Genomic DNA, 72,089 nt, shown 5'->3' with positions numbered 1-72,089 from the left:
CATCCCAACCGGTCCTTTCTTCCCTCTAACATCCATGTACCGGGCTGCAACACAACTTCGTGTTCCACAGACATTAGGACAACACTTCTCAAAAGTCTCACATTCCTAAGGTAAAAGGAAACAGTTGTGACAAAATGCCTGCGGGTAGGTAAGAAACCTTAGCAAGTCAATAACTTTGTTAATGTCAGACATCTCAGTTTTGTGAAAGAGAAGCATCTTCCAACTTTCCTGGGTATGGCCATGATATTTGAAAGGGCAACTTTTATTTCAAAATATCAGCCAAGAATGGTAATATATGTGCTCTAGCCTTGTTTATTAAAATTCCCCAAGGAATCCCTAGAACATACAGCACAGCTTGTTCATGATTTGGAGTTAGAGCATTGCAGATCAAAGAATGGGTATACAAGTGGCCCAGAAAGCTCTAGCTTATCAACAGAAGGCAACACAGGAACTTCCTTGTGTGCGAGGGGTAGAAGGCTGGCAAGGATAGGTATGGGTCTTTCTTCTCTACAGGGATCTCACTCCACCCTGGAGCTGGCAGGACATTTGCTGTCTCCACGGCTCATCTCTATCCTACCCCCGTGGCCTCTGTTGTGTCTATTCCCAGCCTCAGCCAGTCACAGCAATCACCTGACTTCCCTCCAAGATCACGGGTGTCAAAGACAAACAGATTTACACGCTTTGAGGCCACCCTTAGATGGTGCCAGATTAAGGGGAGAAAAGCACATTTAACTTTGCTGCAGCTAAGGGAAGCTCAGGCCTATCCTGCTCCTGGGTTGCAAAAGAGATGGGCAGCATCATGGGGAATGTGGCAGAAAAAGAGACAGGGCAACATGGTTGGTGTAGGTGGAGAAAGCTCTTATGTGCATTTTGCTTTGATTTTTTTCCCCTAACAGGCGCAAGAAGAACTAAGGCTTTGCGTGCCTACATCTCCCTGATCATTATAGCTACTGTAGATAAAATGGAATTACATTGAAATGCCAAATGGGGACAATTGATGACCAGCTTGTCAGTCTAATGCGTGCAGCTTTTTGTAATGTTGATTTGATATCTAAGAGTCGTCTTGTGGCTGCATTCCAGAACAAGCAGAGAAATACCTGAATACTTACCTGGCAGGGGAGATGCCATGACCATGAATATTATTCTGTATTTGCAATACCTTAGATGAGTAGCTTCGCTGAAGTTTACGTAAGCACACACTTACAGACGTACTAAAGAGTAAATCCCACTGAAATTGGTGGGACTTGCTTCTGAGTAAACACACGTAGAACTGTACTATAGGCTTTCTTTTCTCTTGCTATGGAATGCACAAGCTGAGAAAAACAATTCAGATGAAGCCTGAAAAGCACTTTCTGCTCTCCTTCAAGAAAAAGTGCAACAAAGTCTAAAATATAGGCATGGGCATCAGGTAAAAGCCACAATTATGCCACGTGTGTAATGACATAATCACACAAATTATGTTTCGCCACAGATGACCTAATCTGTGTCATTTGTGCAATGACATCATGACTCATACGATGTCTACACACACCCTTCCCAACCTTGTCACCTTGTGGGTTCCATGAAGATGAGTATTCTTTATAAGGCTGATGATTTGTTTCAGCCAGCAGTGCAATATGAGCACCCATATTGTACAAATAAATACGTCCTTTGCAGTATGCCATATTTTAAACACTGCCTGTTTCTCAAAAGTTCAGTTGATGACAGAAGAATCCCTCTTATCTTTCTGGGACATTTGATAGTTGAGACCTCAATTAATATTTGAAGAATTACCTGAGGCTGATAGCACATTTCCTTCTGTTAAGGCTGATACAGATTTGTAATTACAGTATTTTCACTGATATTATATCTCTGCCATGTAAGAATGCAACATTCCAGATAATATCTGCAAGAAGTAGCTGTTCACGTCTTCTCTTCCGAAGCCTGCCCACTTCCTTCTACATGCCAGAACTACCTAGTAGCCATCATCAAGACAGAGAAGTCACTTTCCAGTGACCATCTGGACTAGTTTCTCCTCTCTTGTGATTCTCCTTCAAAATGTGGCAGAGTTTAGCTCTTTAGAACCATCATGCTCAGCAGTCCTTTATAGGTTTCCTTTGTAGTAAGTTGAGATGAGTGAAATTTTTATTTGGCTCATTTTTATATGAACTTACTAATATTTGCAATTTATTAAATGGGGGAGGTCAAGAATTTAGGTTCTAAACCATTCAATTACAGTAAAAAGCAGAATAGAGAGCTACATCCATCCCTATATATAGCTTTACAATAACAAGGAATTTAGTCCTAGGCAAGAATACATACTGTGGAATTGCAAACTGTTTGTTTCTAAAATCAGGAGGCAAAATGAGGCAGGGCAGGGGGATCAGGGAAAAAGCACCTTTGCATTGTCTGAGAAGATCCAGACAACCAAAAAATGCTTTTGGATATCTGGAAAACTGATTCAGAAATGAATGTTCAGGCAGTTGTTGATAAGATTGTGCAGTCCAGAAGTACTTCTGGAGCCAGTTTTGCTTTCGGGGATGAGAGTCAGGTGGTGGTGATGTTCCAAAGTGCTTTTGAATAACTTCATGTATTGTACCAACCATGATTCATCTTGGAGAAGGCAACTCACCCCATCATGCACTGCTTACATCTTTACAGCTTTTTCAACATGCTCTATGCCTTTGAAGCATATCCAGAAAATATAACAAGTTTGAATGCTGCTGACAGAGTATAAACTGGAGCCACATTCCATAAAAAGTGTTATTCTGAAATTAGTCCATTTTCACTTTTTCCTGATCTGTTTCTAGACCCAGTTCAAGGTGCTAGATATACTCTTTAAACCATAAATTGTTTGGGGTCTCACTATTGGAAAGAATATTAACTTTCTTATTATTTTGCCCACCTTTGGAAATCTTAAGAAGGAGGTTCTATTCCATGTCCCACTGCCATCGGAAGGTCAGCAGATGATCACATAGGTCTTCTTTGTAGACCTAGACTTTGTGGCAACTTTCCTTTTTTTACTGATTAATCTTTCCTTTGACTTGGACCACAAAACCAAATACCTGCTATTGTCATATCTGTATCTGTGATGCTCTTTTCATTCTGGTCTGTTTTCTACTTGCTATGTGCACATGCATTTTACTGTGAGTGGACATCTGGCTAAAAAGCAGAATAGCAATGCACAACAGTATTAAATATCTGAACTGTGTCTGGAGTTCTTCAGTTGGACGTTAAAAGAATCTGACCTTGTTCACAGGAGTCTGCTAAGCTAGAGTACATGTTTCCCATGAATAAAGTTCCAGGTTCAACTTTCACCTTATTCCAATAGCCTTGAAAGGGCCCTGGAGGGACACAGTGAACAGTTCTAGCCATCCATAAGTGTACCAGCCCAGATAAGCCAACCTTGGACTGATCCAGTCCAAAGCAGCTTCTTAGCTCCTGAATGTTTTCTGCAGAGACCCAGTTTCAATTCAATAGAGTAGACCAAGACACAATTTCTATCAGTTTTCAAAATGCACCAATGCAGAGATTTAGAAATTACATTCCATTTAAATATGTAAGATTTACACCTGCATTTCAGTGCCTTTAGAGACAATTGGGTGTGCATCCATTTTGGGTACATTTCATCAAAGGTTCCAAATTATACATTACCCTTGGATAATATGAACTGTTTTCGGTGGAATAGAATTCAGCCTTCCCAACTTGGCATCCCCACTGATGTATTGAATATACCTCTCATAATAGCCAGTAGGAATTATGAGAGACATAACATCATAAGAAGTTGCCTTCTACAGGGTCAGACTATTGGTTCATCTGGCTTAGCCTACTAGATCTGGTCTGCAAAATCTGGATGAGCACTAGAATGTAACAGTTAATTTCTGTATTTCTTTGCTGCCACCCAATTGTTATCTGGATTCTTGCAGCCCAGATCTAGTAGGCCTATTTTAGCTCAGTACTGATAACATAAACTGGTAGCAGATCTTCATGGTTTTTCCAGTTCTGTCTGGAGATGCCAAAGATTATACATAGAACCACCAGTAAGTTGCCTCTCAGCACATCTGAAAGACATCAGTGTTTCTAAAGAAGCCTTGATGGTGCATTTTATTTACTTATGTATTTATTATATAACTGGGTTTTAATAAATAGCTTGCAGTCAGCAAATTGTCCAAAAAGAAGCCTGTAATTAACTAAGAGAAACTTGTATAGGCATGATTTTTTTTATCTGTTGCTTGGAGCTAATGGCAATCTTGTTCATCAGTCAAAAGATGTACCGCATGACTTGAGTGGAGCAAAACAGCAGGGCCTGTAAGAAGCATGGTCATGCAGGTGAATGTCTGGATGCAACTTTTGCATTGTGCACTGCTTCATTGGTTCCCTTCAATATCTCAACTAACACCTTGAGATTGCATCAAAAATACACAACTTACTGCCTGATAGCAGTGATCATTAGTACCAGAATGACCAAGGCCCAGCTGAGCAGGTATTAGGCTTGTTGGGTCAGAACTAGAGCTAGATCCTCCCTGGTCAGAAAAGGTAATGTCTTTATGGAGCACCCATTAGTTTCAGTCTATTGGAAACTACTTAGGGCATTCCTCACCCTAGCCTTACTTTGTGGAGATGTTGTTGCATCTCCCTAGCTTGTTTGGCTGGGTATAACTTGACTCCTCCTTTACTCCACCATTCTGCCATCTTTTTTGTGGCTTTTCTGTTGGTATCTGATCAGGGAGTCATCTGGGAAAAAGTGATTTCAGCTGACATAAGTGATGTGTATCTAGCATCAGGTTGGGAAAGAGATGGATAGCCAAGGCAAGTCAACCAACAGCAGGGTCACATGTTCATTCTTACCTTGTCCAGTTGGTGCACTTTCTAGTTAAGTAATGCCCTTCATCAGAAGAACAAAACAAAACAAAACAAAACAAATAAGTAAAATAAACTGCAACTTTCCTAAATGATGACATAGTTTATCTGACAGACTTTTGCATTAATCGGCATAGAATTTGATCATGTGTTCCATTGGGTTCCAACCTCAAAAACTGGGGTGAGATATCACTGCTATCATCATCCTTTATAACCAGAAACACAGAGGGTATGGCATGACACTGTAATGTTTCATTTAGACTTTCTAAAATTCAGGGTTTTTTCTCACATCAGTACCTTTGAAGTCAGTGTATGCACTGAAGTTGCAGGAATGTTCTTTTCTTCCTGGAAAGGCAACTGAATTCTGTGTTTACCTGATTCAAATATAAATCAATAGGTCTTACTTGATTAGAATGGTTCCTCAGTCATTTGTTTATAAAGTGATCCCCTATGGAACTCAACCTTCCTTATCCATTGCTACATTTCATTGAGTCATTGCTGACCACCCTGCATTGATATTTGTTTGCCACTTGCCTGCCAAGTAGTCTGTGCCTACTTTTCGTACTGGATCAGCCACACACAACATTGCGCCAGGAGTCCTTTCCAAGAGCTATTCGCCAATGACAGCAGCCTCTGAGATGACAGCAAACTCTTCTTCTGGGCAGGTGGTCCAGGAGGCAAAGAGAGCACAAAGGAGTATTGGCAGGCGAAGTTGAGCTAGCAAGGCTGACTTCTCAAGAAGCAGTCTTTACCCTACCAGCTCAAGGAAGGTTACCTCTGGAGTCAACATGCAAGAGCACCTGCCAAGCTGTCATTTGTATACCTATGCTGGACTTTGAGATGGGTGCTGGTGAGGTCTTGCCCTGGGAGACCATGCACACGCCTGACTCCTGGAAGGAAACCTGCACATCTAAAGGCAGTAAATTTGATAAATAAAATAAATAAATAAATAAAGTGCTTGATGGGCTGTTTCAAGAGCTCTGAGGCAGCAGGGACTGCGGGGGGGAGGGTGTTTGTGGAAGATTGAGGCAATTAAGATGGGCACAGAGGGGGAGCTCTGCAGCACAGCAAGACAGTCACGCAAAGCCCCACGCTAAAAGCTTTGCTTGGTGTTGGTTGGCTTTTCTCCCTTGATCATCCTGAACTTGCAGTGAATAAAGCAGACCTTGCATGGCATTGCTCCGGATGAAATTCAAAGGGGTGATTTGGTAGCCACAGCGGGATTCTGGTCCCCTCAAGACTACCAGATCCACGGGTGAACTATGGGATCAGAACTCCTTGCCGGTTTCAAGACTGTGTCCCCTCTCCCTAGCCAGTTCTACAGTCCTTTTTCTCCTACCAGGTATCATCTTCTGCTACCAGAAAAATGCCCACAGCCTCTTCTGCTACAATAAACAGTGACAACAGCCCACCCCAAGCAACCGGTATCTACTAAGTGATTTTCAGTGTTAAGAAGAGGAAACAGAAAGGGCTTCACTCACCAGGTCAGCGTCACACTCTCTCCCACAGGTGCTCTGTGCATCAACCCAGAGATTGGGGTTCATATCATTTGGACATATCCCAGCATGAGAGTACCGGATTGGAGGCAGAGCTGTACTTTTGAGAGGGAGCTCCAGAAACCACAAGAGAAGGCTTTCCCAGGACAACATCCATATCCATATCCATCGCATGAAGAGTTTGAAAAAGGACATCTTGGGATAGCTCCGGAGAAAATACTGGCAATAGGCTTGGGTCTGGGAGTGTCTGTGCTTGACTTGAAAAAAGAGCTAAAACAAAAGAAACGACGACACCTGTTTTCTCTGTGTCCTTTCTACCTTGCTCGATGGTGCAATCTGACCGGGACCTTGTTGGAGTCAAAGTCTTGGGAAGTCGCCCCCTGATTTTAAGCAAAAGGCTCTTAGTCCAAGCCAGAGTTAGCTGTATTTATACCCTGCCTCTCCACAACAACTTGGAAAAAGTAAACTCTATTTCTGTGACAGGCACACGCTTCTTATGTCCTGGTGGCAGTCGTACAGATTTGTTACAAGGAGGAAAAAAAAAAAAAGCTGGAAAGATTTTTAAAGGCTGGAACAGCCACGGTGGGACCCCTGCATGTTTCTGAATGGAAGGAGGCCTTCTTAACCCCTTTAGGCCTAAAGTACTTCCCTACGCAAGAATGGCATTTACTTCTGAAAGAGTGCTTGTCTAGCTAATATGAACCTACAGTCCGAGGGATTTCCCTATGCCAGGGGAATATATACAATCGTTCATTTTAAAAGGGACAGCTTAGTAGGATTGAAGCAATTAAAGCTGAGATATAACGTAAAAAAAAAATAAAACAAACAAAGAAACGTAGAGGGAGAGGAGGAGAAATAACAAGTTTTAACTGGGGATCTGGAAGATGACATGTCTTTACAAATGACCCCCCCAAGTCCCTAGTCTGCTTTATTTATCTTTTTTCCCAAGTTTCTTTTTTGCTGCACTCCAACCCCACCATGGGAAATTTTTAAAAATTCCTTCACAGTTCATGAACATGAGACCCCTATTGTACGACTTTTTGCTGACCTCTTTAAGGAAAAAAAAATAGGAACAGTTTAACTCTATGGAAACCTGCATAAAGGAATGTACTGCATGTTTTGTGCAGAGGAGGGGGAGAAAGGGGAAAACACCACTGACTTAAGATCCAGCCCATCCAATCGCAATAGGAAGAGTTTCTGAGACCTATCAAGAAGAAAACCCCTTTGCCGGGACTAGAGGGAGAAGGCCTTGAAGATGGGAGCAAAGGCGGATGGGGAACGTCTGGGAGACGGGGAAGTGATGGGTCCCCACCACCCTTGAGCTACTACCCTACCTTGGTGTCTGCTATGAAAAGCATGTGCTGGCTGGGATCCAATGAAAAACTTCAGGGGAGACAGGGAGCCTGTGCATGCCCAGGGCGCCTTTTGCCTTGAAGAAACCAACCCCGTTGGGGTTGCACCCATCAGAAGCTGCTTCTGAAATCCCCTTTCAAGGACAGAAGGCACTCATGTGCATGGGCATGCAAGGATAGGCACGCCTGTAGACAGGCTGGTGTGCCCAGCAGAATGAACAGAGGAACTCTTAATCTGAGTGATGCTAGAGGATCCCCTGTGTGTAGGCTTTCCAGAACAGCAGGACTGCAGGCATTGGTGGCACATCCCTGATCCTGTTTGAGCTTTTTCCTTCTGTTGGATTTTGCCTCTTTTACTTGAGGCCAAAGGCTGTGGCTTGACAGAATGAGAGTCCTCTAGAGTAAACTTAGGTTCTGAGGCCTTTTGCTCCACACATCCTGCAAATTGCAATGGTTCTGTAAATTCTAGTGACCAATCAAATATGAGAGATCAAGATACTGTAATCCTGCATCACTGCAGAGCTCAGAATGATGTTATCTTCCTGAGTCACATCCAGGGTCCTACTGTTGCTTCATCCTTGAACCTCAATCACTGGTGACAGGACCTGGTTGATTATTTTACTTTTCAATAAACTACGGTTGGAGAGTGCTAAAGGTGGCAAGTCACACATTATTATCTTTCTGGTGGCTTTGCAAAGAAAGGAACTGTCAATCTGCCATGGGGTATTCTTACTTTGGAGCATCATATTATGGGACAGCTGTACAAAGGCTGCCTGCCAATGCAAACAATCTCATAGCTCTGTATCACAGACCAATGCCAGTTTGCTTCATGGGTTCAGCCAACACGGCTTTACATTGTGGCATTCTACACAACACTGATTCCATTCTGTTTTGAAACCAATCCCTCACAAAGCAGCCTAAAGCTGACTTTCAATTGTCTTTGCCCCTACTGACTTTGAAACTCTGAGAATACTGTAGGTTGAATATCCCAGGAGCTAATCAGTTCTTCCTCCAGCTGGTCAATAGGAGAGAAGAAAGAAAGAAAGAAAGAAAGAGCTCAAACATTATCCTACCTGCCCTACTTTCTTCCTGAAGTAACAAAATTCCTTCTCCACCCCCTACTCCACACCAAAGAAAAAGAAAGTAGTTAGTCACACACACATTCAATGTATTCACATTTGCAGTGTGTGTGTGCAGTGTGCATTTGTTGTCTTGCAGAAGGAAGGAAGGAAGGAAGGAAGGAAGGAAGGAAGGAAGGAAGGAAGGAAGGAAAATGTTCTAGGCAGAAGCCACCTTGCTGAGATGGCACCATTCTTTTTGTTTCTATTAAAAGGCCTTTTGATATGGTCAGTTGACTAATCAATAAAGTTATATTACTATATATTAAAAGGCCTTAGCTAACTGTGATGCTGGGAGGATAACAGTTGGGTATTTTTGCACCCAAGCCCCTTTCACAATAGGTGGAGATTGTACTGCAGAGCTTCTGTGTATGTCTGGCTCTGCAGTGCATGGCTCCTGAGATGCAGGGTGGGGTGGCAAGAGTTTATAGAAGCAGGGGAATCCAAACTGGATAGTTGTTTTTATGTGGATTGTGAAAGTAACAAAAATCAACAAGGAAGATTAAGACTGTGCTTGCTGATAAGGTCACTTGCATTGCTCCTGCAACCCTGTTAAGTGGCAATGGAAGCTGAGCAAGAGCTCGGTAGTACCTGCAAGATGGGAGGCAATGATGGGAGAAGGGTCAGCTACTAGAAAAAGTGGCTGCCTACGAACCCCAGAGCCTTTCCTGACTGCTGCATTGAAGGGCTCTCCACCCATCCTTGAGTTGGAAGGAAACTATACCAGCATGACATTTGCTCTGGGCATTGTTCATCCCTTTCCTGCCTCCATCACTGCAGTCACCTTGCTTCCCTCCAAAGTGAAGTATAATAAGGCCAATGCATTTTCTATACGCTGAGTCTCTTGTTGGACAGGGTTCAAAGAAGAAGTGGAAGATACTACCCTCACCCTGGTACAGTTAAGGATGAACTTAGGCCTGTCTCAGTCGAGGGCTGGGGATGAGCTGAAGGCAACGTCGTAGGGACAGAGCAGAAAAAAAGAGCTGGAAAAAAAAGACTTGTACCATGTTTAGCTACAAGTGAGGAAAGACCCCAAGGGAGGCAGTAAATAAATAAATTTAGATTGCTCTAATTTCAAATACATTAGAGATAATCCAGCACAAAGTGGGTGCACATTTACTTTTATTTATTTATCAAATATGTATGTGGCTGAATCATTCTGACTCCCAGAAACTTACAACGAAATAAAATGTAATAAAGTTCTATGGTGAGAAAGCAATTGTAATAAAGCTTCAACAGTAGAAACAAACAAACACACAAAACAAAAACCATATATTCTGCATTCTCTGCCACTACATTGGCCCCATGGCACTGGCAAGAACATCTGAACTAAAATACACTGTTTGTAAAACTCTGCCTGTCCATCCATCCATCCATCCATCATCTTACCATGACTGGTGGGGACAACACAGAGAGTAGTGACTTTCCTATAAATTCTGGAGAAATTTAACATTGTTTCAGAGGATCATTTCTTTTAGCGTGACATAAAGGTTTGGGGTGTGTATCTTCTCTGTAGAATAGGATGGTGGACAAAATACAGAGGCTCATTGGGGGATGTTTGAGACCTTGGAAGGGCTCTGTTTTAATGTGAATGCCAGGAGGAGCATGGGGACACTGACCTCCTCAGACAATCTTTGTCTCCACACATCAGTCTTTAAGTTGGTGACTTTGCCTTTTTACCAAACCCAAGTCCAGCCTGGAAATCTAACAATGCTTCAGAGAAGATACTCAAACTCTGATATCAGAGTTTTCAGATCACATGCATCAGTTTCCCTCTGTGCTGTTCTGGTCATATCTTTACAATTCTGACAAGTCACAGTTTAAAACAGATTTACCCTTGGTTGGCTGCATTTGCCTTCATCCTGTGCACATTTGGAAGAAAACAAGTGTCAAATAAGAAAATGTACTTTGTGATGCTTAGGAGGAGCTCAGCAGTTCTTTCAAGTATATGCGGTACAGCTTTCTCATTATCCTCCTATCTAAACTTTTTTATCACCTGGATCAGCTGGTAGTCTTCCTGTGGCCCCAATTTATCATGGGGTAACAAATGGCGCACTTGGTTCAGGACTTTGGGATAGAAGCCATCTTCCTCGCTCCACAGAACGAGGAGATTTACGTCATGTTGAAGTAGACAAAGCAACACACAGGGCCATCTAAACAGGTGTGCCAAGACCATGAAGACCAGGCTGTAAGAATTTTAACCACACCACTGGGTGCAGCTGCTATCACACAACAAGAGACAAAAACCAGTGGACACACCACTTTAGAGACAGTCTTACCAGCTAATACTTGCCCTTTCTCACCTGTGGAAGAACTGACAAATTATAGAGGTATGAGAAGCAAGAGGCACGAGGTTCTTCTCGTTCTCTCTCTCTCTCTCTGTATAGATTTAGGAATATATCCAGTATATATCACCTGTTATGTTTTGTGCAAATGGGGCATTCCTCCCCATATTTATGTTTTGTTAAGCTATAGAAACCAATAACGCTAGATGAGAAACGTACATTCCCACAACATATGCATCCTCCAGAAAACACATCTCCATGTAGGGCAGAGTAAGCAGAATTCCTCCTGGGAAACTACCGCTGGTTCCTGCTTTCCAGCATGGTGGAGTCTGCCCTCTATGCCAGGTCAAAGATTGGAAACCTGGCTTCTTTTGTGAAAAACTGGCCAGTGGACCTAGGATTGGATTAACTCCATACGTTGTAGTCTGGGACTTCAAGACCAGTATGCTTTCCCAACCATTTGGGATGCTTGTTTCTTAATCCCTGCATGGAGAACTCTTTCTAAAAAGCTGTGTAACTACTAGAGGGCATCCACTGCCCATATCTTTGCAGAAGGGTATGAGTGGTAAGCTATTGAACACAAGGCCTGGCTCCAGGAAGGGCATTAGCTCATTCTTTTACCACAGTAGGACTAATTTCATTGAGCGTACTACACAACTATAACAAGGATGTGAAAATAGCATTTTACAATCAAGAACAGCCCATTTCCTGTTTTTTCCCCAATGTGCATCTCACATGCAAAAGCATACACTCATAGACATTTGTAATTCTTGTATTTTTAGACTTTAAAATAGAAATAGATTGAGGCCAGTGTGGGCTGCATATTGTAGATGAAGAATCTGTGGAAGGACTGGAAGACTGGAATTCACAAGCCTACTTTCCTCCCATCCGCTGAGGCACAGAGAAACAAACAGGTTACAGAGCTGGGCAGAGAACAGTGGTATAAAACCTGCAGCACTTCAGATTAATGTTTGATGAGTTCACTTCATGATTCAAGTAGTTCAGCTACATTGAAATATTTAACTTGAGACCTATGGGCTTGCTTGTACTGTATATAATGGCTTATGAATTCAGGTTTTGCAATGTATTTCTCTGTACAAAGCCTCAACAAAGAGCGACAGCAACTTGGTTCCCTGATGCAAAACCACATCTTCCTTCTTTAAGTTCAAACAAATAAGGTGGGGGTGAAAGCAAAAATTTGTATTGTTCACCAAATGTTGATACATTATGAATCATGGCTCTTAAGTTATTTTTTGAGTCATAAAGAACCCTTGGGATGGCTGAAAAGCCTTAGAAATTCTAAAAAGAATGTAACTTCCAGAGTTGGTTCTTGACTTATGTTTAGATGCACCTGAAATTTCCAAGAGTCTGTTGCGTATTGTCTGCTTACCCAGTATTCAGCATCTCAAAATGGCAGTTAGACCTTTGATGTTTATTGATTTCAGTAAAAATATTAATTGGTTACATTTATAAACAGATAATTACCAGGATTCCTAATCCATTAAACAACCCTAAAAACAGTTTTGCCTTTCTTAGATACAATGTGCAGGCTTTTAGGCCATGACATTTCCTAGAAAGACAATTTTTCTTCTTTCCCCATAAGTCTTTATCTTCATCACTCCTTGTACTTCTGAAGTTGAGAAGTCCTAGTTCAAGTAAAAGGCAGACAACAAAAAGAGAACAGTCTATGCAAATATTTCACTGAAGTTAGAAGAAAGGGCAACCTCTCCTTTGCTCCAAATGTTTAGTGCGCTGTCTAAAAAAACAGAATTAGAGGTTAATTCAGGTTTTAATAATATAGGTCTGAGTGTTTCCATGTGGATGCACATGTACCCCATTTCTAGGACTCTGTCATATTCTGTTGTGGTATACCTTATCTCAGTTGCAAACTACTGGACAATCACTAAATGGCAGCAAAGAATCAATGCTCTTTGTATCTCTTTGATGCCATCTGGTGGTCATCTGGATTTCTGCACACCTTATATGGCAGATTGTCACATGACGTATGAAGTGCCAAGCCACCAGAAGAAAGGAAGTGGGAACCTCTAGCTTGCCTGGCCAGACTTTCTTTTTTGTTTTGTTTTGTCAGTGATCAGGAAAGCCAAACTGCCAGAAAAACAACAGGACCAGCCTTTTTTAAAAGTGTACTCTTTGAACAAATAGTTCAGTTTATAAATCTCCGGGATGTGTTTTGTGCACCAGATAAAAACTGAAGGGTTCCATCACTGGATCCCCTATAAGTCCTGAGCAGAACATTTCATTTCAAGAGCTAGCAACCCTACATACTTATGAAAGCAGAAACTGATTTTCTCACCGTTCAGTGACTTGCAGTCATCACTGATGAACCAAAGAAATGGTCAATAATCTGAATCATAATTAATAGGAAGGCAAAGGCTGCCTCTCATCCCAGACACTGGTGTCAGATGGGATAAATTTAAGGAACTTTCACATTACTGCTGCTTTTGCTCATTAGTAGCAGTTTGAAGGTGACCTCCAATTGCCTTCACTTCTGTTAACCTCCAGTCATTGAGAACCACCTGGGGTCCCTCCAGTTTATCACCAGGAGAGTGCCCAAAATGACATCCAAATGAAGCTCTGCTCCTGAGCTATGGCAGCTCCTGGAGTAACAAAAGTCCCCTAAGTCCCCCACTGTTCCTCCCAGAATCTGAGTCATTTCTCTGAGCAGTGGCCAGGAGGGATACTTGCGGTGTTAAAGTAAAGCACTGATTTGGAGGACAATATTGCAGTGAAGACAAAACATTACCTTCTCATATGGCTGACAATGAACCTGCTGCTGGAAGACCTGAAAGACCAGCTTAGGGACAGATCACCATGGAGAAAATCTGTCTCTGCGGTCGCTTGGAGCAGAAAATGATCTGATGGCACATAATCAATCAATCAATCAATCAATGCCTGACAGTCCAGTTTCCTTTGGAAGGAACTTCATTAAGCTGATACATGCTTTTGTACATCAGACTGGAAGTAACCCTTCCTATTTATAATATTTTTATCCTAATAATATTTTGCCAAAGGGCATCAACTCAATTGATTAATGCCATAAATTAGCCCAGCTCCTATATGAAGGAGCAGGGATAAATGCAAAGGGAGGAAATCTGGTGCATTTTGCACATCTTGTTTCTCCCTCCTCTACATCTGGAATGAAGTGCAGCTGGGATGGCAGAAGCAGCAGCCCCCACCCCCACCCCTCTCCTTCCCCATGTGGCTGCCTGTCTGGGCCATTAAAAAACCATCAGGCGGCCCGCTGAGTCCGGAAGCGAGCAGAGCTGCCTAAATGTGGCTGGAGGCAATGTCAAGGATACAGCCTCCCTTTCCTGCATCCCAGCTTCCCTCATTCAGCATGGTCTCCTGCTTCTGATAGAGGGGCTGATGGGGACAAGGGGCAGGACGCTGGCAGCCACCAGACTGATTTAAAAAGGGAAAGGCTCCTCTGAATCAGGCTCAACTCTGGGTGACTCCATAAACATAGCCATGCAGTTTTCCTGGCAACACTATGGAAGCCTCAAAATATCCCCAGCCTCCAGGATGTTTTGGGTCTTCCCAGAATTCCCTAGCGATTTCCCATCCAAGTACTAACTTAGGTTCTGAGTTCAGCCCAGTCTGCAAGTTTCTAATCTTGCTCGGAGCCACTGGTTGTTAACTTTCTCTCTTCCACTTGCTCACAGTTCAGAACCTTCCATATACTGCGTGCAGTCAAATAGGAAATCCTTTGAGATGTTTACAAGTAGGCTGTAGACATCAGGCAAAGTTTTAGTTGGCCTCTTTCTTTCTTTTTCTTTTTCTTTTTCTCCAGAGGATTACAAACGCATACAGTGCATGTAGAAAACAACTTTGTAATCCAAATATTTTATTCATTAGGTTTTGGCACAGATGCTTACTACATCCTGTGAAAGCTTAATTTAAAAAAAAAAAAGCAGCTCAGTACGACACATTCCCAGGCAGTACTTAAAATTCTCACAGCTCTGTTAACAACAGAGTCGCATGTTTTGGTGTTTCAGTTGACTAAACAAAGATGTTTTATAGCGCAAAACAGACTCCAAAGACACTGCCCTACTACCGGAGGTTTCACCCCCAAACCCTCACAAATCAGTCTGAAACTGGCCTCCAGTCATCTTTGCTTCTCCTCAAACACAGAGAATAAGCAGAAAACAGCAGGAACCAAGTAGTTCTCCCTCTTTTCTCGTAGAGAAGGGCAAAGGGGAACAACCAATGTGGTCTTGCCCCATAAGCTATCTCCAGCCACTCAGAATCAGTTGTGATTAGAGTGGCCTGGAACACCTGTAAAACAAAATAATAAATAAAAATAGAATGGCAGACCTCCTCTCCCTCTCCCATACAAAAGTAAAATAATTGAAATGAAATGAAATGAAATGAAAGGCTAGCAGTCTACTCCTCCACCTGTGCTTGTCAATTCATGTATTTGTGTACGTCTATCTGGTTTCCAAAACAGATCTGAAAGCTTGCTATGATGGGGTGCTACGCAAGGGAGGTTTGAGTGTCAAAAGTGTAAGCAGAAGGATTACAATCCCTTCGAGGCTCCCCAGCTGCCCTGCTGTCATTCCTTTGTTGCTTGTAAAAGTCCTTGTGAGGTGGGAAGATGAAACGAGAGCTGGGCTAGGGTGGCTGGATGGAGAAGCATTAACATGTAGGAAGAGAGAAGCTCCAGGAACAGGATGCTGAACCTCTCCTGGGCTGGGGGGAGAGTCATAGCTGGCTCGAGCCCAAGAGCCAGAGTGAGGCCAGAGTTCCCCGCAGTGGGAAAACAGACCACCCACAAGGTCTGCAGAGCTGCACCAATTCAACAGAAAAGCCCAGTTTTGCTGTAGTTTCCAGCACAGTGGAGCTCAGTCAGAAATGAATGGACTCAGCTCCCCTAAATGTTGGGAAGCCAAGGAGATCCCGAGCCGATCACAAAGGGACACAAAGTATCAGGATGGAAGTGCCCCAAGATTAATTGTGGTAAAATGAGACTGCGGAATTACATTAGATCATTGCAGATTAATAGATCCTCACTTCTGGGGAATTCTCTGGCTGGAATGGGGGCCTTTCCTAGAGGAGGCTGCTGTACGCATCAAGGTGGGTTTAAAGGAGAAGAGAGAAACCACAGTTGCTCATATTCATGGAGCTTCAGGCAGACTCCACTGAGCATTTGGGAAGTGAATTCATTCAACTTCTTTTGCTCTCAGCTGATGTTTATTTTAACCAGGAAGTTTCTAATCCTCATTGCTTTGAAGACGAATTTGCTATCCTGTGGGTGGTACGTGCTGGAGGTTTTGTGTTAAAAGTCAGTTTGATCTATTTTATCATTCTAGCAGGGACCCGTCTCTCCCAACCAACCCTCCTTTTCTCCTTTTGCTTCCTATCCTAATCCTTTCCAAACCAGTTTGAATTGGGTCAAAATAAATACTGTAATGAGGCTTTCTTAGGCAGATTAAGTCTGTTTATGGCAGTGTTCATGTCCCGCAGATGTTACTCTTCACTGGTTCCATGCATAATAAGCAGACAATGTCCAGCTTATGTTGCAGATGGTGTCAGACGATGCCTTTCCCTGATGTCTCTCTCTCCCCCTTTTCCCATGTTCTGCAACCTGTCACCCTTCTAAATCCCTTCACCCAAGTGGGTGAATGACCAGCTTGCTAACATCTCCATGGCGGCTTTGTATTCTGCCTGCTCCATCCGGCGTAGGGCTGATACCAAATACCCATTTGCTGATGATGCCTCCCAGCGCCCCCCCCCCCGCCCATTGGAAGTAACTTGATCTCCAACTGCCTTGGCCACCTTGAGCTGAGGGGGAGGAGGAATTTGCACCTGTTGCTGCCACCTTGCCCTGGAGTGATATATATTCATGACATCATGCATGTCCCTGGCATGAGGACAGAGGCAGGCGAGGTGACCCAGGAGGCCTCTCCTCCTGCTCTCAGGGCAAAGCTATGTGTGAAGGGACCCTAAACAAACAGTCCAGGAGGGTGTTGGCGTGCCAGCCAGCAGCAGCCCCTGGCCCTTTGCATATTCGTTCTGTTTTCCTTAAATATAAATAGCCTGACACTTTAGCATGTGTTAATGTGCGGCGCACAGCCAAGAGGCGGCTTTTGAAGCCGAAGCTATTCCAAGCATCACTGTTAACCATTGTTTCTACAACCCCCACGAAAGAAAGGGGGTGGCCAATTACAAAACATACCTTACTACCCATTGACCCCTCTAACTTTCTAAGATGCTCTCTAAATGAAAGTACCTTTGTCGGGTTTTTTCTGCAGCAACCCAACATGTTGCTTAGTTTAAGTCTGCTTCTAGTTCCTGGAATTGCAACGTTTTAGTTTTCCATTTTTTAAAATAATAATTTTAAAGATTAAAATGTTGGCAACCTGGACTGGAGGGAATTTGCTGTGCTTCATATGTAGTATCTTGTTACAATTGGCACAACAGATTTATCAGGCAGGTCAGTTTTTATTGTCCCATATTGCAGATGTGGCACTAAAGCTGAGATTCTGGCTTATGCTTATGGTCGTTTAGCATAGCCACAGCACATGTAAAATTCAGACTTCCTAGTTTGTTGCTCAGCCTTTTATCACTTTTTCTCTCCTTCTAGTCTCATGATAAGTGAAGCCATGTCCAGTTATTCAGGATTGCCTTGGCTACAGATCGCAACATACTGAATTTAGCTATGCTGGCGAAGTATGTTGTGGCTTAGTGATGGCTTGTATGCTCCAAATCCTAGTCCCATATTATGAAACCCTCTGCAAGGGATTCTGGATACATTTCTCAGGTTGGGTGGCACCATCGCGGCCTGAAACATGTCTTCATCAGCCTTTGACTTCTTACCAACGTTTTTTTTTTCTTCCTAGCATTTTTCCCACAGGTGCAGGGTCCGATTTTTCGGATCAGCCAAATGTTGGTTGCAACAGAAATTAACCAACTGGCTTGTTGCCTGAGCCTGATGTCATGGGCTGAGAGAGAGCGACTGGCCCAAAGTCACCCACTTGGCTTTCATGCCTAAGGCAGGATGAGAACTCATGGTCTCCTAGATAATATGGTGATTATTTATTTAAAGAGGTAGCAGCAGTAGTAGCAGCAAAGGCTAGTATTCAGTGGTATTCATCCGCTGATGGAGCAACACGAGCATCAAAACAGATTCCTTCTTCTTTCCATCCCTCATAGACCATCCAATGCTTCTGAGATTAGGGCTCCTTGATAAACTAGTATCAGTCAGGAGAATCCCTCTATGAAAAATAACAAATCTCCTCCTCCAAACTTCATCCTCACCAAGCAGCTCAGAAATATGCAACAACACTGGAGGCTGCTGAATTCCATCAGAACTGAGGTGGACATACTCTTCCCTTCTCAATGTAAGTCACCCACCAAGTTGACCAAAGTAATCTCCATCCCCAAACAATGGCCTGATGCCAGATTTTAAACAAAACCAGCTGAAGTAAATGCAGTTTAATATTAGGGAGCCTACAAAAAACCCAAGGTTCCCCCCTTTCCTCCACCCTAGTACTATGTGGACAAGTCCAAAGGTGGCAGCCATTTCCGGTTCCATACACACAGTGACCCAGGCCAGGCCTTCAAGCTAAAGAAAAACCCCTAAAGCTGGTTGTGGTTGCTGTATGGTTGGCAAGTGCCTACAGATGAGCCTAGGCAGTTGCCTAGGGTGGTATGAATGAAGGCAGAGCTGCAGACAAAAGCAGGCTGTCGGTGAGTATTATTATTATTATGATGATTTTAAATTTATTATAGCCGCCCACTCCCATAGACTCTGGGTGGCTTACAAAACACAAATGCAAAACAGTAAAAACTATAAAAACCATGTAACCCCATAGGCAGTCCAGACTAAAACCATCTGTCATGTTCATCGTTGACAGATTTGTACAAAAGATACAGATTTGCGTGAACCTAGTATGAATCCATCATTATTAATTTTATATAGACACTATTCATGGAGCTGATTATGAAACTCTGCAGTTAAAACTGGCCCTACCATGTCTGTACAAGAGAATAGTTGTGCTTCCATGGATCACACTGATCACTATCATCTGAATTAAAAGTGGCCCAGAGCATCGGCAGAATCATGTAGTAAAAACACATCAGTGCAATGGTTGTCGGGAAGAGTGATAAAGCAACCGGCACCTTCAGATGATGAACTATTAGCCATAGCTGTCTACTGTCCATTCACCATTCTGATGCATTTGTCACATGGTACAAGAATTCAGGCCCCATTATTGATTGCCTGCCAGGGTAGGGATTCAACACTCGGACAGGTAAATTATAGCCACAAACGCTGTTACCTTGTTAAAGATCAAAGGAGGTAGGAGTAGAAGCGAGAGAGGAAATAAGTAAGTCAACGAAACAGTCCTAAAATGTTTCTGAAAATGCACGATTGGGGTTCATAGGATCAGATTAGGAAGAATGGCACCTCTGGCTACCTGTCACTCGCAAATACTTTGCTGCTTAGAGGCTTATAAGGGTTAGCACCAAACACCCAAACAGATTAATCTGCATTATAGACACATAATCAAAGTCACAAGGTTTTACATACTATATATCAGTGGCACAGAAGTAATTTTGTCATCAGGATTAGATGTTATGAAAGCATCTACTGTTAACCATGGGGTACTTTTTTGCTTCCATCCTGTTCTTGGTACAACCAATATTCTCCAAAGAAAACCATAAAGGTATTAGATACAAATACTATTCAGTCTTCGAATTTGGAGAAACAAATATATATGTTCATCATGGTGTTGCTGTTGTAAGTGATGGGCATTTGGATCATATTTGGTTATAGAGAATCCATGTGAGGGATTTGAAGCTGGATTAAAATTATTTTTATTGTGAATTTCTAGCGACAATTTATTTTTACAATGATGTAGAAATGGGTGTGATTAGGCAAAAGTTATTTCAAGCTCACAGTTATGTATATTTGAACGCTTCTAGACAGATCCACCAGCACTGGAATGTTGTTGAGTTGTATACGATGCTTTGAATAGCTACCGGTGGAATCTAGGCAAAATGTGAATTGTACATTTGAGCTAAGCCACTGGGAACTTCCAATGTAATAAAGAGATTAAGACCAGCTAGTCTAGCATCACCCGGCAATCAGCAAGGCTAGGAAGTTCAGGTGTCGGATCAGTTTTCTTAGGACAATTTCTATATCTGCCTCAGCTTACACACTACAAAAGAAATCTGTTTTCTATAATTCCAGCCAAATTATTCTCAAGGAATGACAGGATGGGGATATCCACACCCATAATCAGGCTCCAGACATATGTCCTTAGTCCCAAGCTCCTCTCATACCCAGGTTGCAGGGTACAGCTTCTGTTCCATGTTGTAAAAAGAATTTAGAATCAGAATCAAAATCAAAATCAAAATCAAAATCAGCCTGTAATGCAAGGTGTGCCCAAAGTGGGTAGCAAGGGACCAGAAGACAAAAATCTGTTTGTAATTGTCAGGGTTGGTAGCAAGAATTCAGAAGTCTCAAGAAGCAGTCTGTCATGGAAGACACAGCCCAGAACCTAGTGGAAGAGGAGCCGAGACACAAGGCTTCTGTAGTGATGTTGCTTCAGCATTCGTGGAAATGGTGAACTGGTGAGATGTCTACATTGCCTGTAAGATTGAATATGTTCCCTCCTAGTCTTTTTAATAATATTGATTTTTTTTCAATTGTGGAATGTTTTTAATGTCCGTGTTATGGCTTGTTTTTTTTTACTGTATGCCACCAGAGTCATGTTTGTGAGATGGGCAGCTATATAAATATGATCAATGAATGAATGAATGGGCTCTTGAGTAGAGTAGTTGGCAATGCAGCAGTGCAATCCCACTTAGCCTGGCAGCACTGCACATTTTGCCTTAAGCATAGTCTCCAGCAAGCCTGGCAGGAGGTGAAAGTGTCTTACCCCCTGCTTTTGAGTCTGGCAAGATGGCCAGCTGTATGTCCAGCAGATATGTTGAGAGAAGGAAACTACTTGTCAGGCTCAGATGTTAAAGAATCAGGATTAGGGATCTTGAGAGTGGTCACTGATGTTGTAATTAATTAACACATCCCAGGGTTTAGATACCCCTGGGCTGCCTAGTGAAGTCCATGCAATGGGGAGTAATGTAGCAAAGAAATTCAAGATCCTGAATTCTGCAATTGTGCAAAGCCAAATCTCAAATATAACATTGCATTTTGGTTTTTTTTTCTGATAATCTTTCACATCTGTGATTAAGCAATAGCTTTTTTGTCTCTTTTGGTTTTTCTACCTGTAAATAGAAACCTTAAACCTATCTAGCTGACTCTTGAAATTCTTACTGTGACCTAGATATTTTCTATTTTGCTTCTTCTATCAGCCTTCCTTGGCTGTGCAATATTTTTTTTTCTTAAATTGTATACCTACATTTTACTTATCAAGTGTGTTAACCTGGTAGATGACAAGCTAGAACTGATGAGCAGATTCTACTTGCTAAAACACTCCAGTATGAAATATGAGTCAGCCCTCTATTTTAAGACGTAAAATAATAAGACTGAAAAAAAGTGAAGGATTTGTTTTCTGAACTTGGAGTACACACTGGCCAGCTTACCTCTGCTACCACAAAAGTTAGAAATTGATTAAAGGAAATAAAACATTGGGAATGTCTAGTTCCTCACACAAAATTTTGCTTTTGGAATTCCATGCCAGCCACAAGACTTAATATGTCTCCTGCCTCTTCTGCAGGGCAAATCTTCTCCTGGCCTCTGTTTTGGATAACTTAGTTTTGACATCATGTTGCATTCATTTTTGGAGAGCTGTGTTCTTGAACCAGATGTCTAGGGCTATGTAGCCAAAATCCCCTGTGTTGGCCCCAACTATATCACTGTTCTTCGGCTAAGCAGGATTAACCTGGATATTAACTAAGCAGGATTAACTTGGACAACCATCCTTTCCAGCCCTCATTCAATAAAGGTGTGAGAGCATCCATTACAGCTCCTAAAAGCAATCATGTCACTGCTCAATTTCACCCACACACTATACTTACTATGTGTAATTTACCTGCCTCCTACTATTTAAATAGAATGGCCTAATTTTGATTGACCACTGTCCACTTGACAACTTCTTCCTTGCTAGGTTCTTTTAGTAGACAATGAGAAAACAAATGGTAATTGCTTGGAGAACCCGTTCCAGAAAGATAAAGCCAAGGAAGTCAAAACTGAAATTGTACTGCTAAGAATTGCCAGGTTTTATTAGAAGATTGCTACTGTTACAAAAAGAAGTGAATTCTGCAGGAGGTTTATTATACAGTAGTATAACATATTCTGTGACAATACAGATGACTTCTTCTCCCACTCCCCACTCTGTATTAGCCTGTTGACCTGAAATGCAAGGGGTGACCATTTCCCAGTGTTATTATACAGAGAATTGAATTGAGTGAAAACACACCAAGTATTCTCAAGGAACCATGCTGTCTTGATTCTTGCATTCATCTGTGAAATTTGTATTCCTTCAGGGAAATCAGGATCTTCTTACCAGTATCTTGGGAGTTAAGATATTGTGATATGGCCAAGGTATCTTATTCGGATGGAGTGGACATCTTGCAACCTGGGGCTTCACCTGGCTCCTGAGTCCTATTTAGGGGCATCTGCAGGGATTATGAAAAAAGTCAAAATGGTACTTGTAACCACACATTCAAACCAGTTCCCTCCCTTTTTTTTCAATGTAGTAAAAAGGGGCAAAATTCAAACTGTGTGGTTGTGGTTGCCATCTTGACTTTTTTGACACCTCCTACAACCCCTCCCAGTCCCATTTCTACAAGTTCCCCATATCACATTACCAAACAGCTGGTACCTCTAGATTTGTTGGAAAATAGTTAATTGGTGGTTGTTGGTCCAATCCATGACATCTCCAGACAGAATTTTTCACCATCAGAGTCATGGCATATTGAGCAAAATCTATAATACTCAAAAATGGGACATGTAGAATTGGAGAACTTCTGGGAAGAAGAACCCTTTATCAGAGAAACTGAGTCCCCAGCCTTATCTGTTAGAGCTGCTACACGTTTTTTTTCGGTCCACCAGGCAGCCAGACCTGAGTCGTATAGAAGGCACATCCTTCTTTCTGAATTATCACAATTTCACTTTGGGAAAAAAAATAAAAATAAAGATGCTGGGACAATTGAGAGAAGTTATTCAAGGAATTGATTTTATTCTCCTACTCTTATTAATCTGGAAACAATAGCACCAGGTGAACTTGCAAGTACAAAACTTCATTTCACTGGAAAACTTTGCTGAATGGGAAATAACGTGGGTAAATATACATTCTAGGAGGATCTTAGCTATTGGGAAGGACAGTGCCAGATGATAAAATGCTATATTATGTATGTGCTGGGGTTACTATGCTTGGACTGCAAAAATCCAGACGATCACCAAATGGCAGGAGTTTCTCTTGTTTGTCATCTAGATCCGTGGACTCATCTGAAGTCCACTGTGGACTTCACAGAGGACTTCAACTCCTGGAATTCCCCAGCCAGTCCACACATCTTAAAGTTGCCAAGTTTGCAAAATGCTGATCTAGAGGAAGGTTGGATTTTTACAGTCTAGACATAGTAGCCCTTATACAGGTAATCCCCATTTAATTCTGTTTTCAGCTGATTTTGAAAAAGCAGTGTGTTTGCAGCACTAGAGGATCTGGTGTGGAAGCCATTTATGTCTGCTCTCTTAAGTCTGATCAAGCTCTTGCTTGGCATACTGGTAAAACCATGTCAGTAGAGAGGCTTGACCATAGGGCTGTCCTTGCCAGGAGAAGATGCTATGCAGCTACCTGGACATGAGGATAATTTCACTTCCAATGAGCTTGTTTGCTAAAATGTAACAACTTTGCATAAACATATTCTAACAGTTATTTCTTTCCTTAGTTCTACTGTCAGTTTTTTCTCTTTCTTTAGATTTGGGATCAAAATCACATTAATTCTCTTTTAGCACCATGTTTTCCCTGAGTTTATTTCCCCACCCAGAACAGCTGCAATCTGTAGCAGATCACAGGGCAGAAAAAGGGAATGGGTGCCTCTTCCTTAAGGTTTTTTGGCAAAATACTTCTGGACGTTGCTTTTTGCCCCTTGGGAAAAACAATAATGTTTCTGTCTTAGGAAATAGAGCAACTGAGGAGGCTTTTAATAGGAAAATAGGCTACAGAGAAATTTCATTAACTTGTCTTCCACACAGTCTGCCTGATTTTTACTCCACAGAGTTAAAAAGAATATACAGTCTCCTGATTATCCTGACAGTTATCTTGAGAGATTAGATTAGGTTCAGACATACTGACGGATCGAAGGTCAGCTTCACGGCTGAATGAGGAACTGGACCAAGGTCACCTGATCTAAATCAAACTTTCCAAGAATACCTAAGTCAAACTTCAAACTTTTCTGCTGTTTTGCTCTTCAGCATCCCAAAGCTTCTTAAACAAATTTAAAACTGAAACACCATGTCAGGTTTTGATGAGGAAGGCATTTTATAGCATCTGCTTTTTTTGGTGGATGATGATGATGATGATGATGATGGTGATGATGTTGCACATAATAGAAGTGGACTAGACTGAAGTCCAGCAAGTTTCCTTGTTTTATAGTCAGGCTTACTCAAGCTTTATTCTGATATGGGTCTTCCAAAGAATAAACTTTAAATTGCTGATGTTTTTAGCTTAGATTGAAAAAAAAAAGGCAAGTCAGGCTCCACATTCAAAGTAGAGGCAAGATGTTTTTGTTTTCACTGGGGTGAACCACACTCAGAAGTACAGACATCAGGGGAATAAATAGAGAATAGGACTGTGGACTTAACTGCGTATTGAGCAGAAAACAGAAAGGGCGAGGGATAGAACACATCGAAGAAGAAGAAATCAAGTGATACGGTGTGTTTGAAATGTACTGTGAGTTCCAGTTTTTGGGAATATTGTGTCATTCAGAGGATCAGAGCCAGGAAAATAGAGTAGCAGTAGCAGGCAGGTGCCTGAAATTAAGTAAACCTGCCGCTAATTCTCTCCCACTGAATGGAAAATCATTGTCTAAGAAAAGGACAAGGGAAAATTAGCCAGTGCGATAAGTGTGCCTTCAGGGTGCTGGTCTCCTACCTGCACTTAGCCCAGCAAGGCAAGTATTTGAGGGTGGTACAGAGATCCACATTCACAGGGGAAAAGACTATTTGGAGCCCACATGGGCATGTGCATTAAATTGTCAGCATCTTAAATCACACAGCCCAGAAAAAGGAGCATCTGCTGCAAGGAGTTGTTGAGAAGCATGATATGTAGGCATCATTTTCATGTTCCAAATCACCCCTTCCCCCATTGAAAGGGGATCTCTGCATAGCACTAATGTGAATACTATAGGAACTCACTAAAGGTGTTCTGCCTTTAGATGGGTAATTCCTTGCTAACAGGAACAGAGACCATAGTGTGCAGGCCTAACATGACATTATGGAAGATGTGCTGCTTTCCAGCTGCCCATATCCAGGATGCAGTGAACAGATTCTCCAAACCCACCAATAACTATCTGTTCCTACTGATTCATGTGGGGTTGAATGAGAAGAGACCTTGACTGGATCACCAAAAGTATAAGGCCCCAGGTAGGAAGTAAAGGAACTGGGAACATAAGTAGTGTCTTAATCAGTCCTCCCAGCTGAGGATTATAGCATAAGAAGAGAAAACAGGATCCTGGAAGTGAACAACTAGCTCTGTATATGGTGCTGCTTAGAAGATTTTGGTTTCTCAACCATGGACTGCATTATCTACATGAAGGAGTCCTGGCAAGAGACAGGCTCACAAAGACGGGGAAGTGTTCTGCAGGCCTCATCAAGAGAATATTAAACTACACTAAAAGGGGGAATGTCCAAAATCAAATATACTGCCAAGGGCTGAAGCCAAAAATGCAGGAGACAAAGGGAGGAGCCTGTGGACAGAGAGGGAACTTAGAAATCAGCATAAAACTACAACAGTGAGGCCAGTAGGAGGTACCACTCACAATTCCAGATGTATCTACACCAGTGAGAGAACCTGAAATCCTAACACAGGAGGGCAAATATTGTATCAAAGGCATCACTGAAATTTGGAGTGATGATGCACATGATTGGAACATAGCCCTGGAAGGTCGCAATGTATTTAAAAGGAACAGACCCAACAGAAAGGGAAGAAGTGTTTCACTGCCCATGAAGAAGACATATGCCTGCATAGAAATTCTGTTCAGAGAGTTTTGGTAAGAATAAGAGGAGGATGAAACAAATGAGATATTGTTGGGGGAGTTTATTATAAACTGTCTTTACAGACAGAAGACATGGATAAGTGCCTTCTCCTTTAGATGACTAAATTTTCAAAGACACACTTGATAGTGAAAATGGGATTTCAATTACTGTGACATCTATTGTGAATCTAACTCTTCTGAGGTTCAACAAATTCCTGTCCTCTTTTGCTGAGAATTTTATTTGTCAGAGGGTGGAAGACAGAGGACCGAACAAAGGAGGTCTGCTACCTTGGACCTAAGGAAGGCCTTGGCTTGAAGAAGGGAAGGTGTTTGGAACCTATATTATCCCTGAATTCATTATGTTAAGGAGAGGAGGAAGGCAGAGGAGTCAGAGCTGTCCACTCCTTTTCAGAAAAGTAGATTTTGATGAACTCAAACCAAAGTATTTCAGATCCAACACCTTGAAATCCTGATGGAGGAAAGTGTCCAGGAAGGATTAAAAATCCAGCAAAATGAGATCCCAAAGACACAATTGCAAACAATTCTAACTACAGTAGAAGGAAAATTGGGGGCATCTAAAAAGATGTGGGGATCACGGCTCCCACCCTGATGACATTCAGGGAGCTACTGAAGACCTGGCTATTCTCCCAGGCCTTGGGGTAGGTTGATGGTTGAGCCCTTCTTGGCTGGATTTCTGTTTATATGTCTGCCTTTGTGCCACTTACGAATCTTTTTTTGTTCTTGCTTTTTAAACTGTAAGCTGCTCAGAGTCATTAGGAGGAGTCAGGCAACGTCTAAATCACACACACACACACACACACACACAAACACAGAGGGCCTTCTAAACAGCTGAAGAGAAAAAGGGCCATGTATAGGAAATAGAAGGAGGGGCATATAACCAAAGGACAGAAGGCCATTGCCAGAAACAGTAGGGATTTTGTCAGGAAGCCTAAAGTGCAGAATGAACTGACTCCTGCTTGTAAGAAATGTCCAAAACAACAAAACAAAAGGGATTCCTCAGACACATCAGAAACAAAAGAAAAGGCAAAGAGGCTTTACGTCTATTGCTATATTTTTATAGTGTGCTTTTGTGTTGTTAACATCGATCTCACATTCATAAATGTTGTACAGTAGTCTTTTCCTAGCATACAGATAAATGGTAGAAAATGCTTTACTCACTAATGTTCAGTTTATCGAACAATTCATAGGCCAAATACAAAAGGCAGAAACCCTATTTGCATTTTCAGCGATGTGCACACATGTGTATATATGTGCGTATTCTTCTAAACGTGATGTTAGAACAAGGAAGGCAGAAAGACAGCAGATTGTTCTGAAAAGAATCTCAGCATCACCTGCCATCAATGTACCTGCCATGAAGATAAAAAGGAGAATGCTGTTGGCCATGGCACTTCCTTGATGATTTGGGGCCAGATATACTCTCTCAGCCCACTCTCAGTCCTCATCTAAACTCCCCATAGAAGCCATCATGAGCTCTCTAAAGCTCTAACCATTTTGACATCAGTTTTACAATATGTAGCACCCTAATGGTGACATACGCAGTGTTTTGCAGCACTGCCTCACCAAAAACAAAACAAAAAAGCCATAAACAAGCAGAAAAGAGCATTTCAACAGCTTTCCATAATTAGCAAAAACTGTCTTTTAAACCCTCTTTTTATTGTTCTACTGTGACCTCTAGTGGCATGACACAAAGCCTTGCAATTCGGTCAGACGGAAAGCAGGAAGCATGTACTTCATTATAAAAAACAGTGCTTATATAGTATTTGTTTTGTTGGTTTATTATTTATCAAACTTTACCACCGCCCATCTGGGCAGTTTACAATAAAAACGAAATTAAAATCAAAAGCAGTTACAAATACAATAAATACACTAGAAATAAAATACGATGGAGTCCAGGCTGAGAGTTCTTATCAGTCCGTGAGTGCAATAGGCCCATCGAAAATCACTCTAGGGCGCAAGCCATCCTCAGGTGTGGCTATTCCCCCTCCCATTCCAAGCCTGCAGACAGAATCAGGTCTTTAATCTTTTTCGAAAGTCCAGGAGCAAGGGGGCCTGTCTCACCTCTGGGGGAAGGATGTTCCTCAGGGCGGGGGCTACTGCAGAGAAGGCACACTTCCGGGACCCCGCCAGATGGAATTCTTTTATGGATGGGGTCCGTAACACGCCCTCCCTGCATGACCAAGTAAGGCGGGTTGATGTAATAGGGATGAGACAGCCCCTCATACCCTGGTCCCATGCCATGTGGGGCTTTAAAAGTGATGACCAACACCTTGAATTGGACCCAGAACAAACTGGAACCTAGTGCAGCCCACGCAACAAAGGTGTTACATGTGCAAACCTTGGGACACCCAAGATTGCCCACGTGGCTGCATTCTGGACCAGTTGTAGCTTCAGGATATTCTTCAAGGGTAGCCCCATGTAGAGCGCATTACAGTAGTCTATATGGGAGATGACCAGGGCATGAGTGACCGTTCGAAGGACCTCTCGGTCTAGGAAAGTGTGTAACTGGCGCACAATGTGAAATTGCGCAAAGGCCCTCCTGGTCATGACTGCCACCTGCTCTTTGAGCAGGAGTCGTGAGTACAGGAGGACCCCCAAGTTACGCACCAGGTCTGTCTGGGGCAGTGCAACCCCATCCAGAACTAAAGATGACAATTTCCCAGAACCCAAGGAGCCATTAATCCACAGCCACTCCGTCTTACTAGGGTTCAGTCGAAGCCTGTTGTTCCCCATCCAGGCCCCCCAATGTAAAAATTGTTACATTTTTAATCCTTTTTTTCCTCCAGGAGCACAAATGGTTCTCCTTCCACAACCATAACCTGAGGAAAAAGGCTGCATGGAAGAGAATGACTGGCCCAAAGTCACTCGGTGACCTTCAACAGTTGAGGCCAGCCTTAAACCAGGGTTTCTCTGGTTCTATTGCAACATCTTAACCACTGTGCCCACTATAATCAGAGTCCAATAAAGAGTCTCAGATTCAGTGCTCTGCTTCACTAGGTAAAGCTGAAAATACTCCTAAGTTAGTGCAGCTGGTTTGGAGCTACATTGAATGAATACCGCAGTGTGTCTGCATGTGTAACAGGAGAGCAAAAATACTCTGCGTTGTTCCCAAGTGAGAACATAAAGGCATAATTTAAGCCTCCCTCTTGTTTTTCTTCTCTCAGCTGCTCTCAACCAAAGATTAAATTGATATGTCAATACCAGACTTTGATACCAGACTTCTGATTCTGCTCCCCTCCTCCATTAAATTGAGAACTGTATACTGCAGCGTTTCTCAACCTTGGCAGCTTGAAGATGTGTGGACTTCAATTCCCAGAATTCCCCAGCCAGCTGGCTAGGGAATTCTGGGAATTGAAGTCCACACATCTTCAAGCTGCCAAGGTGGAAAAACACTGGTATACTGTATAGAAAACAGTGAAAACTCCAAATTTGAATATTGCTGGAGAAATGATATAGCAGATCAGTATCTTTCATTGGCATTCAGTGTGAATTTGGAAAATTCCACCATTAAACAAAATATTTAAAGCTTCTATAGCCCATCTTTCTATTGTGAGCATAGTTATTTTAGCCTGTAATCCTAGTCATGTACCTGGAAGTAAATATAACTGACCCCCAATTGGATCTATGAATAAGACATCTTTTGCACTGTTAAATGCTTAGTGGTATTTAGTATGATTTTAAAAAGGCAAAACAACAAAAGAAAATGACATTTAAATACACTATTTAAAAGCAATGGTGAGAGGAAAGGAGTTTGAACTGTCCCATTTCTGCCGTACTGCTGCTTAACACAGGCCTCTCAAAGTTGTTCTTGCACTGCAAGGAAAACAAACTTAAAACAACTGAAGTGATATTACAGCTTTTGAAATTAGTTGATCGATACTTTATTGATTTAGCCTTTTGACCATATCAAATATGAAAGAAAATAAAATGACAATCATTATAAACGTACACATAAATACGAGTAGATACAAATAAAACTGTAGTACCAATTCGTATCGATCTGTCACCCCTACAGTCAACTCCAATCTGATCTAATAATCTGTCCTCTTTAAGATTGCCTTAAGAGCGCAGTCTTGCTGGTAATGAGCTGGTTCTTACCCTGTAAAAGACAAGGAAGTTTCTGCTGGCTGCTCCAGTATTTTTTTGCTTTTAAATATAAATCTAAGTGGTCAGTCCATTCTACTGAGTACAATTTGCAGTCAAACAAGATATGTGCGGTATCTTCAACAGCTGGGGCACCACAAATACATAATCTTTCTTCGTATGGAACTCCTTGGAACCTCCCAAATCGTACCACAGAGTCTAATTGGTTGAAACGAGCTAGTAAAAGCTCTTTGGAGATATTGGGGCAAAGAAATGGTTGAAGACTTTCCTAATTGAAAGACTGACTTTTGTTGGGCCAGCCACTTCAAGGACTTGACATGTTTAAGGGATGCTGTATCCTCTTGGGCAGCCATGTCCAAAACCCTTTGTTTGAAACTTTTCTTGGCCTTCAAATCTAACTGGACTGGAAACTGAATTGAAAATCCATATTGCGAGATGGTATTGGTTGGTCGGGCCGCCCAGGCATGAGGAGGCATCTTATCCATCTGCTCTCCAAAACAAAGCTTGGGTAATCTGTCTGAGTCCATGGCTAGGACCTTCAGCCAATAATTAAATACTTCTGTTACCCAGTGGCTTTGCATGGGGGACCTATTACAACTACTGATCTTCAGATTTTCACTAAAACTCATTTGTTTTTTTAAAAAATTCGAAGCATCAGAATGGGATTGTGTGTATTCTTTTGATTTTTTTTAACCCCCACCAGACTGCTGTATGCCTATTTATTTTAAATTCTGGAGAACTCTGCCTTAAAATAACAAGCTTCCTTTCCTGCAAAGTATTGCTGCTCCTGCCTGCTTTTGTGCTTTATTGCCCAACGCTGCCATCCTATGCCCAGCCCTTACGGATTAAACCCCCTCACAGTTTAATAAAACTTACTTCCAACGCAACAGAGACTGAATCTTTGGACTAGAAATACCGTCAGTGGGATTTATTTGGAGAAAGCAACACAAAGATCACCGCTTGAATCGCACTGAGGCCAATGGGGTTCAAGCAGCTTCACTGGGCTCCGAATGATGGCCAGCGGGTAAGAAAGCAGACCGATGAAGATTTTTTTTTTGCTTTTCGGTCCGCCTTAACATCTTTCGCTATGCCTTTCGCATCTTAAAAAGAGGGCGCAATTTTAGTTGGCTTTTCAACTGTCCAGTTCTAATTTTTAGGGAAGGTACACACGCTTTTGGAAATCTCCGAGAGAGAGAGAGAGACGCCTGCCCGCCCCGCAAGAAGCTTCCTCGTTGCGCTTGAGCAGCCAACACCGCTTTCGTTCGGCTCCGGTCCTACAGCGCTAGACCCGCCCAAGACTTGGTTGTCCTGGAAACGGGGCTTCGGATCCCGCCTCTCGAACTCGCCCTGCGATCCGCCCCCTCCCCTCCCGGTCAGTTTCTGTCCGCTGGTCCCACCGCGTGAGCGAAATTCCGGGGCGCCCCCGCGCGCCGCCTCGCCAGCCGACAGGAGGACGGAGAGGCTTTTGCCTCGCGCGTCCCCGGGCACAGAGCCCCGCCGACGAGAGAGCTGGGAGGGGAGCAGCAGCTTCTGCTCTCGCTGCCCCCGTCTCTGCCTCCGTCTCCCTGCAAGGGGGCGCGTGTGGATGGGGCATTTCTGGGCCTGCAAGGGGGAGCAGTAAGGGGCGGAGGGGAAGGTGAAAGAGAGAGGGAGGATGAGCAGCCACCTAGAGGAGAGGCTCCGGGAAGCTGCTGCTCTAGGCGACCTCGAGGAGGCGCAGGCGCTGCTCCGTCAGGGGGTGGCGGTGAATGCTCAAAATGAGATCAATGGCTGGTAAGAGGCCCCCCTTTCTTTCCCCCTCCGCCTCCGGGCCGGGCGCCTTCGCCTCTCCAACGGCGGCAGACGGCCAACCGCTCCACCCCGTTCCAAGATGCAGCAACAGCACCTCGTTCGCCCTTAGGCTACAGCGAACTGCGTGCAAATTGTGGGGCTTTTCGTCCTCCAGAGCACCCATGCAGCTCCTCTCCCGACTGCCTTCCCTTCTTCTCACCGACCTTCCCCTAAAATAGGCGGGACTAATAGAGGTGGTTCCGTAGAGTTGGTTGCTTAGTTGTCGTTCTCCGCGCGGCGCGGCGTGAAGAACAGCTTCCTTACCTCCTTTAGCAAAAACAGTGGAGGAGCCATAGAGTTATCGCCTGAACTTTCGGGGTCATAGTCCGTTTCTGGGATCTTAGCGACGAGACCCTTAAAGCTTTGATTTTAGGGACACCTGGAAGATATTTGCACTGAATATCTTACAGGTGTCACTAATCCTAACCATACCTATATGGTTGCCACCCATCACAATCAATCTTAAGGATAACATCATTCAGTCTTCCAGTCTTCTTTAGAGTGCTTTATGGCTCCGATGTGGATCACTATTGTTCCCCAATATTGCCAAGATTGTATTATACAGGTACTGTAGTCCTCACTTACTGACTACAATTGGGACCAGCAACTCCATTGCTAAGCAACATGATCGTAAAGTGAAATGTCTTGTGACTTCCAGCTGGCTTCCCTGCTGATTTGCTTGTTGGAAGCTGGCTGTGAAGGTCACAAACGGCGATCACTTGACTGTGGGACGCTGCGACCATTGTAAATGCATGCTGATTGCCAAGTGCCCAAATCACAATCACATAATTGTGGGGATGCTGCAATGGCCACAACTTCGAGGACTGGTCGTCTCTTTTTTCAGTGCCGTTGTAACTTCAGTCGCTGAACAAGTGGTCAGTAAGTGAGGACTACCTGTAGTATAAATATAGAGCACTGATATTGAGCATCTACTAAAGAATTGGAAAAGAGGGACAACGTTCTATGATACAATCCTGTTTCTTGCAAAACATCACGCACAGTTTGCATCTATTAAATCCTGGTAAAATTCATCCACAAGAGAAATATCATGAACACTGGATAGGTTGGACACCCTGCCATCTTTATAAGAATTGTGGAAAAATTCAAAATAGACAGCTCTCCTTAAACTCCCCACTTCTCCAAATAGGACTAATACAACTTCACAAACGGGGATACAAAGCTGTCTTGCTCAGAGACCATCAAACTCATTTTTGTCACTCCAGCCAGCAGAGATCTCAGACATCTTGCTCAGGTTTTACCTAAGCATGAACATTAGAGATTGAACCTTCAGTGTTTGTGTGTAAAAGGTATGCTTGCTCTAAACTGAGGCACCTCTCCCAGATAGTCACATCATAAGAGAATAATGATTTCTGGCAAGGAAGCCTTTTTATGTTACGGCCTTTGGATGACTCTGAGGAAGTCAAGCAGAGGTGGAGCTCCCAACATTCCTCAATGCCAGAATTTCTGGTTGGTAATATCTGCTGGGTGACAATGGCAGAAATGCTTGATAATTAATGTTTCTCTTAAACAGGACATGTTTGCACTGGGCCTGCAAGCGTAACCACACTCAAATAGTTGCGTACCTGCTGAACTGTGGAGCTGATAAGGGGATTTTTACAACTAAAAGAGAGCTGGCAGCACACTTGACTTCAAAAAAAGAAATAAAAAAACTTCTTGGAGGTATGCTTGATAACTTGAATTTATCTTTCTAAAAATATACAATGGATTTGCCTTTAGAACAAAGCTCTTCCTTGCATTCTGAGATGTCAGTGAAGCTCATAATGAAGGGGTAAGATAAGGAGTAGGGATTTACAGGCAGTCCTTGACTTGTTGTTTATTTGTTTAGTCGCTTCCGACTCTTTGTGACTTCATGGACCAGCCCACGCCAGAGCTTCCTGTCGGTCGTCAACACACCCAGCTCCCCCAGGGACGGGTCCGTCACCTCTAGAATATCATCCATCCACCTTGCCCTTGGTCAGCCCCTCTTCCTTTTGCCCTCCACTCTCCCTAGCATCAGCATCTTCTCCAGGGTGTCCTGTCCTCTCATTATGTGGCCAAAGTATTTCAGTTTTGCCTTTAATATCATTCCCTCGAGTGAGCAGTCTGGCTTCATTTCCTGGAGGATGGACGGGTTTGATCTTCTTGCAGCCCAAGGCACTCTCAGAATTTTCCTCCAACACCACAGTTCAAAAGCATCCATCTTCTCTCAGTCTTCCTTATGGTCCAGCTCTCGCAGCCATATGTTACTACTGGGAACACCATTGCTTTAACTATGAGGACCTTTGTTGTCAGTGTGATGTCTCTGCTCTTCACTATTTTATCAAGATTTGTCATTGCTCTTCTCCCAAGGATTAAACGTCTTCTGATTTCCTGACTGCAGTCAGCATCTGCAGTAATCTTCACACCTAGAAATACAAAGTCTTTCACTGCTTCTACATTTTCTCCCTCTATTTGCCAGTTATCAATCAAGCTGGTTGCCATAATCTTGGTTTTTTTGAGGTTTAGCTGCAAGCCAGCTTTTGCACTTTCTTCTTTCACCTTCATCATAAGGCTCCTCAGTTCCTCTTCGCTTTCAGCCATCAAAGTGGTATCATCTGCATATCTGAGATTGTTAATGTTTCTTCCAGCGATTTTAACTCCAGCCTTGGATTCCTCAAGCCCAGCATGTCGCATGATGTGTTCTGCATACAAGTTGAATAGGTAGGGTGAGAGTATACAGCCCTGCCGTACTCCTTTCCCAATCTTAAACCAGTCCGTTGTTCCATGGTCTGTTCTTACTGTTGCTACTTGGTCGTTATACAGATTCTTCAGGAGGCAGACAAGATGACTTGGTATCCCCATACCACTAAGAACTTGCCACAATTTGTTATGGTCCACACAGTCAAAGGCTTTAGAATAGTCAATAAAACAGAAATAGATGGTTTTCTGAAACTCCCTGGCTTTTTCCATTATCCAGCGGATATGGCAATTTGGTCCCTAGTTCCTCTGCCTTTTCTAAACCCAGCTTGTACATCTGGCAATTCTCGCTCCATGAATTGCTGAAGTCTACCTTGCAGGATCTTGGCATTACCTTACTGTCATGTGAAATGAGTACCACTGTTCGATAGTTTGAACATTCTTTAGTGTTTCCCTTTTTTGGTATGGGGATATAAGTTGATTTTTTCCACTCTGATTGGCCATTCTTGTGTTCCAAATTTGCTGGCATATAGCATGCATTACCTTGACAGCATCATCTTGCAAGATTTTGAACAGTTCAGCTGGGATGCTGTCGTCTCCTGCTGCCTTGTTACTAGCAATGCTTCTTAAGGCCCATTCAACCTCACTCTTCAGGATGTCTGGCTCTAGCTCACTGACCACACCGTCAAAGCTATTCCTGATATTGTTATCCTTCCTATAGAGGTCTTCTGTATATTCTTGCCACCTTTTCTTGATCTCTTCTTCTTCTATTAGGTCCTTGCCATCTTTGTTTTTGATCATATCCATTTTGGCCTGGAATTTACCTCCGATGGTTCTAATTTTCTGGAAGAGGTCTCTTGTCCTTCCTATTCAATTGTCTTCTTCCACTTCCATGCATTGCTTGTTTAAAAATAATTCCTTATCTCTTCTGGCTAACCTCTGGAATTTTGCATTCAATTGGGCATATCTCCCCTTATCACTGTTGCCTTTTGCTTTCCTTCTTTCTTGGGCTACTTCTAGTGTCTCAGCAGACAGCCATTTTGCCTTCTTGGTTTTCTCTTTCTTTGGGATGTATTTTGTTGCCACCTCTTGAACAATGTTGCGGACTTCTGTCCATAGTTCTTCCGGGACCCTATCTTCTAAGTCCAGTCCCTTAAATCTATTCTTCACCTCCACTGCATATTCCTTAGGAATATTAGTGAGCTCATATCTAGCTGATCTGTGGGTCTTCCCTAATCTCTTTAGTCTGATCCTAAATTGTGCAATAAGAAGTTTGTGATCTGAACTACAGTCAGCTCCAGGTCTTGTTTTTACCGACTGTACAGATGTCCGCCACCTTTGGCTGCAAAGGATGTAGTCAATCTGATTTGGGTGTTGTCCATCTGGGGAAGTCCACGTATAAAGCCATCTCTTAGGTTGCTGGAAGAGAGTGTTTGTTATGCACATTGAGTTGTCTTGGCAAAATTCTATCAGCCTATGTCCTGCTTCATTTTGTTCTCCCGGGCCATGCTTACCTGTAATTCCAGGTGTCATTTGACTGCCCACCTTAGCATTCCAGTCTCCTGTGATGAAAATAACATCTCTTTTAGGCGTATTGTCCAGTAGGTGCTGCAGATCCTCATAGAACTGCTCTACTTCAGCTTCTTCAGCATCTGTGGTTGGGGCGTATATTTAGATCACTGTGATGTTAGATGGCTTGCCCTGAATTCGAATTGAGATCATTCTGTCGTTTTTTGGATTGTATCCAAGCACTGCTTTAGCCACTTGACTATTAATTATGAAGGCTACTCCATTTCTTCTGTGGTCCTCTTGTCCACAGTAGTAGATCTGGTGGTCATTTGATGTGAAGTGGCCCATTCCAGTCCATTCCAGTTCACTGACGCCCAGAATGTCTATCTTTAATCTTGACATCTCACCAATAACCACATCCAATTTGCCCTGGCTCATAGATCTTACATTCCAGGTTCCAATGGTGTGTTGATCCTTAGAACATCGGATTTGCCGTTCACCACCAGCACCGTCGGCCGCTAGCCGTCCTTTCGGCGTTGATCTAGCTGCGTCATCACATCTGGGGCTAGTTGAACTCATCCTCTGTTCCTCCCCAGTAGCATTTTGACCATCTTCCGACCTGGGGGTCTCATCTTCCGATGGTATACCGACATATCTCTGGTTGTACTGATCCATTTAGTTATCACAGCAAGAATACTGGGGTGGGTTGCCATTACCTTCCCCAGGGATTGCATTTAGTCTGACCTCTCTGTCATGACCTTCCTGTCTTGGGTGGCCCTTCACGGTTTAGCTCATGGCATCATTGAGGTGCTCAAGCTCCAGCACCACGACAAGGTAATGATCCTTTGCTGAAGAGTCCTTGACTTACGATCATTTGTTTCAAGATGGTCCAAAGTTACCACGGCCTCAGAATGGGTGCTTTATGGCCTGTAAAGCACTTCTGAGCATTGCAAAACATTGCACCCCCCCCCAGTCACATGATCGCATTTTGGGCGCTTGGCAGCCAGCTCACATTTATGATTAGTTGCAGCATCCCACAGTCATGTTATCGTGTTTTGCAAATTTTTTTGCCGTTTTTGGCAAAATGTGCCCATTGGGAAGCTGGATTTGCTTAACGACCCATGATTCACTTAACAACTGCTGTAAAAATGGTCATAAAATTGGGTCTGGTCAGGTGGTGACTCGACTTAAAACTGCAATAACTTACGATGGAAATTTCAGTCCCAATTGTGGTCATAAGTCGAGGACTATCTATATTTTATTCTGGCTTTATGTTCAAATAACTTAAAAAGAGTTTGCTGATGTCATCGTTAAGCTTCATTAAGGTATTGGTTTAATCTGCACTCTCACTTCTGCTTTTTTTTTCTGTGAGCATTCCTCTTTTCAGTAAGATAGAGAAGTTGTAGGCTAGGTTACCAGCCTGGCATGTTTTGGCCATACTATGCCACAGGTGCAACTAATGCCAGGTTGCACTCCAAACATGCTCTTGGTATTTTGTGCAAGCCTGGGTCTCTAATCTAGATATTACCTTGGAAGCTGACCCACTAGTGATTTCATCCTATCATTTATTTTATGTATTTATTTCAGTGATTTATATATGGCTACCTATCTCACTTCTGTGACTCTGGGTGGAAAACATTAATTAAAACCATAATAATCAACCCCCTCCCCCAAAGACAAAAATAACCACAGCAGTGTAAATTCAGTGATTCAAGGTCCTCAAAAAATGTAACATGCTTCAGCTGTACAACTGGTTCATTTAACATCCATGTTAATGGCCCATGTACCATAGGCCAGGCACTGTGACAATAAAAGCATGCCTCCTGGATCCCATTATGTGACACTGCTTCAAAGAAGGGACCCTATGCCATGCAGGGCTTTATAGGTGACAACCAACCCCTTGAATTTCACATGGAAGACCACTGGAAATCAGTGCAGCTTGTGGAGCAGAGGTATTATGTGGATGTGCCTGAAACCACGCATGCCGTTACGCTCTGAACCAGCTGCAAATTCTAACCGGTCTTCAAGGACAACTTCATGTACAGTGCATTGCAATAATCCAACCAGAAGGTGGCTAAGGCATGAATAACCTTGAGCAGGGCCTTCTGATCCAGGAATAGTATAGTTGGTACACCAGGGTGGATTTGTGCAAAAGCCTTCCTAGCCACAGTTGCCAGCTGCTCCTTGAGCAGGAGCTGTGAGTCCAAGAAGACTCTCAAATTGTGCACCACCTCTGGGGGAGTCCTAACCCATTCCAAGATAAAGATGGAAAAACCTCTGGATTTAGGGGGCCTCAGAACCCATAGCCACTTGGCCTTACCAGGGTTAAGCCACCATTTATTCTTCCCCATCCAGACCCTCATAGCCTCCAAACACTAAGAACCTCTGCAGCTTCACTACTAGGAGCTAGATGCAGCATACTGACACATGTATGAAACTGCAGCTAGTTCTAGCAATAGTTCCTCTTTCTTATCTCATGTTTTAATTTCTTTTGCCTGTTTGTATTTCTCTCCTGCACTTCATATAGCACTGCTTACCCCAAATACATGGTACATATGTATAACTGTACCATTGGTGGAATGCAGGGAGATACTACTGCTTTTTAAAAATCTAATAACCTAAAAAACTGGGGATTCAGTATTTATAGGGATCATGAGGTGTTAGGCCTAGCCCAAGAATGACATAGAACCAATCCAGCCAAACTTCAGTTCTTTATTTGCTTACACTGAATAGCCAGAATCTTGCCAGAGTAAACCTGTACTACCCTAACCTAATGGATATAGCCTGGGAGATTCTAGGGAGTGGCTATTCTGAATCTCTTCCTCTTCCCATGGTCCAACTCTGGGCTGTGCTGTCTCTTGTCTCGCCACCCTCCTTGGAATGTGCTCCCTCCTTCCTGAGAACCAGCTGCATTACTGCAGTCCATCACATCACCTCCCCCTTGATAGACACATTCCATCACATCAGGTACATCCATATCCAAATATTTATGTTTCCCTTGCTCTGAGGCGTTATACCATTTCTCAACCAGGGTTCCGTGAAACCCCAGGGTTCTGCGAGAGGTCACTAGGGGTTCCCTGGGAGATCACAATTCATTTAAAAAATATTTCATATTCAGGCAACTTCACATTAGAGGTAAGTTTGATTCTTTATTTTTAGTTTAAGAACACTGTTGATACATATATACAGGCCTACCCATGAAATGAATAGAATAATTTTGTACCTTCTGGCCTATATTGGAGCCTGAATGTGCAGGGGTTCTCCGAGGCCTGAAACGTATTTCAAGGGTTCCTCCCGGGTCAGAAGGTTGAGAAAGGCTGTATTATACAGTGGGTCAGCGTTTTTGATTCCATAACTTTGGGAGTCCTGTCCAATTCTTTGGTGAAGAAATCTATGTCATGCTATTCTCTCAAGAAGGCAACATTTTACAAAGTGTAGAAAAGGGGTGAGAAATAGCGAACAGCAGAAATTAACTGTTTTGGAAGTGCCTTGAAATGTTTAACTTAGAACTGAGTTTATGTAGAATTCTTTGCCAATACACATTTGGATGGTATACATGGGCGCGCTTCTCTAATCTTCCGCTTCCAAGTAAAATAAAACAGTGCAAGATTCCTATTCTTAACCAAGTATTTACCAATGTAGCTCCATGGGTGAATCCTGTATTTCTCTTGTACTTAAACTGTTTGCCTGTTAATCTGTTTGCTATTCCTTTGTAGTTAAAAAGGGACTCCCAAATTTGAGATACAATTAATTCTGCTGGTTCTGGAATGCATAGGAGTAACAATTCTCATGGGAGAGAATGGTTAAAATAGTCTATTTTTTACCCCCCCCCATACCTCCTGAAGTGGAAGATGATGATAATAAAGAATCAAGTGACTTAAAGCTACCAGTTAGGACAAACTATCTCACCAGGGCATCATTTCCTTGCACTTGCAATCAAGAAAGGGATGACGTTCTTCATACTTCTGCTCCACCCAAAGAAACTAACGCTGCCATACCTCATTTATCTGCTGGTGAGCCTAGCCCTTCTTTATCAACAATTCAAGCAGAAAACCTTTGCATACCCACTTCTTTGCACAAGGAAGCAGAACTCCTTGGGAAACCCCTTTGGGATGGTGACCTCATTTCACCCATCGTTGCTGAAGGATCGGAAGACATAAAGTCTAGAGGTCAAAGCTGCCGTCCTGCATATTATTCATCTACACATTGCAACAGAGATCACTTGCCTTCAAGTCTATCCAGACAACATACACCTAACCAAACAAATGGTGCCACAATGGGTACAGGGCCATCGTTACAGCCACTGCTTCTCACTGGAACTTTTCCATATAATATACAAGGTATTGAAAAGCTTTCTTTTCACTATTTTATTTTCCTTGCTAGGTGAACATGGTTCTTAGCCACCCTTTTCTTCCAGAAAATGGTCAAAGTTTCATCAAGATAAGGAAAGAGTTTCTGTGTTCAAAATTGAAATCCACCCCTTACACTCACTGCAAAACAAGCTGGTTCCTTGTCATGGATGGTATGCAGGAAAGGAACTTTTCCCCAAATTATCGTAGAAATACTTGGAGCCACTGAGAGGTTAAAGGAGTGGTGCTATTGTAGCAGTGGAAATGAACAGTTCTTGCAACCCAGATAATTCTTGTTGGATTATATGTGGCACACCTGCAAACACACATAGCTTCAGCATTAATTTCATCTTTCATTTATGTATGAGTTAAATCTGTACTTCATTGGAGGAGCTGAAAGTAATAAAATACCTAGGCTGCCTGCCTTCAGTAAGAACTGTATCACATGCCTTCCAAAATCTGCTGGGTTTGACCACAAGACAGCTACCTGTCTGAAAGAGCTAGCTGGCTGGCTGGTTTCAAAATCCAGTTGCTCTGAACTTTGGCATTGTATATTCTAGGGCTTAGGAAATCTGCAGAGGTGGACATTTTTAGCAGGTTTGCTCTTCATCAGGTGATGAACAATAAAAGCATCATAGTGACTCACTTCATTCTAAATTATAATGGAACGAAGACATCCCGGGCGTAACAAGCAACGTTCAGCTCTCAAACATTAGAATGAATTTCAGGGTTCAGCATTTGTTGTTGTTACCACCAACTTCTGCTGTGGCAAATCCTAAATATTGACTACTATATTATTATGCGGGGGGGGGGGCTTTGAGTCCGTGTTAAGTCCTGGTGATTTCCTGGATTAGTCCTTGCAGTTTTCTTAGCAAGATTTTTGGAAGTCGTCTGTCATTGCCCTCTTCCAAGGGCTGAGAGCATGACTAGCTCAAGGTCACCCAAATGGCTTTGCTCCTAAGGGCAGACTAGAACTCACGGTCTCCTGGTTTCTAACCAGTATACCAAAATGGTACTAATGTTTTGTAAAAACGGAGCATACTTTAAAGAAACTGATTTGGGGACTGCAGATAATTTATCACTTTAGTTTCCCTACTTGTTAATGAGCATTTACTTCTTGTAGATATATGTTTTCCCCCATATAAACATACAGAATTGGTGCTTAAAGTAAGGATTCAAAACCCTAAAGAAAATGACTTCATTGAAATTGAACTGGACAGGAAAAAACTGACTTACCAGGATCTACTAAGGGTGTGTTGCTGTGAACTGGGAATTAATTCTGAACAAGTGGAGAAGATTAGAAAATTACCTGATACATTATTAAGAAAGGTAAACACTAAGATTTTCTTTTAAACATTTGTTTATTTGGTGACATTATCTGTTGAAAATAGCTCACCAACATAGTACATAAAAGACTGGAACTAGCAGACATTATTTATTGTGACATACAACTTATAATTTTTATTAATTAGGTAGTTAGTGCAGAAAAAATTAACATTCTACATTTTAACGTGTTGCTTTCTAAAAAGGCTTTAGGACCAGTTCAGAGTTCCTCATGCATGCTAACCAGATCTACAGGATTGCACCTGTTTATGCATATAGGTATATCCAAAATAATACTGGCTGGCTTACTTCTATATATATGTATAACCAAACATTTTTGGTTACGCCTTACAGTTAACTTTAGTTAACTCATGCCATATGCCAAGGAGCTGAGCTACTTTTTTGCAAGCTTCCATATTTGTCTCATCTTCCAAGGATTTGCAGACGAAGTAAAAATAGAGCTGTATGCAAGCAAGCTTCTAACACAACACGATTTTCTATCCCTTGTTTTAATGACACCACCTCCAGTAAACTGACTGGATTTATGCAATGAGCTACGATTTACTTAAGCAGCATTGATTCAATTATCCAAGTTCATCTATCACTGCAAGCCATATAAATTATAGTTGCCAATGTGGCACCCCCAATAAACCCGAAACTTATATGACAAAAATCTCATGAGATTTTTATGGGAAAATGCTGAAATGTTACTAGGTTTTGGGACTTTCTTGTGAGACTTTCACAAGATTTGGGTGATTTGAAGGGGGATTTTTCACACCACGGCCATTTCACGATGCTACCTGAGGCCTAAAAAGTTGCCAATCCCTACTATAATTTTGGCACTGAACCAAAATAGCCAAGTTCCTAGATGCTAAGCATAAACTGAACAAACTGCATAATTTATCAGCATAGTGTGTGATTCCGGTAGTTCAGTAATGTATGTAGAGGGCAGCACATAAAACACCAGCCTTTAATGTTCCATTCCTAATGGAGAACTTGCACTGATTGACAAGGGAAAAAATGAAGCAGTGACAAGTCTAGACATGCTCAGTGCTCTCAGAATAGCCCTTGCAATTGGGATATACATTGATATTAAGTACATTCAGCTGAGTGCATTTTGTATCCCTCTTTAGATCCTCACACCCAACATATAATGGTTCTAGGGCAGTTGTGGGAAGAAGGCTTGCATAACACCATTCCTTTGGTTCAGTCTCTAATATGGATTAGTATAATAAACATGGAATCCTTGAACAGTTCCTGAAACTTAAAAGAACATTTTTCATTAACTGAGATTCTTAAGGTAGTATTAAAGTAGTCCATCATCTTGATGCAATCTCAATCACCTGTTTTATTATTAGTTTTCACAGTATGAAACTACTTTAATTATTTAAACAATGCTATTTCCTTTCTCCTCCAAGGATAAAGATGTGGCCAGGCTTCAGAATTTTCAAGAGCTGGAGCTAGTTTTAGTGAGAAGCATCACATCTCCTTTCAGAAACGCTGCAGCAACAACACTGAAGGAAAGGTCTTGCTACAACACCAAAGCAGCCAAGCTGACATACTGAAGTACAGGATTGACAAGCAGGATAGTGAATATTCTATTTTAAGCTATTATTAAAGTTAATTTTTAAAGTTTATATTAAAGTTTATTATATTTTCAGTTAAGAGGCAGTATTTTTTTTGTATTTGTACTTAATATTGTTGGAGTTAGAACTAAAGTTCCTAATTAATTTAAGTACTCTAGAAGTCTTACGTATAATTTATCCTAACTACCACATATACCCCCACCTGCAAACATAAAACCTTGCTTTATGACTAAAATAATCACAGCTATTTCCTTAGCAGGTTCTTGTTCCTTCAGTCAATTAGTCTGATCCTGTTGGCAACATGTTTAGTCCATTATACTTGGGAAAAGATACCACAGAACAAATATTTGTTCTAGCAGTTACTGGTCCTTTTCATTAAAAATACTGTAATGTTAAAATAATTTCAGTTTAAATGCATGTAAGACAGATAAACAGAACAGAAAACATATTACAGTGGGGAAATCTTTAGTACTGCTTACTTACTCTTCCTGAGAAATTCATAAAATATTACTTATCTTTTCTCCAATTTAATAGTTCTGATGAAACAGGATGAATGCTTTGTCTGTTAACTTCCATCCCATAATAAAGTTGACTATTTCAGAATATTAAAACTTTCTAGATTTTGATATGGTTTGCTGTATGGGATTTATGATTGAAATGAAGGCATAGCAATAATTCATATATGGTAATGTTGCGCTCATCTGCCAAAGTGTCCTATTCTCAATAGCTACAGTGAAAGAAAGAACACTCTGGTTTGCTCCCAAATGTAACTACTTGTGGTTGAATTCCTTTGGGCTGGGATTGCTACCCAATCATTTTGCTATGTATGAGTCAAAAGAGTCACAAAATTCAGCTTGTGTTTTTACTAGCTGTGTATATGGCTACTTCCAAAGTTAGGCAAGTAAACTCTGATTTTAGAATGGGACTTATTTTCATGTTTTTGCATCCCCTGAAAAAAATGCATGCCCCAGATTTGCTCCAAAGGGTTTCCCAACCCCATGGGTATGAACAGAATATGACTGGATAGACATTACTGATATATATGTTGCTCTTCATGCATGATCACATGCAGTCTAAAAAGAACACTTCTACATACTGCCTACTTTTTGCTTGAACCTGGTTTCATCAACAAATACAGAGTCAGTCAATTGCATAAATACCTATTTAATGTACTGACATGTAGTTACGAAGTCTCTATCAGCTTAGAACTCAGATTATAAATACTGCCTTCCCCCAACTTGGGTATTAAGTAAGATTAGTTAGAGAGGCCTCATTGTGGTCCACTGGTGGGTTGATCTGCTGGTAGCCCAAGGGATGCTTGGCAATCTGTATAATTGTTGCTGTTTCAAGAAAAAGAATCCTGAAGACACACAGTTATATGCAGGCATTTGTAGGCTAAGGACTACTCTAGAACCAAAGTGTCTATAATTTTACTTTTCTATTTTTTAATGAATGTTAATTGCTGGGTTTTTGTTCATAAGGATTGATGGCTTTATGTAAAACTTTAAAATTATTCCCTTATAAACTTTTTTCGACAGAACAGAATTTGAATAGTTCTGGGGAAAGTTCCTAAGTTCTCCTAATCAGAGGACAGGGAATAGAGAAGAATGAGCTAGAACACACTTATGTGGAAAGAAGTCTATTTAATATTAAACACTCAATGACAATCAAATGTGTAACAGAAATTCATAGATACTTTATTTCCATTAGAATATATCAAGAAGCTATATATAGCTTGGCTGCAAAAATGGGATTTGTTTTAATCTCAGTCACACAAATACTAAACATTTACTTTTGTATTTCGTAGTTCAAGAATGAAAACTTGCAGTTAAACACTGAGCAAGCCATGTGTTCAGGTTATGTTGGTTTATCATCTTAAAAGTCTTATAGGAAAAAAATGATAAAAAGACTTAAATTCTCAGTAGCTTGCTTATTAACTCCTTTGTATTCTGAGATGTCATAACAGTCCTGAATTATTTTTTTAATTAAAAAAACAACAATCTAACCGAACTTTAATTTTTTTCTATGCCACTACAGCTTTCTTTCACCTCATTTTAAAGCAGATCTTCATATTAAGCAGTCTTCAGGATTCTTCGCAGGCTTGTCACATGGTTGTCCTATAATGCAAAAATGTTGGGAAGAGAGAGTCAGATCATGTGAACAGAGGTGTTTTGTTTTGCCACTCCTACTGTCTGTTTGCTGCCCGCTCTATCTTCAAAACTCTCTCGTAAATATACACTTAAAGCCCCTATGTATGTGACAGATAAGGACAAAAATGGTAGCACAATTCACCAATCAGTGCTGTTGGGAAGCTTCATGTATTCCATGGTTCAGGTGCAAGCATGATTAGAGACTGAACAACATCAGTGCTTGGAGGACTGCACCCCTTAAGTCTACAAACCTATGCATAGTTATCTGGGAGTAAGGCCCATAAAACACAATGGAATTTACTTCCGTGTAAACATGCAGAGGCCTGCTTGGTAATTGGCTAGCAGTTCTTAGATGTGCTGAAGCTATGCTGTAAGGGAAATGAATGCTTGGCTGCTTCTTTTATTTGGGTCTATTCTTTAAAAGGAACGACCCTGAAAAAATAGTAAGTCAAGAATAGGTGATTTGTATTTAAATTGAGTTCCATTTAACGAAGCAATGTGAATATTCTTGCCAGTTATATATACCTACTGAGTGTTCCTGACATTGGCCTTTATTTCATTTGCCTCCCAAGTCTGGTATCAGCCAGTAATATATTGCTGTGTGCCATGGCTGCCTGGCAATTCTCCTACGCAGTAGGAAATTATAAACACATACCTCTTAAAGACTTGAAATGCATTGAATGTAACAAGGCGGTTATTAGGTAGTATTTATTGCATTTAATACTCTTTAAAGATATCTAATTCTGGGCAGCACTGCATCCCTACACACAGTTGAAAGAAAATGCCAATCAAGTTAATATCAGGTTAACAATTTTCACGAAATATTCACAAAGATTCCTTTTCACTTTTTGTAAATAAAACACACAACAGTAAGCTTAAAGATTACAGGCAACAGCATTCAAACATGGATGTGGGTAGAGAAAGGAGTACCTGGCATGAGTACCTGCTTAGTTTGACTGAATCCTTGATTTTTAATTTGGCTTTTCATGGGCCGCTCACAACACCAACGCTGTGTGAGGTATGGTAGTCAGCTGCAATTATTCATAAACCCTACACTTCCATCAATCCAATGCTACTGGCTCTCGAGTTACAGAACAAACTGCATTAGAATGCAAGGCAAAGCAAAAAAACTAGAAACATCCTTGACAAAGAAATACTAGCAGTTTATATAAAAACAAAATAGTCCAATATGTGCCTCAAATATTAAGTATTAAAGCAAATGTTTCTGATGCACCAACACAATATGGACTTAATTACAAAATCAGATCAAGTGTTAAAAAAGATAACAAATCCCCTAAAAATAAAAATAGGATAATTAAATTCTATGGTGACTATAATTACAAATATGTTCCCAAGAGGCACACTAAAGGGGATATGAGTCTGCTACAAAATAGCCGATACAAAACAATGTACCTCAAAAGATTTTGCAGGACTACACTGTGTTTTCCTTCAGAAGTTGCTTTAGTATCTCTTCTTACTTGTCTTAGCTCCATCTTCATCTGTACATACTTACGCTGCACTGTTAAACAGTAACAAAAAGCCCTAATCAAAGTTTGAAATGATGCACTTACCTCTGTCTGATCTGAGGTCATATCAGATCAGTTTTAATTGGACTGAGTGTCACCTTCAGATTTAATGTCTTCACTTGTCCCATTGACCTCATTCTTAGCATCGCCTTCCTTGGAGTCCATGCTTGTGTCTTCACTCTGTTTTTCTCGACTACTGGACTTCACACTACTTTTTTTATCATCAGATCCTCTCTTTTCTGCCATGAAAGAAGACATTGACCATGGACTTCACAGTAATCACACACATTTTTTTCTGGTGTGAAGTACATGCTGAGACATCAACTACAGCTGCAGAAGTACATGCTGGGGTAACAGCTAGCTGTAAAACTTGGTGCTAATGTTTACAGTGCCATTTCTTCAGAAAGAACAAATGCTGAGCTCAGGAATGTGGACAGGATAGCAAGGAGGGGAGGCAGTACTGCTTCAGTTAAAACTGCAGGAAGCAGTCATTTGTTTGATAGTTTGTATCAAAGACATGGGCTACCTATATGCCATCCAATCCAACCTGTCAACTTTCAAGGTATTTAGCATAAAAATATATATATGAACCAAACCTTACCACACTTAATTACTTAAATCTAGTTCAGATCAAAGTATTACATGAGACTTTTTTCTAAGAAACAACACCAATAATCTGTGGAACGAATGAGCATATTTGTAAAATGTTACCTTAACTGACTGGTGGCTGAGAGCTCAAAAAGAGTCTGGCATAGCTTAATATGTAGACAAAGCTTCCTGTCCTTTAGGAACATACAGATCTAAGTCTTCAATCTGGCTATTTAAATCAGCCATGCGTATTACTGCCTTAGGCTTAGCAACATTATTTTTATAGATAATAACATGTAGATATACCTTAGCATGCTATTTCTTTTAATAATCAGTAATTCTGGTGACAGGCTTTCCCAGAAGTAGCCATAGGTTCATGTACAGCCCCCAACTGGTAGTGACGACTGCTGCTTCACTGTCTTCCACAGCCCAGCCCATCTGTTTTACCTTTATTTGCCTGCTATGCCCCATCACCTCACCAACAGCTGGGGAGTGTCTCCCTATATGCACCACTGCCAGGAAGAGAGAAAGTAGTCTGTGTAGATGCACCATCAGGCTGATATTTTAATAATCCATGACTGCGGGGAGCAAAAAAAGTAACCTTCAAAGCAGTAATAGGTTTGCTATTTTCATCTTATTGGCAAATCTGTACCTAATTTTCACATGCAAAACAAGTACAAGTTATGGCTTGGCAGACATATTTGAACCAAGATAAAAACTCAATAGGATCTTAAAAAAAAAAACCTGAATTCAGGCAGCCGTCAAAATGTCAGGGACTAATACGAAATACTCTCGCAATGAAGTGTTATTAAGTCAACAGTAAAATTAGTAAAGCCAGAAGCAAGCATGTACTCTTGGCTAAACAATGGCAACAACATTCAGCCCTGTTTCTTATTATAAAGTGCATTCCTATTATGCTCAGTGCAGAGTCCCAAGAAATCAGTTTTCATGAGAGAAATTACTGGATTATTATTCCATTAAAGCAGTATTTCCATAAGAATGCATTTGGTGTATCTGGACTGCACTGCAATTTTTTTAATCACCTGCATATTTTTCTAGCTTGCATGACACACAAAAAAGTTTTTTAATGGCCAAAAGGAACATGCCACTTGTTTGGGACGGATTTATTTACTACCAAAGTAACAAAGACCTGGAAGCAAATAGACGCTGTTTGAATGAAGTTTATGGAAAGACAGAACAATCTGGTTTCACACAGGAGTAAAAAGAAAGTCTAAAGAAGGCTTCAATTCCTGTTGCTAAAAAAACTTAAAATAACTTTATTACACAGGTAACATCCAAAAGTCTTGAGAAAAATGCATACAAAAAGAAACCAGTCTCTAAGGGGACATAATAGACACCTGAAGAAAAACAGCTTCAGAAGTCCAGTTATTGTTGAAACTTTTTTAAAAAGTTGTCTGTTTTGTCATGATAATTGCATGGGTAGGTTGCACTAGCTGACCTTTTTGAAAGTCTTCCATTTTTGCTTTATTAGGAGTCAGATGCAGATCTACTGAGGAACAGCAGTCTTGTGCAGCCAGTCCAGTAAACTTCTGTCATATGTAGATAAAATAGTGTTCAACAGCCCTTCAACAGTGGGCAGAACGTCCTGGAGGTGTTTTAAGGTTGCTTTGAGTTTGGACAAGTGGAAAAGGATTTTTTGGTCACTATATGAGTCAATAACCTCTGGATAAACCTACACTAAGAAAGCTGTCTGTGGTTCTAAAGTATCTATAGTAGCTGTTTAGAATTCCAGATTAACTATTGGTTTTATGACTTTTCTCACGTAGTTTCTACAAAAAGTAGGTGCCATTTGCATTATTTCTTGAGAACAGCTTTTCTGCTTACGAGAACATATATGCTCCAAAGGCAGGGATGCTGTCTGATGAAGTAAGACACGCCAGTACTGTGTTTCATTGGATGTGTTCAAACTGGGGGATAGGAATGAAAATCCTACCACCAAATTAATCAAACCAAAACGAACCCACACATATATACATATAAACACACACATTCATCTCCCCATGACCTCTTTTTTCTGCTTCTATTAGCCTTTGTGATAAAGTGGGATCTCAAATTGCAGGGATGGTGGTGGGGAATAATGATAAAGCTACATTTTTAGATAAGCCAATAAACTGACTTTTGCTTAATGCTTCAGTTCTTCAATTCAAGACTAATGGAAAATTTCTGGGTTCTTTTATCCTCAATATTTTCCACAGAAAGCTGCATACAGTAACATTTACTGAAAGCTACTGCTAGACTTAAATAAAGGAAGTGCAATAAGGACAGACATTCAAACAGCTTAGCATAGCAATGACTAACAAATGCTTGAATAAAGCAATGAGAGGAAATCAATTAGGAAATGCCCCCACAATAAAAACAGTAAGCTGAAAAGAAAAAGGGTGCGTGGAGAGACAGAAGCGGGAAGAAGCCATACATAGGACACACTACTCATATTTAAGAGTAAAGCCCTAGAATTAGGAAGCCCATTAGTCACAGCAGTGATGAACTGTATATTCAGGTAAAAGAAACAAGTTGATTAACACTTCTTAACCCCATTACTAGCTTACTTAATGTTCCATTCCATTAATGCTGTGAACTGCTTTATTAAGTGTGAAGCAGTTGGTTCAAATTCAAGTATTGACGGAATTTGGTGCAAATTCCAAACAAAAATTCACTGTTGATAGGGAGGTGAAGCAGTCAAAGATGCAAGCCCCTAGAGATACCAAGACTACTATTTCTACAGTAAGTACAAGAAAGCCTCATTTATTGTTTCAACTCACCAATATCTTTGCTAAGAGGATCAACTCCTACAAATTTTACAAACTATATTGGCACCATGATACAAAGTCTTCTAATACGGGACCCACATGCAGATAAGGCTCCGCTACCAAACAAAACAAGTGTGGCTGTTGCTTTTGTTCATTATAGATCTGAGAATGTCGGCATTAGTTTCTTTGCAAGATGGAGATTAATACAAAGAAATATGCAACTCCAATTTCAAACTCAGTGGTTCCTGAGACCAGTAACAGACAATTCTATCAAATTATAGCCATTATTAGAATGCTATTATCACAACAGATAATCATTGGGTCCAATCAGTACCAGTACCAGAAGGCAATGCAAAGCCAGAATTACACCCAGTGAAGTAACCTGCTAGGTTTCTGTGCACTACTATCCAAACAAAAGAAGAAAAATATGACGATGCTGTCTCATGGCAGAAAAAGTACCAAAATTCATAGGCTTTTAATGTAATAATTACAAAGCAATTTGTAGACAATGAGTAAATACTACTGATCACAACTAAAGGTTGTAATCTATAGACATTTTCCTGAAAGTCTGCCCAATTTTATTCAGTGGGGTTTATTTACAAGTAGACATGTACAGAATTGCACTGCCAATTACCAAAATACCAAGGAAGACTCTGGTGAACAAAACAATTCAGGGCTAACCGTGAATATATGAACAAGGTGTGGCAAAACAAGAGGCCATTTCTAAATTACTTTGAAAAAAAGCTTGAAAATAGTAAGTAGACCTAACCTCAAGAAAAGACAGAGAAAGCTATCTTGGAGACGAAGTATTAACAAACCTATTTTTGTGGGAGAGTACCTCTTTTCTTTAATAAAAAGCAGTTATACTTTTTTTTAAATTACACTGTACTCTGCTTTAAAATTGCAAGAGTTAATGTTATTTTTGTTTGGAAGAAGTATACACAGGGTGCCTTCAAGAAATGAATAACTGTATAAAGTCTTCACCAGAAGGAAGGCTAACATGTTTGTTAATTTTTATAAAGATCTTACCAGTCCATGCCAAGCAAGACTCTTTGATTAGTCTATTGCACACATTTTAGAGTGCTATGGGCAAGGATGGAAAAACTGATGTGCTGGAAAAAAGCAAGTGAAAGTGCATGAAAAGATAAACCATAACTGTACATGTGCCATGTCAATACAAAAGCTTTTTTTTTAAATACCTCAATCGATGTCAGTACTATTACATTTGTATAAAGGACAAATAATAGCAACACAAGACTCAACTGAATAGATGCACATACTGATGAATATAAATTTGAGGGATGTTGTAAAAGAAAGCTGTCGGCTAGCTAAGAGGCTGCAACATGTGACACTTGCGTTTATCTACCTGCAATCTACGGCTTGTGCAATATGTGGCAGTACTAGGAGTAAGATTAAAAAGTGTCTTAAAGTGTTTGAAGAGTTTATTACAGCAATTCAGAAAAAGTTAAGAGAAAAGACTGTCTGTCCACCTGGAGACGGCATAATTCTGCAGCAAATTTTAATAGCACTGAGACGAACTAACCTTTTTCCTTAGATTTCCTATCTTGTTCTCGTTCTCTGCTTTTGCTTCTGTGCTTGTACGATTTCCGGTCCCGGCTTTTTGACCGTCTTCTGTCCCTGCTGCGTGATCTGTGCTTCCTGTCTGACCTATCATGGCTTCTGCTTCTGCGTCGATCCCGACTTCTAATAATAAAAAAAGTCATTGTACTTAAATATCTATCACAAGAATCTAAAAACTTGATGCATCAAGAGGGCTTAGCAAATTCTTGGAAAACTGGATTCTATTTCTTAGGCCAGTTTTCACCCAAACTTTTGGCTTGGCAATAAACTTCAAAGATTTCCTCATTTTCTATCACTGTAATGTCTTCAGCCACTTCCTAAATAGTTACCTGCTTCGTCTTCTGTCCTTGCTTCTTGACCGTTTATGGTCCCTCGACCGACTACTTCTCCTGTCAGAAGTTCTGCTTGAATGTCTGCTTCGTGATCTGCTTCTCTTTCGTCTTTCCCTATCACGGGCCCTCTCTTTCTCCTTCTCTTCTTCCTCACGTCGTCGCTTTCTTTCCTTTTCTTCCCTTTCACGCTCCCTCTCTCGCTCTTCTCGCTCTAATTTCTCCTTTTTTAAACGATCATCGCGTTCAGGCTCTTCAGTTCTTTTTCTTAATTTTTCCTTGAAAAAGAAAGGAAGTATTCCAAAACTTTACCAGAACAAAATTTGGCTAGTATCTTGATCTTTAATTTTAAAGAAGCAGAGAAGGGCATGGCTTAGATTAAATGAAAATAATGTAACAAGTAGATAAGATGGTAAAATATGGGTTGATATAATGTTGCTTACAAAGCTAAAATTTGTGAATTTAAATGTAACAAGGAAAACTATTTTGCAGAGCAGCACTATCACCATTTTAGCACTGTGCAAGATTGTACAGGAAATATACTCTAAGCAATTGCAAATATTCCATTACCAGATTTCTAACACTAATGAAAATTCAAAGACAAATCAAGAATAAGCTCTATCTCTTTTCAAAATATATTCATTTATTTAGATTTCACAATCAAAGTCTAATATTTACAAAGCCTGCATAAAGTAATCTGTCAACCAAATAAAACGTTGGAATCCTATTAACTAATCACGTAATCCTTTTATGTGAAAAAGTCATAATGCGGATCTTACACATCCAAGGTGCCCAATATTTCTCTCCCTCTCTTTCTCACTCACACACACGCTTGAGATAAAACATAATTTCATATGGAATAGACTGGGCTGAATAGGCTCAAGTCCACAGAACAGTGTGAACCTTTGTTGTAACTTTAGTAAACAGCTACTCCTAAAGAACCAAAAGCTGTATCTGCCCAGTTATTTCTATTGGGTTGGCTTCCACAACCTATGCAGAGTACAATTTACTTTTATGTTCAAAATTTCAAAGCAGTTCCTGACAGTAAGTATTTCAGCTTTTCTAGAATATGAATAAAATGGAATTAACATTTTCTCCTATGAGTACAGTGTATAGAAACACCAATTCTCCTGTTACAAGGCCCCGAGTTTTAATATTCAGAATAGTATATTCTAAAACAATTTATAGAATGGCATTCCTGCACAGATAGCCCTTGACCGACGACCAGTCAGTGACCATTCCACGTTATGGCGGCCCTGAATTAATGGTGGTTATGACCAGTCCTCAGGGTTCCGTGGTCATGTGATCGTGATCTGGGTGCTTGGCAACCCATTTGCACCTACAACCAGTTGCCAATTGCCCCGCGATCACATGACTGCCATTTGCAACCTTCCCTGCCAGCTTCCCCAGAAAGTCATTGAGGAAGCCAGCAGGGAAGGTCACAAGTCGCTGAGGTAAGTCTCCCACACCCTTCCATCCTCCCCCAGCTCCTCTGTGCTTGTATCACACCAGCCACTTGCACACCCCCATGCACCCTCCCTGACCTGCACGGTGCCTCTTGTGAACCCCCTTACACCCTCCCTGACCCATGTGGCACTTCTCGCACACCCTTGCACCCTCACCTCCTTCCCAACCTTTGCACCCCCACCTACCAGCACTTGTGCACACTCTCAATCCATGTGTCGCCTCTTGCACATCCCTTACCCTCCCCACTCCATGCCTCTCACACACCCTACCCTGCATCCCTATGTACCCCCCCCCACTCCCTCCCTCACCCGGCAGCAGCCGCTTACCTGCCTTCAAGCGTGGGACACGCAGCTTCCTGCCGGCTTCTCCACTGACTTTAGTTGTGGGAAACCGGCAGGAAGTTTCCTTGCCTAACGACTGCAGGATTCAGTTAATGATGGCAGATATAGCCATCGCTAAGCAATGTGGTCACAGTTTACAACTGCATCACTTAGTAACGGAAACTCCAGTCTCAATTACTGTTGTAAGTCGAGGAATGAATATATATATATTCATTTCCATCGCTAAGTGGAAATGAATATATATATATATAAGGTGTGATGCAATGATGCAGCTGTAAAGCATATTGGAAATACTAGATATTGGCAGTAGTCACTAGTCAAAACAGAATTTTCACTGAATAACACATTGTTTCGTATACCCATACTCTCTCTCTCAAAGTAACGGAACATACTTTTACGTACTTTAGACTTCTGGTGGGGAAATGGACTGAGCAGCTGTACCTGCAGGTCTAGCGGGCAGAGCTGACAATGCAGCAATTTTTTGGGGGCTCAGGCAGGTTTTCCTGAAGCCCAGAAACGTTCTCCGGATAAAGGAGAACACCTGGAATCATCCCATCTGTCCTCTGGATGGCTGATTGCAGCCAGAAGATCACAAACAGCATTTCGCATTGAATGGTAAGAGCCAGCTGGGAGGCAGGGCTGTCATCATTTTCCAAGCTGTGATGTAGCCTTACAGGGACACTAAGACCGGCCACCCCATTTCTAAATCACTAAATTTATGCTTTTTTTTTTCAGTATGCGTAACCTAAGAGAGGCTTCCTACAGTGAGGAGAAGCTGGCTCTCTTGGTGCTTACTGTTATTTTGGGGATTAGTTTTGTTAAAAAATTCTTTTTTAAGTTCTGGACTTCGTTTTCCTTCCAAACAAAAAGGAGGATTGAGAGTAAACTATTGTCTTCCTGTTACTATTCCTGTATTAAATTTGAGGATATTAGCATTTTCCTACATGTTGAATCAGCTGATTTCAACCTTCAGCTTTCTGTTTCTATTTTCCCATGAGAATTGTCTGCCTATCTCACTCTTGCTTGTGTAAATACATTCCGGAACTTCTCCATATCTTCAACTATCACTGGTTAAGCTCCTGAGGGTGTTAGAATCTACTGCGTGAGACCTGGAAGATTTCGAACAGAAGTTTTCTGACTTCCACCAAGATTTTAAACAGATTTCTTCTGACTTCTACCAAGCTTTTATGCAAGACATTCAAGACATTCAGGACAAATATGAAGTCTAAAATGTGCCATCAGGTTGGGGATGTGCTGGATGAAACTGAGGAATTCAACAGTGATAGAAATGTTTCTTCTAAGAGTGAGATTGGGATTTCTATTGAGATGCTGGATGAAGACTGGATAGTGGAGAAATTTAAGGGAGAGAGAGATCTGCAAGCAGTAAGTGAAATTGACTCCCTGGTGGAATGCCATGAAAAAGAAGGGGTCATTATGTATGGGAGGTCTCCTGAAGAGAGCTGGAATTTTTGAGGGGGGCAGTTGGGCTGTTTGATTTTTTCAAGAGAAAAGCTCTATGCACATTGTGGGGATATGTAAATGCTCTGGTTTATTTTGAAGTGGGATAAGGATTAAAGAATGTTTATCTGGATTGCTTTAAGGGTTCAACTGATGTTATTTGCTTTTAAGGATTTGGATTAAGATTATTAGGGTATAAAAATGTTTATCTGGATGGCTTTAAGGATTTAAGGCTACTGTTTTGAATTGTTTTTGTTTTTTGGGTTTATTAAGATTATTAAAACTGTTGCACTATTAAGTATGATGGCAGACCATTATGTGCTTTTTAGATTGATTTTTATTATAGTAGACAGAAATGTATAGTATAGTAGTAGGAAGGGAATAATTAAATAAGTGTTATCTTTTGGGGGGGAGTTATTTAGGAGGTCTATATGAATTTTTTTCTTAATTTTAATATAAGGGAGAGTAACTGTACTTACTAATTTTTATAATGTGCTAAAGTGGAATGATTTATAGAAATAATGTGGTTTTGGTTTACTATAGAGTAAGAGATTGATTATGGAAATTTTTGTATATTCTTGCTGTTAAAAATCGGAAGCCACACCTTTCTGCAATCTTGAAAAAAAAATTCTCTTGTGTTTTCACACCTTTTTAGTTCTTTTTTGTAACTTTTATCCTTGTCTTGAAACTTAATAAAATTCTTTAATAAAATTTTAAAAAATAATGGAACGTACTTTTAATTCTTCTACTGTAGCTTTAATTTTAGCATAACCCATATGTTGTTTCCCCATCAAGTGATCATCGACTCTGGACTGTGCATCTCCCACAATTAAAAAGGCTCCACAAACTTCACAAACTTCCATTTGCTTTTCCTGGGCTGCAAAACTTTCAATGGTCTGGAAAGAGAAGATATTTATTAATATTTTTATTTATTTATCACATGGCACATTCACACTGCAGTTCAATAGAATAAAAACACAGGAGATAAAATACAAGATATAAAATATAGAATATAAAATTATAGACATATGTCTAGATTACAAATATAATTTTTTGCTTCATTTGTCACAGCCAGGAAATCAGCGAAATCTCCACTATAGGCTCTGTTTTGGCACTCTGTCACTATATATCGGATAGTTTGTTTTTCAGCCCCACAGTCACAGTTCGGTGATGTCATTTTGCCCCACTTATAAAGGACATCAGCACATCTACCATGGCCTGTGCGGATTCTGTTCAATGTCCATATTGCACAGAGCTGATCAAATCCAGATGGTTCTCTGAGATGCAGGGTGAGCTTCAACACTGTGGAGGACAATTTTCTAGCCAATTCTGTTTCCACATATTGTGGATGTTGAAATCATCTTCTACAAGTGATTTAGTAGTTGAAATGGCTGGATGTCTAGATCTCAGCCTATTTTGTTCCAGGCAGGTTACATCACTCAATACTGGCAGCTGGGGGTTATCAATAATCAATAATCTTAATATTTATTAATAAAATGCAGAGATGTTTCAAATTCTTTTAAGCAAAGACTTTAGTTTTTTCATTTCTGTGCTCTAAAACTGTCATGAACACTGATGGTGAGCAGGAGGGGGCCCCTATCCAGGGGGGAAAACGCATGCGTAGTAGTGAGGAGTTGAGCAGCCATTCAAAGAGACACAGATCAGACCCGCCTTGACTTTTAGGGTTTATCTGTATGGGTTTTCTCACTCTTCTTCAGTTTGTTAGGATTTTCTGTCTAGTGTAGCAGTAATAAAACACTAGAGACCTATTCCTCATCTCAGCATGGTTCCTGACTGCTAGGACAAAAACTCTCAATTTGCTATAAAATTATATTACAACAAAACAGGGGAAACCACCATTAATTCAGGGATTCCAAAACGTGATAACTAAAGGCTGGGCATTAGTCTCTCCATATACTTAAAATGGCAAAGAAACTGCAACCGTCAGAACCAGTACCAGCTAAATTCAAGGTCAGTGCTAGTAAGGGTAAATCATTAGCAGACTATCAGGAGACACGGAAGAGAGAAAACGTAGCAATAAGAGCAGAGAAAGAGATGGGATGTTTGTGAAAAGCACTATGATATGGGACAATCCCAGTCCAACTACAGCAAACTGGGCTAGGTTCCTGAGGAGATGCCACAGAAAATCCATTTATAAGACAGTAATTGAAGGGAAAACAGGCGTTGTGTATTTGTGCTGTGAGAAATCTGACATGCTGTAGTGTCTGGAATCTGCACGATTCTACTTCATTGGCCTTATACCAATTTTGAGAATTTAATACTTAACTACTTATAACAACCAAAAGGACCAATCTCAAAAACGTACGTATTATTATTGCAATTAGAAATAGGAAATCCACCCCATGGTTTAAAGAAATGTTGGGATACTGATCTTGGTAAATCCCTACGAGAGATGAATTGAATGGAGTTATGGAGATCGGGTGGATTTGCTTCAGCTTCAGTGTAAGAACTGCAGTGGAAATTTATGCATTGCTGGCACTTGACTCCAGTTAGATTGGCATATATACTGTATATCAGAATTATTCTTCCAAATGTTGGAGAGGTTATTAAAAAAAGCGTTTCTTTCATTTATGGTGGTCATACAATAAAGCTATATCCCTTTGGCATAAACTCTTTGGGGAGATTAGTACTGTTACTAAACAAATAATGGAATGCTTCCCAGAGTTAGGCTTACTACATTTATTTACAGGACCAAATCTCAAGCTTAAAAATAAGGAACTTATTATCTATTTAATTTTAGCAGCTAAAATAATAATTGTCCAACACTGGAAAAGTCTAGATAACATTAACAGCTGAGGTGCAGATTAACAAGGCCTCTGCAATTGCTACATCAGAAAAAATTACAAAGTTAAAATAATAAAACAACAGAGGCAGGAACCACAATTCTATCGAAGTTGGATGGATTTTACTGTTTATCTCAATAGCAATAGACCATAATGTGGTAAATAGGTACATGCACAGTACCGGCTCTTTACTTAGTTCTCAGTGTGTGTGCGCGCGCGCGTGCATTGTATTTTCTACATCTTTTTTCTCTATGTATCTTGGATTTATGTTATTCTGTTTCTTTATAAGGTTTGTTAATCGTAGTTCAATAAAATATATATCAAAAACAAAAAAAATCACAGTCTAAGTCAGGGAAGAAAAACAAGTAAGACGAAGCCATTTGAATTTGGAGAAAAATTCCAGAATATTTTGAAAGGAAATTCTGTTGAATTTGGGATACTAAATCTTGAAACTGATTGCATGGTTTTTTATTTCATCTAAGAATTATTACTCTCTTGACACAGAATTTAATTTTTTATTATTATATTTCTTCACCACCCATCTCGTATTGCGACGACTCTGGGAGATTTACACATGAATAAAAGGATAAAAGGTTCAATATAAAATATAGGTAAAGGGTAAAGGTTTTCCTTGACATTAAATATACATAAATATACAAATATAAAATATAAAATCCAAGACGGTCTTAATAAAATTTTCCGGGGCCACATCAAGGAACCAACCACCCCCATGATTGACTATCCCCCCCCATCCCAAGCAAAGTGGCATAGCCAGGTCTTGACTCTCTTTCTGAAGGCCAGGAGAGTGGGGGTCCGCCTCACCTCTGGGGGTGAATTATTCCAAAGGACGGGGGCCACAGCAGAGAAGGCCCTCTTCCTGGACCCTGCCAATCAGCGATCTCTCATGGACAAGGTCCATAACATGCCCTCTCTGCCTGACCGGGTGGGACGGGTTGATTAATTACTTCTATATGGCTTTTTTTATCTCATGCCCACCCAATAGAGGATACCTATTGCCTTGACATTAGGCTACCAGATTATTTTGCTGGAGCTTATATAAAAATCGTCTGATTTGTGAAGAAAAAAGGTATTTATATGACAGACACACAAAATCATTTTACAAAACCTCGGGGAAAAAAAACTTTACAAAATAGGTAAGATTTGATTTTATCTGATAATGGCTTTTAACCTTAAAGCAAAATAGTTTTTTATAACTCTTACTCACTGAAGTTGTAGATCTGAGCAACTCTCTCTCCTCTTTTAACTGTTCAACAAGTTTCATCATGCCTTGAGCCTCCTCTACTTTTCCTTCAGAACCTAGTTCTTCAATCTATTAGAGAGAGAAAAATACTTTTAGGTCTTAATCTAGATTTCTAAATATTACTTTTATTAAAAGTATAGTTATTAAGGTAATTCTACCTGTTGCAGAAGTACATCAATTTTATCAGTTAAGACTTGAATCTTTTCTTCATTTTTGCCAGTAGGTCCTGCTGCCTGCTAAATATAAAAAAAGTAACAGTAACTAGCTAAAATAAAACAGTCCTTTGCTTTACTGATCCTTATTACATCTATCCCACTGCTAGTTTTAAATATAAAGCTGCCATAAACTGGAAAGAAAAAAAAAGTAATTCTATTTATATCTATTCAGAAGTGGTATGTTCTAGGTTTAATGATCCTGGGTGAGCATAAAGTATTTTAATTGATACTTTCATATTAATCTGTTTCTGATAAATTCAACACAGTTAGAAAGAAGTCATGTGCAGTGCAATAAATCTGAAGTACAATTCTGATATCCATGTAATAAGTAAAATGGACTTTTGTAACTGACTTAATAAATTAAAGGACTTTTCTTAATTATGCTATAGCCCCTAGGCAACTCTATACATAAATCCTACTTTAAAGAATATTTGTGAGAAAAACGTGAATTGGAAAATGCAAAATGGTTAAATATCCATCTTTGTTATACTTACACCTGAGGACTGCTGAGTCTGAGATAATGCTAAACGGGCATGGCCTCTTCGAATTCGACGCTCAACTTCAGCAAGCAAGCTCTGCAAATAACGAAGGAACTCTCTTTCGTAGCCTACTTTCATGAATCGAGAACTCTTCTCATACCTATCAATGTCCAAAATGTATCTGAAGGTTAATAATAAAGATGGTGTATGTATAACCAAAACACACGGCAAATACATAAAAAAAACTATGAGCTATTCAATTTCAATTAAAATTTGATGGTTTTTTTGTACTGAAATTATTCTTTTGAGCTATGCCTATTAGCAACTTCTTAAGCACAATTACACATATACTTACTGTTTTCTTAGGTTTTCATCATGAATCTTTTCACATGGACCTGAAAAAATATGATTATTATTAATAATAGAAAAGTGTTGAAAATACTGTGGAAAACAAAGATTTCAAATTTCAAAAGTTTTTGCCACAAGCAACATTAAATTTTTGGCAGAAACACGTTTAAACAATAATGAAGTTCTAAGGAGTTTTCAAACATTTGGTCATCATATGGGTATTGCTAGAATGATTGTAATCTGATTAAGACTCCATCACTAACACCACAAAAGCACAGAATGTGTTTAAAAGCAAGAGTGAGCATACTCCAAGATAAAATGTTGGATGTTCTAAGCAGGGCTACTGAAAATGATTAAAAATAGAGTAAATTAAATAATCAGAGTAAATTGCAGTGAACATTTCAATATATTTACTCTCACAGAAGCATAAATGGAATTGGTCTAGGTGGATAAGTAGTAGGAGAAGCACCAGGAACAAGTCTTTCCTACCCTTGCAACATTTATTATGAGAATGAAATAAAGCTATAACGGTAGCGAAGAACATGAATATATACAGAAATAGAGAGATTATTTTCCAGTATCTTGATTCTAATATTATACTGGGGCAGCTTTATAATAAATAATATATAAACAACTTCTGAAATAATAAATGTATTAATCAACCAAACTATTTATTAATAAAACAACTGTTTTCAATAATATACTGGTGAATCTGAATATGAATTTATACTCTGATGAATCAAATTGTCCTAACAGCCAGGAACCACGCTGAGACAAGGAACAGGTCTCTAGTGTTTTATTACTGCTACATTAGACAGAAAATCCTAACAAACTGAAGAAGCATGGGAAAAACCCAGACAGATAAACCCCAAAAGTTAAGGCAGGTCTGATCTGTGTCTCTTTGAATGGCTGCTTAACTCCTCAGTACTACACATGCATTTCCCCCCCTGGATAGGGGCCCCCTCCTGCTCACCATCAGTGCTCATGACACAAATATTAAGATTTGGATATAATGTTGTAGCTGTTAAATCTAAAGCATGATTCAAAAAAGTAGGGACAACTCATCAGAACATATTCTACATGGAGGAAGGCTGTGAAAAAAAAAAGAAAGGTTGAAAAGCTAATGCTAAATGGTATTTACAAGAACAAAGAAAGCTGCATTTAGATGCTTTGGTACCTAATAAGCGTATGTTAGAAATAAGCAAACTTCTGAAATTCTAAGTTTAGAATATAATCAACTAAGACCATCTGCATAATTAAAGGTTTTAACCATATTAGTTAAGTGACATTTGAAACATTCTAAAGGCATAGAGAAGTTGCGGCCTAGCATTAAGTTTTAAACCAGTTACTGAATAAAGGGAAAACACACACTCACCCAAGTCAGAACGAGTATTTGTGAATAATTCAGCTGGACAAAACCCACAAAGGTAGTATTTACAAACCTGAAACATAAGAACAGGATCAGAATTCCTTCTTGTCAATATTAAATTTACTCAAATAGTAACTTAACAATGTAGCAGTGCCATTTTTTTTTTTTACAGTGAGGGCAGGTCTAATTTCTAAGGAGACACCATTCCATAGAGGAGGTACTGTTACTGAAGAGCAGCACTTATAAGTCACTGGGCCTTGCTCCTCAAAGAAATGAAAGGCTCCCCAACAGTTCCTTCTGAACATACAAGTCAGATAAGCCAATTCTGGTTGGAAAATGCACTCCAGTGGGTATCTTGATGCCAAACTATGTGAAGTTCTATAGGTGACGGCCAGCATTTTGAATTGCACCCAGAACAAAATGAAGCAAGTGCAGGGCCCAGAGCAGAAATATAATACGCTCCTAGGTCCCAGGTGTGAGAGGATCAAACTGGAAACTCTAACTGTCAACCACCCTTTCCTTGTAACAGCATGCTGGGTGTCTCCTGCAGTATCTCCCTCAACCCACCATTACTGGGATACCCCTAACAATCCCCATCTGCAATACCCAGGGCCCCCAACTTTCCAATCATCATTCAGAGGTTGTGGATGTGCTTGACATCACATTCAGAGTGTGATGTTAAGCACATCCATCCCAGCAGTCTGGCAGTATCATTCAAGTTAACACCTCTTAACTACACCTTATACATGCTCCAACACACATTCTAATCCACCAAAAAACCACAGGAAAAACCACACAGTAACGCACTCTCCCATTAATAAGTCCCATTGGTTTCCACCTTCCTGTTCTGTTATCCCAGGTGAGGCCCACAGACTGGCCAATCCTTTTCTCACTCAGACTGGCCATCCAGTCTAATTCTGCACTTGGTTCCTCTAGAACCATCAGACTCATCAATAACTGCCACTGAAGCAAGCCTTCTATGCACAGTCTCAAAAAAAAAAAAAAAGAGGACAAAGCAACAGACATTACCATCCATTTTCTCTCTTCCCTCTGAGGACTTTTGGCTGATGCAAATGTCTAGAACCCCCAACTCATGAAGATTATCCACTAGTTCCTAGGACTAAAGTAGCAGTCCAAAAGGCAAACAACCCAAAAGTTTGCTTTAATCCAACTATTACCAGCAGCTCTGGTTCTCCAATGAGGGGTCCCTATCTGAGGTCCTAGACTTCCAGGGGCCTTGTTTTCTCTGCCAAATAATCCAAAAGTAATGGTACCTGCTGCATTGTATTAATATTTTTCCAGAGTTGCAATCTAGCAAGCCACATAGCTGAACCAGCAGTCTCACATGCCATCACCATGCCAGTTGAGTCAGATCACAAAACTGGCACTTAACAGTAAGTTGCTTCCACTGTTTCTCCATTCCATAAGCCACTCCCAGCTAAGACCATGAAACAACTATTTGTTCTCTCTGTTCCAAGCCTTCACCTTCCACAAAAAATCCAACTCCTGAGCTCTGGATCTGGGTCCATCCAAGCTGACATGCCCACTAATCAGCTCCAAAGAACCAGATCCCAGATCATTCAAAACACAGCATATCCATTAATATCCTCTTCATCTCCTATCATCACATGACAATAAAATCAAACTCAAAGCACAGACCCTTTCAATCACTAGACATCAAATTTAGGGTAAAAAAGTTGACCATTACATTTTCTATCATAGTTGCCTTGGATATTATTCTTTCAAGTACAGCATTTTTGCTGTTTACTATTATTGTAAATATTTGGGGGGGGGCATGTTTGATGTATATTTTTACTCATGTAAAATAAACTTTTATTCTGTAATAGAAAAAGTAAAGATTTGTGGCTTATAATGTGAGAACTCATATTCACTTCAGGATGAATTCTCCCTGATAAATTGCCTGAAAATAATGGCAAGCCAGAAATTGGCAACAAGCATGAAGCAAAACTTAATAGTCAATAAAAAGAAGAAAAAAGGCTAGATGGGAAAAAGTATGTACCAGAAACAATGAGAAATACACCACAAAGTATTACTATGATATGCCAATGATAGTAGTATCTCTGTAGATTGAGCAGATTGGTAAATTTTGGACACAAGTTATATAGGGAAGACAAGGAAGGGAATTCTGGGCTGGTGTTACTTATTAGGGGTGTGCATGCTTGAACAATGATTTGAAAGAACTCTGGACCTTGCATGAGGACAGCATCATACTACCATTCATTACAGACTTTCATTAAGACTTTTCCCAGGCTTTAATCCACTCATTAAAGCTAATATGATTCTTAAGCAGTACCTTAAAGGTACCCTTTTTCAGGCTTTTCCCGTTCTACCCTGCATAGTCCCAAGATTTAACAAGCAATATCAAGTTACCTAAAAAGCAACACAAATGTACAAAGTCAAAAATGCAAGGATGACTGAAGTACTGTTTGTGAACCAAGTCAATAAACTAATGAGCTACAGTAATAATTTTTGCTTGGCCCCATGGGAACAAATGTAGCTACCTACCGTGGCACACATCAGGTTAGGCTTTCTTTGCCATCTAAAATATTTTTAGAATCTAAAAATACTAAATGGGCAGTGGATATGGTATAAAACTAAAAACAAGACTTTACCATCAACTTTATTTACAAAAATAATTCTGAGCAGGCAGTCTTAACAAATAAAAACAGTAGATGGCTATAGTTTGCTTGGAAGTATATTCATCTACCTGGGGGGGGGGGAAGCAAGTTGGGGTGATAGGGAGTAGAGAAGGAGTAACCGTCATCTTCACCAACATCTTTTCTTGTAACTGTTTTTCATGTGTGAATAGGCAACCCATCCATGACAGCCATTTTGTGAGCAAACATATCCCATACATTCCAAATGGATCCTACTAATGGTATTATTTGATAAGGCTCTTTTTATATTATCTTCAAACCCATTACTGCAAAAACAGTTTAGCTTTCTAAAAATTAGTAACAGTGATAAAGATGATAAACAGCACTATTCATAATGTAATATGCCTGAATGCTGTGTTTTTCTGAAAGTTAGGTTAAGAAGAGACTCTTCTTGCTCTCCCAATGTTTGCCATAAATGATTCCATATGAAGAGAATATACTTTATTCTGTTCTTTAACACAGATAACTAGAAGCTGAGATTACGATGGCTGAACTCAACATGTTGCCATGCATTTATTAGTATATACTTGCATATATTCTAAGTGGCATATAAAACAACAACCCTCTTCTAGGGAAAGCTGTATTTGTCTAATGATAAAACAGCAGCAAATGAACCCAAACAAATATGAAACAGCAGAAAAATAGACTGTAAACATTCAAGGTCCAAAAGCTTGCTGGAAGAATTTAGTTTTCAATTATTGTTAAAATGTTAGACAAATCACACCAGTCTCTTCTTCTATATTGAAAAAAACTACTCGGATGAGGGAGTTGAAAGTCCCCAGATGACACGAAGCTGAGAGGGGTATTATTATTATTCCCAATTTTTATATATAATTCAAGGTGGCAAACACATCTAACACTCCTGCCTATTTTCCCCACAACAACCCTGTGCGGTAGGATGGGCTGAAAGAGAGTGACTGGCTCAAAGTCACCATGGCTTTCATGCTTAAGTAAGGCCTAAAACAGTGATGGAGAACCTTTTGGGCTCAGTGTGCCAAAAATTAGGAAAATGCCTAACGACTTTGCTGGTGCGTCACCTCCCCAAACAACAAGAAGCTTTGCACAAAGCCAGCAAAAGCACGCCCCTTCACTCAAAGGTGCCCCTTCATGCAAATTGCAAGCAGCTTTTCCAAGAACTGGCTTTGCATGAAGGGGAAATAATAATTATTGTTATTATTGCCCCCTCGTGCAAAACCTTCTACAGGAACCGGCTTTGCACAAGAGGGAGCAAGAAGATGGTAAGGTGAGCTGGGGGAGTGGACGGCAGGGCAGCAGGGGCTCGGAAGACTGTGGCTGGGACTGGGCCAGGGCAGCTGCGGCTTCCCGGGACAGGACAAGCAGCCCCAGAGCTGTGCTGCACAGTTCTGGGGCTGCTTGCCATCCCACAAGGCAGGGTGCAGGGCGGCCAAAAAGGCAGAAATGGGGGGGGGGGGGAGACAGGTGGGGGGGGGTGAATTGCAGTACCTTTTGTTCGTTCAGCTCTTTGGTAACTCAAACAGGGAGAATAGTTGTTGCTGGGTGTTGGTGAACGCCAGAGTGCCACCCAAAAGGTTGTGGTATGTCACCTTTGAACACGCATGTCATAGGTTCACCATCACTGGCCTAGAACTCACAATCACCTGGTTTCTAGGCCAGCACTTTAACCAGTACACAAAACCGGCTCCTAACAACACAAATTATTGTTGTTGTTGTTATGATAGGTATTTTTACATCATTTTAATCTTATTACTGGTGGCAGGTCGTTAAGCCACCCAGAGTGAAGTATGACTGGGGTGACATAAGCCAAGTAATCATGTAAATAAATAGGTAAACAAATAACATAAAAGTTAGATGAAACAGTGATGTTTCAAGTGGGCTGAATGAGTAAGATGGAATTTAACAGGGAATAATGTAAGGCCTAAGTATAAGGTAGGAAAAGATGTAAGGCCTAAATATTGGGTGAGGGAGATATGCCTTAGGAGTAGCAGCCGTGAAAGGGATCTGGGTGTCCTTGTCAACCACACATTTAACATGAGCAGGCAGTACAGTGCAGCTGCTAAAAAAGGCAATGCTATCTTGGGGTGCATTAAGAGAAGCACAGAATCTAGATCATATGAGCAAATTGTTCCATTTTACTCTGCCCTGGTCAGATCCCAACTGGATGGTCATCCGTCAGAAATGCTACAGTGGATCCTGCACTGAGCAGGGGGATGGAACATATTTCTTTATTTTTATTGATGTATAGGGCCACCCATCTCACCAATGTGGGTGGCTAACAGAAATTAAAATACAGGTAGTCCTTGAGTTATGACTGTAATTGGGACCAAAATTTCCATCGCTGAACAATGTGATTGTAAAGCATTATGTCATGTGACTGCATCGCTGAGCAACAGCAATCCCCATTGCCATGGTTAACGGATCCCCACCAGTCGTTAGGCGAGGACCCCCCCCCCCGATCCAAGCCATTTCCAGCTTGATTCCTCCCAGCCCCAAGCCTCAGTAAGGTAAGGGACTGCCTCCGCTTTAACTCCCCACACCTACCTATCTCCCCCCTATCTCTGCCCTTTTGGCTGAAGTAGAGGCCAGGAGCCTACAACAGTTTCAGCTGGCTGTCCCTGCCCCCATCCGCTGAATCAGAGAAATGCTACTACAAGAGTTTATGCAAGTATCTCACTGCCTATGAAGTATTTCTACTTTATTGAGCAACAAATAAAGGCAAAAAAGTGGCATATTTCAAGTATTTCATATTGGGTCCATTTGTTTTAGACAATGGGGTTATGATTCCACACACACTTGCTTGGAAATAAGTCTCACTGAACTCAACAGAATTTATCTTTGAGTAGATATGTAGATATGTATGTTTGTCTACGGACAAACGCCGGCTCTTCGGCTTTGAGACGGAGATGAGCACCGCCCCCTAGAGTCGGACACGACTGGACTTAACGTCAAGGGGAACCTTTACCTTTACTAGATATGTATAGGATAGTACTATAAATCCATACCAAAGCAAGGCATCTTATTTTTTCAATGTGGAGTCCTTGGTGCTCTCTGAGCATGGCTGTTTGCTTGCAGATGTGTCATTGCCCAACTAGGTAACATCATCAGTGCAAGTGAGTGTGAGGTTTGTTCCTGTTTTTATACAGTAGCTTGTCCTGCCAGTGTTGGTGGGGGTGTGGTTTTCTCCTCAGTAGTTCCTTGATTAGGGTATTGTTTTCTGCTTGTTTGTCTGGTGTTAATCCCTGCTTATCTGGGTGTTGGTTGCTGGGGATGTGTTCTGGTCTTTTTGTCTCCTTCTCAGCTTTTTAATTGTCTCTTCTGAATGGTGTGTAAATGTGGTTTATCTCTATGTGTCTCTTGATGGCTGATTTGTCTGAATGCCAAGCTTCCCTAGCATTTTTGGATTTAGCTTGGCCTAGGATGCTTAGTTTCCCAGTTAAAACTATGGTTGAGTCTGTCCATGTGTTGTGAGATTAAGGAGTTTTCACCATGTCTTCTGACTGCTAGTTGGTGTCCATGGATGCGCTCTGCTAGTCTTCTGCCTGTCTGTCCTACATACAATATATTCTCAAATAAATTCATGGCTCATCATTTCTGAAGTGAAATAAGTTACCATTTGTCTGTTATCTTAAGGAACTTCAATACATTTATTCCATGGCAGGCCTATAACCCAGTTTTTATGAGCATCTCAAATTCAGAAACATTTTCCCTAATTCAAAGGAGTCGCCTGAGAATTTTCTGAGGTAATGTCATGATGGCATAATGGCTGGAGAGAAAATGCATGTGCTCCTCCTTGATGTCTTTGAAAATGTTTACATTATTCTGGCCTTCTGTTAGATTACTGATTTATTTTATCTTTCTTATTCTTCTTGCTTAACTATAATAGATTTTTCTCCCACTTTGGCTATGTTAAACGTTTTATCATTCTATGTCCCTCTAGTTCCCTGCAGATCATATAGTTCTGTTCTGAACTAGAAATGTTCAGAACAGAACTATATGAAATGTAGAATAAATACACGCAGAATAATAAAGATTTACGATTATGAAATAGCATTCCCTCAATATAAGAAAAGAGTTAGGGTTGAAGTCCTGACTCGCACACTTCAAAGGCTTCACTCCCTTTCCGCGTGTACCGACCTCTCCACCCCACGTTCTCAGGCGCCACATCTCCAGACATAAAGTAATTCAGCGCTCGCTTCCACCATCGCGCCTCCACATTTTGTGCTTGTAGTGCGCGATGGGCCAACGTTGCCTGGCTTGTCCTTCATCTTCAAGGCCACGATGTATAACCCCATCGTCTTTTGCAGAGCCCTTCGAGTTTTCCTACCCATTACATCTTTCTCCCCTCCAGAGGCCTAAACCCCTCCAACCCGCGCAATCGCCTTCTTCCACGAAACATTTCACAGTCAAAACGGGTTCGGCTCCTCGTCCCTCCTATCTTAGGCTGCCGAGGCAAACCCATTCTTCGGACTACGCCGCAATTTCTCTTTCCCACCAACACCCGAAGCACGCGAAAACGGCTGAGAGCGGGTAGGCCCGACACGACAGTGCAGGCCCAGGCTCAGCAACACTCACGCTTTCATGGTCCCACCGCACGTTACTGCGCTTTTCATCTGGGGCGAGGTTTCTGTCCCGGCCCATAAGCTCGTCCAAAAGCTGGGCTGCCGAAATCATGGTGCCTGTCCGCCACCAGCCCAACTATTGCCGCCTCGATTGCTTCTCCTCCCCAACAAAACGCTGCAGCCGCGCCGCCGCGAGTTACAGAGACAAAATGGCGTCACCGCCGAACCCGGGCGTTTCCCACAATGCACTGCGCTCGCCGCGTAATCGCCCCGGGGCTTGTTGTCAAGGGCCCGCGAGGCGTCTGTGCACCAGTCGTTGTCGCTATGGAACGGGTGTGGCAGGGCCTCTGTTACCTTGCCTCCTCATCTGCAGGACAGGAAGAAACCGGCAGCTATTCACCATGCCACAGATTTAACCAAACAAGTTCTCTGCAGGGTCTTGTAACACAGCTTAAATATTGCAAACATTTTAATGCTGACTACTCATACCCTTCATTAAGACCTGCCTATATTTGCGGATTTTCGTATTATTTAGAAATTCAAATCTTGTATTTCAAAACTTTACCAGGAGCTTGAAGAATACCCAGCGTTGCTTTCGTCCTTTGCATCGCATGTTCTTCAAATCTTTATAGAAAAATCCCACATGATTCACACAAAACTTAAAATGATTCTCCCATAGGATCATTAGGGCTCCATCTAGAAGACTTCTAAATAAGAAGGGGGACATAGTTATAGCTAAATTGATTATTAGCATCACCACCCCATAAATTGTTAAAGCAAAAGTTTGACAAGAAAGAATTATATGCCAGAATCTGAACACACCAGGCTATTGACTTACAGTCAGTTTTTTAAATCATAGGAGGCTGACTTCTAAAAAAGTGTGCTATTGCCCTGTCTCATTCATGATACTTTACAGGGGTACAGATTATATTCCATTTTTGAGGCTCTTGTCCTGTGTTTTCCCTAGATAAGAAGAAAATAATAAAATAATGATTGCGGTATGTCTTTGGTTTGGTAGTACTAGAAATTATCTTAGAGAAGTACATTTCAGACCCAGGCTGTAGTCCTAAACTCCATGATGTTGGTCTCACTGAATTCCATAGAAGTTATGTTTGAGTATACATGGTAGTAAGCAGAACTTACTTCAGCAAAGGATCGTTACCTTGTCGTGGTGCTGGAGCTTGAGCACCTCAATGATGCCATGAGCTAAACCGTGAAGGGCCACCCAAGACGGGAAGGTCATGACAGAGAGGTCAGACTAAATGCGATCCCTGGGGAAGGTAATGGCAACCCACCCCAGTATTCTTGCCGTGAAAACTCAATGGATCAGTACAACCAGAGATATGTCGGTATATGTGATGATTGCCTTATCCTAAATAAAACTCTCAGACTCAAAATGTCAATTCAGGTTCTGGATTTATTAGAAAAGAGTGCAAACAGGTAAAAAGCTGAGAATGAGAAAAGCGCGCCTAAACTCAAACTAAATAGCGTCTTTGCAAACAACACCCCACCCCCTCCCTCACATACAGTTCGCCCCACATTCCCAGGTGCTCCTAACGAGCTCTGCTGATCAACGGGCAAAAAGACCTTGACATTTCAGAGATAGCCTAAACACATTCCACCAGGCACAGATCAGCACGTCTCCTGTACAAGGCTCTCGGCAGCACCCTCCCAGCCCGGACACGTATCAGCACCTTGGCAAGCGAACCGTTACGATGTAGACAAACACCGGAATGGTGAACATGACAGTATACCATCGGAAGATGAGACCCCCATGTCGGAAGATGGTCAAAATGCTACTGGGGAGGAACAGAGGATGGGTTCAACTAGCCCCAGACGTGATGACGCAGCTAGCTCAAAGCCGAAAGGACGGCTAGCGGCCAACGGTGCTGGTGGTGAACGGCAAATCCGATGTTCTAAGGATCAACACACCATTGGAACCTGGAATGTAAGATCTATGAGCCAGGGCAAATTGGATGTGGTTATTGGTGAGATGTCAAGATTAAAGATAGACATTCTGGGCGTCAGTGAACTGGAATGGACTGGAATGGGCCACTTCACATCAAATGACCACCAAATCTACTACTGTGGACAAGAGGACCACAGAAGAAATGGAGTAGCCTTCATAATTAATAGTCAAGTGGCTAAAGCAGTGCTTGGATACAATCCAAAAAACGACAGAATGATCTCAATTCAAATTCAGGGCAAGCCATCTAACATCACAGTGATCCAAATATACGCCCCAACCACAAATGCTGAAGAAGCTGAAGTAGAGCAGTTCTGTGAGGATCTGCAGCACCTACTGGACAACACGCCTAAAAGAGATGTTATTTTCATCACAGGAGACTGGAATGCTAAGGTGGGCAGTCAAATGACACCTGGAATTACAGGTAAGTATGGCCTGGGAGAACAAAACGAAGCAGGACATAGGCTGATAGAATTTTGCCAAGACAACTCAATGTGCATAACAAACACTCTCTTCCAACAACCTAAGAGACGGCTTTATACATGGACTTCCCCA

At 41.1% G+C, this 72,089-nt stretch overlaps 3 protein-coding genes across 10 annotated transcripts in view; 1 reads left to right on the top strand and 2 right to left on the bottom strand.

The window, feature by feature from the left end:
• The window catches only part of WFIKKN2 (WAP, follistatin/kazal, immunoglobulin, kunitz and netrin domain containing 2), an 8,692-nt gene extending 1,858 nt beyond the window's left edge, over positions 1-6,834 (bottom strand). Inside the window, exons 1-2 of the mRNA XM_063293240.1 lie at positions 6,321-6,834; positions 1-105 (exon numbers count right to left, since the gene is read on the bottom strand). The exon at positions 1-105 is cut by the window's left edge and continues 1,858 nt beyond it. Of these exons, the coding sequence (XP_063149310.1) occupies positions 1-105; positions 6,321-6,530 (315 nt within the window). The 5' untranslated portion in view covers positions 6,531-6,834. The remainder of the gene's footprint in view (positions 106-6,320) is intronic.
• A 25,215-nt stretch (positions 6,835-32,049) lies between these two features.
• LOC134490047 (ankyrin repeat domain-containing protein 40-like) lies at positions 32,050-45,178 on the top strand. The gene is made up of 5 exons (XM_063292931.1): positions 32,050-32,168; positions 33,757-33,905; positions 40,256-40,750; positions 41,913-42,088; positions 43,501-45,178. The coding sequence occupies exons 1-5, from the start codon at positions 32,050-32,052 to the stop codon at positions 43,645-43,647; spliced, it is 1,086 nt and encodes a 361-aa protein (XP_063149001.1). The 3' UTR covers positions 43,648-45,178.
• A 162-nt stretch (positions 45,179-45,340) lies between these two features.
• On the bottom strand, positions 45,341-69,797 carry LUC7L3 (LUC7 like 3 pre-mRNA splicing factor). Of its 8 annotated transcripts, XM_063293246.1 has the most exons (12): positions 69,582-69,796; positions 62,359-62,425; positions 60,991-61,030; positions 60,651-60,816; positions 60,100-60,177; positions 59,906-60,010; positions 56,611-56,772; positions 52,611-52,888; positions 52,244-52,404; positions 47,443-47,583; positions 47,232-47,337; positions 45,341-45,785 (listed from the first exon to the last, which is right to left on the bottom strand). In XM_063293246.1, exons 1-12 carry the CDS (start codon positions 69,678-69,680, stop codon positions 45,773-45,775), a joined length of 1,416 nt encoding a protein of 471 aa, XP_063149316.1. In that variant the 5' UTR covers positions 69,681-69,796; the 3' UTR covers positions 45,341-45,772. The 8 variants fall into 8 exon arrangements, with proteins under 8 accessions (XP_063149316.1, XP_063149313.1, XP_063149318.1 ...); XM_063293243.1 differs by having other exon boundaries at positions 45,341-47,337; positions 60,100-60,174; positions 69,582-69,797; XM_063293248.1 differs by lacking the exon at positions 47,232-47,337 and having other exon boundaries at positions 47,390-47,583.
• Between the last annotated feature and the right edge of the window lie 2,292 nt (positions 69,798-72,089).

Source organism: Candoia aspera, chromosome 2 (genome assembly GCF_035149785.1).
Source record: "Candoia aspera isolate rCanAsp1 chromosome 2, rCanAsp1.hap2, whole genome shotgun sequence".
Taxonomy (NCBI): domain Eukaryota; kingdom Metazoa; phylum Chordata; class Lepidosauria; order Squamata; family Boidae; genus Candoia; species Candoia aspera.
The sequence above is the reverse complement of the archived record's forward strand: the minus strand, read 5'-3'. Positions and strand labels throughout refer to the sequence as shown.

Coding starts and splice junctions, on each gene's coding strand:
- LOC134490047 (XM_063292931.1), top strand. CDS start 32,050: ATGAGCAGCCACCTAGAGGAGAGGCTCCGGGAAGCTGCTGCTCTAGGC. Junction 40,751..41,912: donor TTTTCCATATAATATACAAG/GTATTGAAAAGC, acceptor ATAAACATACAG/AATTGGTGCTTAAAGTAAGG. Junction 42,089..43,500: donor CTGATACATTATTAAGAAAG/GTAAACACTAAG, acceptor TTCTCCTCCAAG/GATAAAGATGTGGCCAGGCT.
- LUC7L3 (XM_063293242.1), bottom strand. CDS start 69,680: ATGATTTCGGCAGCCCAGCTTTTGGACGAGCTTATGGGCCGGGACAGA. Junction 61,031..62,358: donor AAATACTCGTTCTGACTTGG/GTGAGTGTGTGT, acceptor ATATTTTTTCAG/GTCCATGTGAAAAGATTCAT. Junction 56,773..59,905: donor TGCTCAGATCTACAACTTCA/GTGAGTAAGAGT, acceptor TTCTCTTTCCAG/ACCATTGAAAGTTTTGCAGC.